Raw genomic sequence first — 60,948 nt, forward strand, 5'->3', positions numbered from 1 at the left:
GTTAAGTTTTTCTAGATGTTCCCGTAAGGAAGTACCTGACTGCATTTGGAGGCTAAACAACCGTTGCTTCAGTAATAATTTGTTGGTCAACGACTTAGTCATATACAATGACTCCAGCTTCATCCACAATTCAGCCATCGTTCCCTGATCAGCAACCTCCGTGATGATATGATCATCCAGACTAAGTAATATGGTAGAGTGAGCCTTCTCTTCCGTAACTTCTAATTGCAAGTCAGTCAATCCGTCTCTTGACCCCGAAGTAGTACTCTTTAGAGCCATTGGACGCCATATCTGATGTTTTAACAGAGTCTTCATCTTAATTTTCCATAGCCCGAAACTATTTTTCCCGGTAAACTTCTCAATTCTTATTGTTGAATCTCCTACCATTGTTTCCCAGGAACCAACAAACACTCTAAGGATTGAACCTGTGCTCTTGATACCAATTGTTGTGCGACAGCGGAAGCAAAGATCGAAAACAATAAAGAAACAACAAAGAAATTCAATGCAAACAATAAGAACAACACACCAAGAATTAACGTGGTTCACTATCAATGTGATAGCTACGTTCACGAGCACCGAGATCAAAGATTTCACTATAAACTGCAAAGAATTACAAAGATGGATCAAGTTTTTCTCAAGAACAGCTCTTTCTACCCTCTTTTCGCCCCTAGCACTGATAGAAGGAAGGTTATATAGTAATCCCTAAGTAAAAGATACTTGGGCTCCAAGATAAATTAGATAACTCTAAATAACAGCAAAAACACGTGTCTCTATCGTATTCCTCTTCTGTCCGGTCAAATCGGGCATTGAGTGTCTGGTCGGGCCCGCGAAGCAACGTCCAATACAAGACACTTTACACTGCTTACCCTCACCGCTTGGTCTGCCAGGGCATGGCATGTCCGACCTGGCATTGGGGATTGCAAGATACATTGTACAGCACATCTTCACCGTCATGTCTGCCAGGGCGCGCGTGGCATGTCCGGTCGGGCAGTGGAGGGATGCAATGTAGTTCGAGTTATACCTAACCATCTACAAGGTGCACCACGTCTAAAACTTTTGAACATTTAGTAAAAAAATCCGAATAATTGTAAATTTGAACATTTAGTAAAAAATCTAAATTTTTATCGCAAATTTTGAACTTTTAGTAAAAAAAATCTGAACAATCACAATGCATCATGCCTATACTTTTGAACATTTAGTAAAAAAAATTATGAATAATCGAAATTTTTGAACATTTAGTAAAATATCTGAACATCATAAATTGGGAACATTTAGTTAAAAAAAAAATTGAACAATCGTAATGCACCCAACCATACTTTTGAACATTTAGTTAAAAAATCTAAATAATCGCAATTTTTGAACATTTAGTAAAAAAATATGAACAATCGCAAATTTTGAACAAGTAGTATATTAAATATAACACTATATAATAAACATTAAAAAATTTTAAAGAAGTTTTTCTGACTCGTAATAATTCAATAGTTTTGTAATATAAATTGAACATTTACTGCATATAAAAATGAACATTTCCTTATAAAATATGAACATATAAAATGGCACATTTATGTTCAATTTTTGTGACGTGTTCATATTTTTATACTAAATGTTCAATTTTTTGTAAAGTGTTCAATTTTTTTTAGTAAATATTCAAAAGTATAATCGTGGTGCACTTATTTCTAGGTGCACTATGATGCACTTAATAACTATTGCTCCATACATACAAGTATATTCTAATAATGATGAAGCTGGTTTATTAAGAAAATAATGAAAGACCATAAGCTGACCAAGGAACACTTAAAAAATTACTGGACTGCAGATATGAATCAAGAAGCTATTGTCTTTTTTTTTTTATGTTAGTTAGCTAAAAGCTCTATGACAAGTTGCTGCTGATAGATGGATGATATTTAATCACAATGATATCCATTTTAGCTTATGTTGCAAATTGAATTTGAGGGGCCCCAGTTTATCACCTTGATAAACAAATTTCGTCTATTAAGTGACAAAATCGTAAATAAATCAACAAAAATATCCAGTCAGCATTGTACTCCAGTTATTACGAAAACCGTTTATCAAGTGGCAAAATCGTAAATTAATCATTATGCAACATAAACATACTTAGGCGTAGAACGGAATTCTACTGTAAAATAGGAGGATTGATCAAGGGCTAGGTTGGAGGCCAATTAAAATGATAAAATCCAATGTCCTTTTATGATATTGTTTTGTGAGAATATGACTTTTTTTAACTTTAACGTATATAACGTCTTTTTTTTTAGTTGATTTTATTGTCGTGTTATGTGTACATATTTTTTAATTAAATAGTACAAGGACCGGAATCACACATAGCAATACGTGATGAGTTAAGACCTCAGTCCTCAATTGTTAACTATTAGTAGAATTGATCATTGAAGTCCTTGTAAAACCTATAGGTGAGTTGTCTCATTGAGTTACATTGTAGAAGTTAACAAAAAATTATAAGTGATGAACCGAAATCAAACTTTCTATTATTGAAGAGTACTAGCCAATGCAAAACCTATATTTATCAAGCAGTCGATGAAATTGAGAAATCGACAATTAAGTCAACCCCAACACTTAAACTAAATTTTTTTTATTATATAATGATATATTTACCTAAGATTAAATATATCTTAATAAAGATGCTAATTACACATCTTAGTATTTTGTCCTATCACATTTGCCATATAAACTTCATTTGTTAAATCCTTCTTAAATCAGTGTTATCACTGCTATCTTCCTACTCTCTCTTGTCACTATATGTTCATTTATTTTTTTTTAATTCCACTTACTAGTTATTAATTAATTTCCTATGATTACTTTGTCTAATTATTTTTTTGTTATCATATCCAAAGTATTATAAAAACTTGGTGTTAGCAGTAAGCAGTTCCACTCACAACAATTTCTTATTTAGCTTTTCAGTTCTCTAAGTTCACTTAAAAGGTTCTAATTAATGATGGCAAACCTCCTTTCCTTCCTATTATTCTTTGTAAGTCCTCTATTCAACACAATGCATGATGCGTTGCTTTATTTTTGATTCATTGAGTTTATAATAATACATAGTGAAATTTATAAAACGAGGCTAAACTCAATGGTTATTAATCTTAGTTAGTTACATACTTGTACAAGATATCATTTCAAACTTATTATAATCACGACTTTAATTCAAAAACTCATTTCTTGTAAGAATCAAATTAAATTAGACTATACCAAAATAATTGAGACCAAAGCAAACCAGGACTTTGTAATTCTTTTTACTTATTACGTAGTATTAATATATCTTTATTTGGATATTAGTAAAAATTTATGTGAAATTAGAGTTTTGAAATTTTAATATTTGAAGATTTCTCTTTTTTCATTTCTTTTTTTATTTTTTATTTTTTATTTTTTTTTTTTTTTGACAATAGCATAAAGATTTCACTTTATAATAATGTTAGGGTTTTTTTTATACATTTGTGAAAATGTTAGTTTTTTCTTATACATTTGTGAAATAACACTGTTTCGAGTGCAATATTGGGTAATAAAATCGCTATCATAAGATACTTCATTGTCTTCATATATTATTATATATTTAGGATAAGGTTAACTTAGATCAAGTAAGGAAGAAAGTATGAAAAGTATAAATTGATTTTGGACGAATGGAGTAGTATGAAAGGTCATCATTGTCAAGATAACATGCATGGATAATTTTAAGCAATTTTACTTTTACGTATATTAGACTATTAATTTAGTTATTTTCTTAAAGTAATATCTTAGTATATAATCATTCAATGAATTGAAGATAATAATTTTTATTTTATTTTTTCCAGCTTGCATTGGTTAGAATGGGAAGTCCTGCTCCTGCATCAATTTCTCCAGAAGCTTACTGGAAGCTTAAGCTGCCTTACACTCCCATGCTTCAATCTATCAAGGACTCACTACCCCCTGCTGGTTCATCTCGATCTTATTTTCAATGTTCAACTTTCTTACACGATGTTACGTATATAAATAGCGTGCATATGAACATTATTTACTTTGTTTTCTTAATTGATGCGAAGTATTAGTATAGGAATGCATTCATTACAAAATTTTATATTTGCTTTATACATTTAAATTAGTATTTTATTTTTTTCATTTGCTTATATTATTTTATTTATTTATTTTGTTGATTTTAACTTTTCATAGGTCCATCGATGAATATGCCACTTAAAGAATTTCGACCAAGTGCAAAAGCATCATTAGCCAGTATCGATGGTCCATACATTGGATTGTTATCTTACAACAAAAAGTCTTTGACTTCTTCAAATCCCAGCTATTTATCTTATGATAAGCAAGGGTTGGGCTCGAGCAATCCAAGATACCTTTCTTACAATAAAAATGGCTTAGACTCCGTAAATCCAAAGTATTTGTCTTACAATAAGCAAGGATTAGATTCCAAAAATCCAAGCTATTTATCTTACAAGAAACAAGGTCTAGATTCCCTAAATCCAAAGTATTTATCCTACAATAAGCAAGGATTGAACTCCAACAATCCTAACTACCTTTCTTACAATAAACAAGGTTTAGACTCCCTTGATCCAAAATATCTATCTTACAATAAGCAAGGATTGCAATCTAGAAGCCCAAAGTATCTAGCTTACAATAAGCAAGGTCTAAACTCCAACAATCCTAAGTATTTATCTTACACTAAGCCAGACCATGCCGAAGAGTCATTCCATGTTGATGATAATGCTAGTAGCAAAACCAAAGATCGAGTTTTCTTTGTTGAGAAAGATCTTCATGTAGGAGCAAAAAAGACCTTGCACTTCCAAAAGAGCGTCAAAAAGGGTCTCTTCCTACCTCGTGAAGTTTCCAACCAAATACCCTTTTCATCCGATAAAGTTGAAGAAACTCTCCAAATTCTTTCCTTAGACCCTAAATCAAAAGAGGCATATGTTCTCTCAAAGAGGATCGAGCTTTGCGAGGAGCCTACAATCGAAGGAGTCGAGAAGAAATGTGTGACCTCACTCGAGTCCATGGTAGACTATGTTATCTCCAAGATTGGTACAAATGTGAAAGCACTCACAACACAAGTAGAGAAAGACTCAACAACGGAGAATACAATCAAGGGGTTGAAAAAACTTGTTAAAGATGATCGTGAGACCGTGGTTTGCCATAAGATTGGATACCCTTACGCCGTGTTTTTCTGCCACAGGACGAAGACAATAAGGTCTTACATGGCCTCCTTAGTAGGAAAAGATGGTACCAATATAGAAGCAGTTGTCGCGTGTCACATGGAAACGAATGATTTCTTGGACAATTACGCGAAAAATGTTCTTAAGATTGTGCCAGGAAGTACTCATATTTGCCATTTCCCAGCTGCTGAGGATACCATCATCTGGGTTCCCAAGTAGAGGTGCACGTACGTACGTACATGTAAGCGCGCTTGTAATTGGTGTTGATCGAACCATTGATGTTGTGTGTGACCTTAAATAGACAATCTTAGCTAGTTGCTTTATATTCTGCCTTTGTTTGAAGAAATAAGTTGTTACTCGTATAATTTTTTGCTTCACTTCGCAAGTGCATGTAACTTACTATTGCTTTTTGAGTACTAATGTACTACAAGTATATTATAATTGGTGAAGTAAGAAATAAGAATTGAGTACTTTTTTGTTTCTAATACTTGTAGTAAATAAAATTGATGAAGTATGAATGTCAAAGTGTTGCTAGCTTGTTTGTATTGAATGAAAATTATTTGGTAAACGTAAAAGTCCTCATCAGTTTAGATAAACTTATTTCTTATTGCTTGACAACATAATTGTGGATTCTAGGTTCCTTTGCTTCTCGTAACGAATTATTTCACCCTCGAACTCTACTCTATAAGGATCCGAAAGGAAAAGAGTTTAAGTAAAAGCGACTGATAAATTTAATTGATCTAACAAACAATTCATAAGAGAATTAACACCTTCCTAAAACTACCAAAACAAACGTTTCAAGCCAAGACCATGGTTAAAACTAATGATTGAATTTGCATATATATTATATTTTTTTTAATTTTTTTTTTTTTGTCCGAAGCATTGTCAATGCATTCACACACACCCTCTCAATAATAATACACAATTTCTTCAAAAAGGCAGGTGTACGTTAATTTATGATAAAACGAGTTAAAGTTATGTTAAAAATACTTAAAGTTACCCTTTATAATGCAAAAGTTATTATTTTTCTATTAATAAATTTTATCTTACAAAAAACTTAAAATGTATTAGATTAATCATATTAGTATTTATAGTATGCAATCACGTATTTATAAGAAATTACACATTAAAATAAAATTCAAACCAACAACAAAATAAAAGTTACTCTTTAAGTGGTTAAAGTTACCATAAAAATAGTTAAAGTTACGCTTAAACTGACCGTTTTACAATAGAATTAATGTACACCCATTGTACACAAGACTTATTCATAATAATAACAATAAATAATAATTTTAATTATAATAATAACAATAATATATATAATTCTCTCCTAGTTACATTAAATTTTATTTTTTAGCAAACTGATACCATGTACTACCTCCGTTAAATATTATGTGCAACTTTGGGTATTATTTGTGAGAGATAAAACATTCCAAAGTTGCACATAACATTTAACGGAGGTAGTATATTATTTCTGCTACAATATATATGTCCATTCGAAAAAAGTTGAAAAGAACACACTATTAATTAAACTAACTATTGTTGGCTACTAACATACTATATTGGCCTATTGGGTAGCTCCAACGTGCTCAAACTTGAAAAAAAAAAACATAAAGGTACCCCAATTTTCATGACCAATTCAAAACAAATGTAAATGTTGAATTAAAATTTGTAGCCCGTATTATTATAAGAGATGAGAATTGATTACAAGTTTATCTCAATTAAAGATAGATTTAGATTTTCTCATATTTTAGCTTGGTGTCCTAGTTCAACTTTATGCTATAGGATTTAGTTGGTTGCCTTGCTCTAGTCTCTGGCTCCGTTTGCTTGGATCTTATTATTTCAGGGACAACCACATGGAATTGTGTATTATTCATTATCTAGTTTTTTTTATATCTTTCTCCCCACCCCCACCCCTCCAAAGACGATATAGGGCAAAATTAATACTCCCTCCAATAGTCCAATCTGCTCCTAATTGGTTGTCAATTGTCATGTTTGAAATCTTGAGAGATTCCAATACAATTGAAAGCACGTAATTTAATTACAATACTGCATTTAGGGGTGCACATAAACAGAACCGGACCTGTTGATACCAGACCTGATCCGGACCTGGTCCCTGAAATTCAAGAATTCCAGTTTCGGTCCGGATTTGGTCTAAATCCTAATACTCCACTGCCACTCTGCACTTTCAGTCTTCTTCCGATCCTCTCCTCTCAGTCTCTCGTTTAATTTCTCCACTTTTCCTCTTCTTCCTCTCCTCTCAGTCTCTTGTTTCTCCACTTTTCCTCTTCTTCCTCTCCTCTCAGTCTCTCATTTCTCCTGTTCTCCTTACCCTCACTTTAGCCCGCTCCACCGTCACTGAAGATTCTCGGCCTCGCACACCGTTAGCCAACAATTGCATACTAGCCAACAGTCATTGACTCATGGCGGCTTAGCTTCGCCATCGACAATCCGAAGAGGCGTAGATCATCAACTTTCATTTTCTTCCTCTGACAGCCGCCATCGACAATCCTTAGATCTAGAATTTCCGACTAGCCCGCCATCCCTCAAGATCTAGAAACCCACTCACTAACCACCGTACATCTGAATTCCCGACAATTTAAGGTTTTTTACTTCTAGCTTAATAAAATTTGTGGGTTTTTTGACGGTTTAATAATGTTGGTTTTTGAATTCGTCGGTAGGGTTGTACATCTCTTCAATTTGAGGTTTTTGTATTCTAGATCTAGTTTAGACTTTAGAATGTAGATCTAATGTTTTCAATATTTCTAATTTTAATTAGTTTTTGGATAATTAAGTTGTGCTTGTCATCTTAGGATTACTCAGGTTTACCCTAATTTTCTGCTTGATAAGGTGAGTTTTTTGTATCTGATTTGAATTTTTGGATGATTTTTTTCTGTAGAATTTTGAATGACGAATGTTGATTAATTATAAGAGTTTAAAGTACGTATGATGATGATGATAATTATGATAATTGATAATAGTATAACTGTCAAGTTTTTATTTGTGGTTACTTGAAAATTTGCAGCTTATTATTGTATATACGGTTTAAAGTAGAGAAATGTTATTTTGAGTTGAAATCTTTATTTTTAGCTTATTATTGTATATACGGTTTAAAATTTGCACCTTATTATTGTATATACGGTTTAAAGTAAACCTGGGCACGGGCCGGGTTGGCCCGCGTGCCGCCCGGCACGGCCCGCCGTTCGGAGCAGCCCGGCACGGCCCGAAGTCAAGCACGGCACGGCACGAAGTTCGACTTCCGTGCCACGGGCCGTGCCACGGACACGGTGGAGAATTCCCAGGCACAGCCTGGAACGAGCACGGGCATGGCCCGCCGTGCTGGCCCGCAGGCACGGCCCGCAGGCCAACGGCTAGTTAAACGGCTATAAACGGCTAGTTTTTTGCCAAAAATTCTATAAATACTCACCTCCATTTCATTCCCAAATCACAAAATCACAATCTCTTATTCTTATCTCTTATATTCTCTAAATCTCTAATAATCCTTATTTTCTTAAATTCTCTAATTATTCTCTTAAATTCTCTAATTATTTTCCTAATATCGGAAAAAATTAAAAAGTTCGTAATCGTAATTAGTGGAGCGTTGAAGCACGGTTGTAAGATCTAAACTAACCTTAAATTTATTATTGTTTTATTGTTATTATTAGAATAATCTTGTTTAATTATTATTGTTGTTAATTGTTATTGTTGTTGTTATAATCGTTGTTATTAATTATTATTATTGTTACAATTGTTGTTATTATTTATTTTTGTTGTTATTGTTATTGTTATAGTTGTTGTTATTAATTATTATTATTGATATTTTTATTGTTAAAATTGTTGTTATTAATTATTATTATTATAGTTAACCACTTTTTATTAAAAAATTAATTGTTAATTATGGCATCGAACAACCCATCATCTAGGTCTAGGGGGAAAGGCCGACTTATCCGTAGTAGTAGTTCTAGGGAACCACCAAATACAACGAGCCCCCAAATTACGAGTCAAACCAATGACCCCATTTACTTCCCCCCGGGCTATGAGCCATATAATACGTCGGGATTTCCAGCACCACCACTAAACCAATTTCCACTACCACCATACCAATTTCCACCTAATTATATCGGTAATCAACAAAACTATTGTTCTAGGGCCAAGGTAGCCAAGAAAGTACCCGAATTCCCTCCGGTTCTACCCCTTCTACTGCCACTCCCACTAGTCCCCCTACTAACCATCACACACATCATGAATGGTTAACCGAAACTGAGATGCTACTTTTGAAAAACCGAAGGAGTGAGGTATGGCGTTATTTTGTCCTAAGTAAAGATGGTGAACAATGGGCAAAATGTAAAACATGTAATAGTGTATTCACGGCAGTTACCAAAAACGGGATGGGACACTTATCTAGACACATGAAAGCTTGTGCAAAACCAGCTAGTGATCCAACCCAGCCCAAAATTTCCCAATTCCATCCATACGGCTTTACATACAACTATGAGAGGGATAGGGATGAACTAGGAAAAATGATAGTACACGCCGAACAACCTTTTCTTTTCTCGGAAAGTGACGTATTCAACACCTACATTAACAAAGCACTACAACCCCAACATAAAAGAATCTCTAGGAAAACCGTTCGTTCCGCCGCAATGAAAAATTTCCTAGAGTACAAAGTCCGGTTACAAGCCGAATTGAGTAACCTTAACTGTAGAGTATCTTTAACAGCCGATTCTTGGGATAGTGGTTATAAATATCACTATTTATGTGTGACTTGCCATTGGGTAGATGATCAATGGATGTTACAAAAAAGAATAATACATTTCAAAATGCTGGAATACCCACACACCGGCATTAACATTGCTCACCATTTAATGCAAGCAATAGACGAATACAACCTTCGAGATAAAATGATGTCTATGACTTTTGATAATGCAACCTCTATGACATACACAGCTAATCTTATCAAACAAAACTTAACCGATGTACTATTAGACGGTGAAGCTCTTCATACTAGATGTGTTTGCCATGTACTTAACTTATGTGTACAGGATGGAGTTCGGGCAATTGGCCCATACTACAGCAAAATCAGAGATGCTATTATGTCTATTAATAGCTCTAACATGAGATACCAAGAATGGAAGAGTTTTCTAAAACAACAAAAGATAAGGGTAATAAAAATTAGAACCGATTGCCCAACTAGGTGGAATTCCACCTATGACATGTTAACAAAGGCAATTGAGTACAAGGGCCCGTTAACATTATTTTACAACCAAAAATTTCCACAAAATGCTTTGTATGATGATGATTGGAATAACTGTGAAAGATATATGCAATTTTTACAGTTATTATATAACATGACGTATTGTTTTTCTACTGTTTACAATCCTTGTGCTCAAAACTTTCTTTCTAATGCATGCTTACTCGCCCAACTTTTCGCTGATCATCGCGATCAAAGTGATTATGATCAGTATCTTCCAGCAATGGAAAAAAAGTGGCGTAAATATTATAGTCAGATTCCTTTGATTTATATTTTTGCTTCCATATTAGATCCTAGGCAAAAGTATGAAAACACATTTATGTTAGTTGACATTTACTTTCAATGCATGTTTCTTGACGATGATGTAGAAAACTATAAGACTAATGTGAAGGATCAGTTTTTTGCTTTATATAGAGTCTATGAAGCCAAATATGGCACCGTTCCTCGCTCAGGGCCTTCTCAACCATCCAAAAACGTAAGTAAGAAGGCCAAACATTTATTTTCACAAGCTACTAACTTGATTTCAAGGTTTTCAGGTGATTCATCAATCAGGAGAACGCAAAGCGACGTCTCGGAGTTGCAGATGTACCTGAGTTACGACTTCACCAAAGGCATGGACGACGATGAGATAAACAGCCTCGACCTCCTTGCATGGTGGAAACAACAAAGCTCGAAGCATCCAACTTTGGCGGCAATGGCACGAGACATTCTTGCTATCCAAGTTTCCTCCGTCGCCTCCGAACGAGCTTTCAGCGCATCCGGAAGGGTTTTAGACGATAGAAGAACAAGTCTAAAACCCGAAACACTAGAAATGTGCGTGTGTTTCAAAGATTGGTTGGATGCGGAAAATCGCTCACAAGACCGTTCTTACGACCACAACGACAACGAAGAAGGAACCTCCGCTTCCGGTTCGGGTTCGGCTAGTTCCCAATCTATGCAACTAGCCGATGACCTTGAAGGCGAAGGCGAAGACGAAGACGAAGACGAAGACGAAGACGAAGACGAGCAAGAAGAAGGAGAAGAAGAATAGACAATTATTGTATATTGTACGATTTTAAAAATATCAATTTTATCATTTTCCAATTTTTGTTTAATACCATCATTGTATGATTTTTATCATTGTATCATTGTACAATTTTCTCAACTCAAGTAATAATAATATAAAGTACGCATTATTCACATCCAAAGTCCAATTTGCCTTTTTTCCCCGTTTTGTTACAATTTGTAAATTCATATTAAAAAAAAATAAAATTATACCAATTACTAATAAATCATAAACATTAAATTTTAAAGTAATAGTATAAAGTAAATATATAAATATAAATATTGAATATACAAATTATAAAACATAAATATTCAACTTATAATTATAAAATTCATAACTTAATAACTTATAACTTATAAGTTATAAACTTATAAGTTACCTTATAAAACTTATAATTATAATTTTATAACTTATATACATTATAAACTTATTAATTAATAATGTTGTCATTAAAAAAAAAAAATGAAAACTGCACCAGCCCGCGCAGGCCAGCCCGCAGCCCGGCACGTGGCCGACACGGCACGAGCCCGCCAGGCACGAGGGTCGTGCCGTGCCGTGGGCTGGCCTGTGAAAATGGCCGGCACGGCACGGCACGAAATCCTAGGCCCGCCGGCACGACCGGCACGGCACGAACCAGCCCGCGGCCCGCCAGGCACGGCCCGCGGCGGCCCGGCACGGCACGGTGCCCAGGATTAGTTTAAAGTACAAAAATGTTATTTTGGGTTTAAATAACAATGAGATCCATTTTAGCTTATGTTGCAAATCTTGTTCGTTTCTCCATGATTTTTTTGATCGGATACATGTACTTATACCATTAATTTTGGGTATATATATGTATATAAAAGCTCAATTTGCATTTAATTATACAAAGTTGCTAAATAATTGCATCTCCGTACAATTCATTGGAAATTAGAAAAAAATGATGAAAATAATTATGAAATTAAGAGCGCATAATTCTAGTAAATTATGTAGAACTCCATATATCCTAATAATTTATTACTTCATAATATTATTGAATATTTTGTTCAGATATCGTTGTTACAGCTGATTATATAGTTATATTTGTTATGGTACAGACTACAGAGTCGCTCATTATTTCTAAGATGAACATAACACAAACATATATTTGCAACTGGTACAAACAAGTGTACAATAAGTTATTCCTTAATAAAATTGTTCTTTAATAAGCTTGAAGAAGCTAGTGGCTTTGTCTTTTACTAATGTACAAATATACTTGTTACAGTGCAACATATATGTTGTGGGATTAGTTTTTAGTTATAATGTCCATAATACGGTAATACTTATGCACATTGAAGTATAATTTATATCACGGAGTAATAATTAAATATACGTATGGTAAAAATTAGGCAGCTCTATTGGCTAATATGACCAATAAAAGTGCTGCACGTACTGATCTGATTAACAAAATGTAAGGTATATGAAGAAATAAATTAAAGAAAGACCATAAGACCAAGGTGCAGTGGTGCACTAAACAAATATTGGACGTTAGCAGACAGAGAATGTTAATATTTTTTTGTGTTATGATGATTATTGAAGATGTTTAATCACAAAAAGATCCTGTTTAGCTTGTGCTGATACGAATCTTATACATCTCTCTATTATTGCGCTGATCGATTCGTGTCTGATTCATTTCAACAAATACTTTTAAGATATCAACCCTAACATGTAATTATATATTAACTATTTAAAATGTACATTGACAAACGTGTCAAAGAAAAATAGGAAGAGCTTAAAGGATCGGATGATGTAAGTGAGTTTATTAAATATTAAGTATGTTTGAAGACTAATTTTTTTAGGCATACATACTTAAGTATAATCTTAAGGTAAGCTAAGGTTACATACTTACATATAAGTATAATCTTAATCTTAACGAAATATTAAGGTATACTTCGTATAATCTTTAAGCTAAGCTAAGGTTACATACTTACATATAAAAGGTGAAAATGTTTTTAAGTTAAATTATTAAATATTAAGTATGTTTGAAGACTAATTTTTTTATAAATTCTTAAATTAATGCCCGATTTAATTTATTAATAATATGCATATGAATTGTATATATACCATTATCCTAGATTAAGTAAAGAAAACTACTACTCGCATGACCTAATATTCTGTGTTCCACTTAATTTGTTGTATAAAAAAATTAGTACTTCTGCAATTCCTAAGTCTAATTAGTCGCTACTTCTTAAGATATATAGGATTCAACTCGTCTTGTGTCACTGTGTGGCCACTTATAAAATAATAAAATAATCTCTATAACAATGATCAAGTAATCCCTGTAATACTGACCAAGTAACCCTATAACACTGACGAAGTAACCCCCCTTTAACACTGACCAAGTAATCCTTATTACACTAACGAAGCAACCTCTATAATGGTTGGCCACACGATGTGTCGTTAGCCACATATAAGAATTTGTGCATAAGATTTTAGGCATTTTTATTGGATGGTGGTTGATAGGTGAAGTATTTCGTTGTTTTTTTTATGCAGTTAGTTAGTTAAAAAAATAAATAAATAAATAAAGTAGGAGGTTTTTTTTTTTTTTTTTTTTTTTACAGATAGTTGTACCGTAAAAATGATCCTAAAATTCAGGGTTTAGGCCTTGTATAAAAGCTTTGTAAAATTGCAAGTAATTTCATAAGGTTCTATAGAAAAAGTGATGCGAATGATTCGGTGGGGACAGAGTAAGTAGTAAATTACATATGATTCAGGACAGCGAGACACAAACAAACTACGTACCGTAAACTTTTATCTAATTGCTGGCTTACTCATACCTCGTTCATCGTGTAGCTCCGCATAACGAAAAATCACACATCTCCGTAATTTTGTCCAAAATTAATAATTGCCCCTTCATTAAACTCAAGTTGTACCAGAACGTAAATTGCATGGTCACATTGTTATCTACTATCTGCTATCTTCTAGTTTTATCTGTCACTATTATGTTTTTTTAATAAATAACTTTGTACCATTATGCAGTTATGCTTATCATCAAATTTATATTTAATATGTTATTATATTTTATTTCTCTCCGTTTCTTATTGTTTTTCTTACTTTGACTAATTTTGTCTCACAAAATTCTAAACGAGAAAAACAATAAAAAACGGAGGGATTATATATTTATTTTTTTCGTATCAAAAATATGTAGTCCTAGCTTATAAATACCCTGTATAGTCCGCACAGTTCTATCTACAATAGTTTCTTATCTTGTCTTCTCCTAAAATTGTAGGAATAATATTTTGTAAGAGTTTCAAAGTTGTTCTAATGGCAAAGTTCCATCTGCTCTTATTTTCTTTATTCACTGTAAGTGCTCTAATTAGCAAATGCATTGCTTATGTTTATTATAATCCACTCGATGATGTTAAAGAAACAAATCGAGTTCTCTGTTTGAAATTAATAATCATTTATTCAATCTTTGGATATACAAATCAATAATTTGTCACCTTTCTTAATAATATTGGTAACAAATTATAACCATATATTTCCTTCATTTTTTTACTTGTAACAGTGCAACACTTTGATTTTGTATTCACATATGCTACTTTGACTACAAACGTGGAATTTTATTAAACTCATCTATATAAAAAAAAGATCTTTTATTTAAAAATTTTGAAATATATTTGCTTCAGCTTGCACTGGTGAAACTGGGAAGCTCTGCTCCTGCATCAATTTCTCCAGAAGCTTACTGGAAGCTTAAGCTGCCTTACACTCCCATGCTCCAATCTATCAAGAACATACTGCCCTCAACTGGTTTATTTCTTACTTATGCACAACTTTCTTTGTTTTTATTTACTCCCGCTGTTGCAAAATGTATTGACCATTTTGTCAGTCAACTTGTTGCGACACTTGCAATTATTTTGAAACACAAAGAGTGCTTTTTTCCCTGGCTAATTTTAATAAAAAAAAATAAAAAATAAAAAATAAACATTTTTGTGTGCCTTGGATGTACAACAATAATTTTACTGTTAACAGCATTTCACCTTATGTTAGGGGGTTGTAAAAAATAAAATAAAAACACCTTATGTCAGGGTAGTATTTAACCAGCTTTAGGGTGACTATAAACTTATGTTGATAATATTTGTATATTATGATTATCTTAACACGTTAGAAGTGGTTTTCAAGTGGTAATGAAAAATAGACCATTTGAATGTTGTATTTTACTCTTTTTTTTTTTTTTTTTTTTTTTTGTACGCAACAATTATTTCTTTCGTGGAAATATTGATCCCAGCAACATGATAAGAGGAAAAAAGTATTCATTGTTACTAATTGATGATACAATATTTTTTTTAATCTGAACATAATATATATATTGAGACACAAATGCAATTGTAAGAACACATTTAATATGAAAATACACTTCTTATTAACTCTTTGCTGTTCATGAATTTCCCCGTTTTTACTTTAGGACAGTTTCATGAAGTTCTTTCCATTTTTTCTTTATTCTTTCTTTATATAATTAAAGTATCCACGTCTAGAGATATAACAAGTACTACGTATAAAGTAAATGAAATTATATTTCTAATCTAATGTGATATAGTCTGTTTTGGACTAGAATAATTAATAAGTTTTTCTAATAATCTGATCTGAAGGGAATAAACTCTAAGAGCTTGTATAGTTGTGTCAATCAAAAATCAGAGGCAGTGTATAATATATAAATCCTTTTTTTACGTTGTACTATGATAAAAATAAACTACTTCATACTCGGTATAAATTTATTTTCTTTGATTTGAATCTAATGCAGGAGCTGAATCAACAAATATGCCACTTAAAGGAAGTACAAAAGAAACATTTGCATCTACCAATGGCTACATTGGTTTGTTATCTTACGGTAATAAAAAAGAATTAGCATCCACCAACGGCTACATTGGTTTGTTATCTTACGATAATAAAAAAGGATTAGCTTCTACCAATGGCTATATTGGTTTGTTATCTTACGATAATAAAAAAGGATTAGCTTCTACCAATGGCTACATTGGTTTGTTATCTTACGATAATAAAAAAGGATTAGCATCTACCAATGGCTATATTGGTTTGTTATCTTACAATGCACAACCTGTCAATACCAAAGAGTCCGTCCATGTTGATGATAATGCTAATAGTGTAACCAAAGATCAAGTTTTCTTTGTAGAGAAAAACCTTCGCTTTGGTGCAAAAATGACCTTGCACTTTCAAAGGAGCATAAAAAAGGGTTTCTTCCTACCTCGCGAGCTCTCCAAGAAGATCCCTTTCTCATCTAAAAAGATACCCGAAACTCTCCAAATTCTTTCCTTGGACCCTAAATCGAATGAGGCTTATGTTCTCTCGAAGAGAATCGAGCTTTGTGAGGAGCCTACAATCGAAGGAGTCGAGAAGAAATGTGTGACCTCACTCGAGTCCATGGTAGACTACGTTATCTCCATGATTGGTACTAATGTGAAAGCACTTACAACACAAGTAAAGAAAGACGCGAAAATGGAGTACACAATCGATGGGGTGAAAAAACTAGTTAAAAATGATCGTGAGACCGTAGTTTGCCACAAGATGGGCTACCCTTACGCCGTGTTTTTCTGCCATAGGACAAAGACGTTAAGGTCTTACATGGTGTCCTTAGTAGGAAAAGATGGTAGCAAAATAGAGGCAGTTGCTGCGTGTCACAAGGAAACAAATGGTTTCTTGGACAATTACGCGAAAAATGTTCTTAAAGTTGTGCCGGGAAGTACGCATATTTGCCATTTCCCGGCTGCTGAGGATACCGTTATATGGGTGCCTAAGTGACAAATTCGCGTACAAATGTACAATGGTACACGTATGAGCTTGTTAGTGTTGATGATGTTATGTGATCTTAGAAGTTGCTTTATATTCAACCTTTGTTCATTGATATAATAAATAAGTTGTGGATTGAATTTGAAAGATCGAGCATGTCAAGTATAGTAGGCATTATATTGTGCCGCCTCCTCAACAAAGCTATGCAAATTCATCTTACTTCTCTTTAATTACCATTTAGTGTAACGTTTGCAATATAATGTAGCTCTACTACTGCTTGTAATATGGAGTGTAAATGTACTACTGTGTATGTAATATTGTATGCATGGTTGTGTATCCAAGCACCTTGATTAATTTTCAAAATAGATTTTGTTTCTCATTATCTTAGTACATGCAATATATTAACTTTTACGCATGTGTCAACACATACTAATTTTCACCATTAATATTGCAAAAAAAAAAAAAAAAAAAAAAAAAAAAAAAAAAAAAAAAAACATTATTAGTGAAAAAACTCGAAATTTTAGCTAGATGTACCGAGAAACAAAGAATTTCATCAAAAAAAAAAACGATGATTGTATATGTATGTATCAATGTTATTAATGGATTGGAAATTAATAAACTAGAAAAAACGAATAACTGTGCTTCCTTTATTCGTTCGAAAAGGAGTGGTTTCCTTCTAATCCCTTTCTAAATATAAATTCTTGCCTTTTTAAGATCACCCAATATTTATATATAGAATACAATTAACAAATTTATAACCATGCTAAGCCATTCGCCAAAATTTCCTAAAATAGATTAATGGAAGAGAATTATTGAAAATCTTCACTTTAAAATTATATAAATACTATGTCTCATTTTGTCTTCAAATCTTAGTCACATTAATTTCTTCTCGCTATCATTGCATTCCAAAAAAAAAAAAAAAAAAAAAAAAAAAAAGGGAAGCAAAGTAAAAATAAAGAGTATATCTTTATATCAATCTTATTCTAATTTCTTCATCATATACATGTATATGTAGTTGAATCTTCTTTAGTCCGGTTGCAAAAGTTTTAATGGAGTCACGCATCCTTCTAATTGTCACTTTTGTCCATGTAAATCACATTATCTTTGTATCTTAATTTTATGTTCTCCGTTTAATATTTTAGTTTTACCTCTTTATTTATATAGGAGCACTCAGTCTAACCATATTTCTCCATAAACATGTAAAATAAACTGTTATTAGATTTGTCTCAATATGTCAAAATATTTACAATATTCTTATTGATATATAGTTATAGATATTAATGGACGATCAATATGGTAGAACTAACAAAATGAGGAAGTATTAAATAATGATTATTTTAATTATTATATTCGACAAAAGTTTATTCATTTGTTTAATTGTTTATTTAATTATCATTTTTTTGTTGATATTGCAGCTAGCAATAATGACAACCCATGTAACATTTTCACAATCAGAAGGTGAAATGGAAAATACTAACAGCAATTCAGAATATTCTTCAGAGTCTCACACATCATCTGAGTCAAGTTCTTATACCAGATTTCATAAGCAAGAAGAATATTGGAAACAACATTTAGGAGAAAATACAAAAATGCCAAAGGCTGTTACGGATTCTTTAAAAGGTATATTTCTTACTTATTTGTTTCTTGTAATTTTATTTTTGAATTTCTTATTTAATTTGATAGATATAATACAATAAAGGTGATAAGGTTAATGTTCAATGCTAAAAGACTAAAAATATATAATCAATTTGTGAAGGTCTTTCTTGTTTGAACTTGATCTTCTTTACTCATGACAATGAAATATTTTCTTCGGTTACAAAAATGATGCTTGTATAAACTTTGACATGTCTTACAAATTTTTTATTTATTTCTTTTTGTAGAAAATAACAATTTAGAAGGTCACGCACAAATGGATGGCAACGCAATGCTTAAGTTTAAAAGTTATGTTGGATCTAAAGGTTCTGGAGGTTCCAATTTTAACACAAATAAACAAATGGAAGATGTTGAAGCTAATACTGGCACTGAAACACCAAACGATAAAAATTTTGGTTCTTCATCAACTTCAAGTCAATCGTCGAGCAAGTGGTCAAGTGAGCATTCTAGCCATTCGTCTAGCCATTCGTCATGGTCACACCATGCCACAAGTCAAGCTTCTGGAAAATCTTCAAGTCACACATCAAGAAAATCTTTAAGTCACAAATCAAGTCATGAATCAGGGTCATCAGAGTCATCAAGCCAAACATCAAATTCTGCTAAAGCTTCTAGTAACTCATCTAATCAATATTCTAATATGCATACTGGGCAAGAATCAAGCCAAGCACCAAGTTCAACAAAAGGCTTAAGCAAAGCTAATGGTCAGTCGTCTAAAGGATCATCAAGCCAATCTTTAGAAAATTCTTCTAGACAAGATTTAAGTAAAGCGTCAAGTCAAGCATCAGAGTCAGATCAAGACTCAAATAAAGCTTCTAACAAATCTCCTGAAACACCTGCAGGCCAAGAATCAACCCAATCACCAAATACATCATTTAATCAAGATTCAAATCAAGCCTTGATGTTAAATAAAACATCAAGTTCAACTGAAGGAACAAATCAAACAGCTGAGAAATCGCCAAATACACCATCAAGAAAAGAATCCAACAAAGCCTTTGAAAAAACCTTAAGTCAAAACTCTAGCCAAGCATTAGGTGAAGCACCAAGCAAAACTTCTAAACATGCATTTGATGAACAAGGATCTAAGTCATCAAACCAAGAATCAAATAGGGACTACACGAATCACTCTTCTGAACAATACCCTAGAGAGTCCTCAACTCAATCATCAAATAACAATTCTAATAACAATTCTAATCACGAATCTGAACAATCTTCTAATAATTCTAAAAATCAAGCATCTAGGCAATCTTTTGAGAACTCATCAATTCAAAACTCCAACCAAGCTTCCAACGAGTCTTCTTCAAAATCTTCAAGCGATAATCAAAGTCATGCATCAAAACAACCAATAGATAAGCCTTTAAGTAAAGCTTCCAACAAAAACATTAGTCAAGCAACAGGAAATTCTCTTAAGAAATCCTCAACTCAGGGCTCAAATCAAAACACAAATCAAGAAACCAAAAAGTCATTTGATAAATCTTCAAGTCATGCTTCAAGTCAAAACTCTAACCAAGCATCCAAACACTCTAACCAAGCATCAGATCAAAACTCAAATCACTCCTTTAACCAAACATCCGGCAATTCCTCAAGATTGGATACAAATAAAGGATATGATCAGGAATATAGCCAGAAACTTATTCAAGGATCCAAACAAGCCTCAACAAATAACTCTAGCCAAGCCTCTGGAGAAGCCTTAAGCCAACAAGCTAATGAAGAATCCAATCAAACTTCTAGGCATCACTCTAGTAAGGTATCTGAATATGGCTCAAGCAAACACTCTAACCAAGCATCTGGGAAATCCTCAAGCCAACACTCTAGTCAAGGATCTTCAAAAGGCTCAAGTAACTACTCTAGCCAAGCATCCGGGAAATCCTCAAGCCAACACTCTAATCAAGGATATTCACAAGGCTCAAGTAACTACTCTAGCCAAGCATCCGGGAAATCCTCAAGCCGACACTCTAGTCAAGGATCTTCACAAGGGTTAAGTAACTACTCTAGCCAAGCATCTGGAAAATCCTCAAGCCAACATTATGGTCAAAGATCTTCACAAACCTCAAGCAATAACCACTCTAGCCAAGCCTATGAAAAATCCTCTAACCAACACTGTGATGAAAATTCTGGTAAAACATATAGCCATCATTCCAATAATGCTTCAAAAAAACACTCAAATCAAGGATCCGAACAAGTATCAAGTAACCATTCAAACCAATACTCTAATAAAGGTTCCAATCAAACATCTAGCCAAGACTTAGGTCAAGGATCTGAACACTCCTTAAATGGCCACAATTCAAGCCAACATACTATTGAAAAATCTGATCAAGCATCTAGAGAACATTCTAATCAAGCATCAAACCAGCAATCCACCCAAGAATCTAACGAAGCCATAAACCAAAACTCCAATAAAGTATCTGGTCAATCAAACCAAAACCCCACTAAAACTTTTGATCAGCCCTTTAACCAAATTTCTAACCAAACATCCCAAGAAACCTCTAACCAAGCGTCACAACAAGTCTCAAACCAGAATTCAAACCAAGAAAATAATAATGTCACAAACCAAAAGTCTTGGCAAGCTTCAGGAAAATTATCAAGTGAAGAATCAAAAAGGCACTCTAATACAAATTCCTTGAAATCTTCTGATAAATCCTCAAGTCAACACTCAACTAATGGAACAAATCAAGCATCTAGACAACATTCTAGTCAGGATTCCGATCAAACCTCAAACCACCACTCTCACCAATCATCTACCGAAGCATCAAACCAACACTCTAGTGAATCATCTGATAAATCCACATACCAACATTCTAATGAAGCATCGAATAATTCCTCAAACCAACCCTATAGTCAATATTCCCAACAAGCCCCGAGCCAAACAACTAGCCAAGATGCTCAGCAAGCCTCAAGTCAAGATTCTAGCAAAACATCCAAGAAAACTTCAAGCGAACACTCAAGTCAAGTACCTAACCAAGACACAAGCCAAAACTCTAGGCAAGCATCTGGTGAAACTTCAAGACAACATTCACACCAAGAACTTAATAAAAAAGAATCAAGACAACACTCTAGAGAAGATTCAGGGAAATTCTCAAGTAAGTCCTCTAGCCAAGACTCGGATGATGGATCTGATCAATTATACAACAAACCCTCTTATAAAAGATCCAATCAAGCCTCAAGCCAAAAACCTATTCATTCATCTAATGAATCCTCAAGCCAACGCTCTAGTAAATCATCCAATGAAACCTCAAACAAACACTCTAGCCAAGCTTCACAACAAGCCTCAAGTCAACCAGCTAATGAAGCATCTAAGGAAGCCTCGGAAAATAATTCTAGCCAATTATCCAAACACCATTCAAGCCACAACTTTGAATCAAGGAAAAAGTCTAGTGAGGATTCTAAGAAATCATCAAGACAACAATCTAACCAAGAATCAAGTCAAAACTCCAGTCAACACTCTAGCAAGGCTTCTAATCATGCCTTTAATAAACAATCCAACCATGCCTCTAGTAAATCATCCAGTCAGTCTTCCACCCAATCCTCAAACAATGCTGCAGGCTCTAGTAAGAGTTTTTATGGCCCTCCTAGATCATCCGCTACAGACATGAGCAAAAGCTACGGAGCACCTGTGGACTCACCCAAAGGCATGGAGAAATCCTCCTCCATTGAGTCACTCGAAGGCTCCCAAACCATGAAACAAGACATTTCCAGTATTGTGGATGCTGTTGCTTCACTCTTCTTTTCCGAGAGTGACTTAAGCCTAGGGAAGAAAATGAACCTCCACTTCATGAAGTCGACTAATCCAACCACCTTCGTATCTCGAGATATGGTTGAAAAACTACATTTCTCCTTAGCCAACTTACCCGCAATCTTAAAACACTTCAATCTGAAACAAGACTCACTAGAGGCCACCATGATGAACGAAACACTACAATATTGCGAGGATGAACAAGGTGGTGATAAGTGTTGTTACTCCTTGGAATCCATGGTTGATTTTGCCACTGCTACGATAGGATCGCAACTTAAGGCAATATCGGCAAACATAGATAAAGATATCAATATGGAGTACAAAGTCACAGGGATCAAGAAGCTTCCATGTGGTGCTCAAGCAGTAACTTGCCATAAGATCCCTTTCCCTTGCGCTGTGTTCTATTGCCAAAAGAGAGAGAACATGAATGTGTACATAGCAACTTTGGTGGGTTCAGACAGCTCCACCTTGAATGCACCAGCAGTTTGCCACAAAAATTCAAACTTAGATGACCATGCTCATTCGCTATCCTTTCAATTTGAGCCTAAAACATGTGCTATTTGCCATTTTCTACTTGATGATGATGTATTATGGATTGCTAAATAGGTCGTCATTTCAAAAGAAAATGTGTAGAATCACATCATTCATTTCCTAGCTATTAGGAATGAAGTTTGCCACCTGCCAGAAGTCGGGGTGTAATGCATTTTTGTACAACTATGGCATGGTGTAGCTTGTTTGATCAAGAAGAGTAGATATACAAATTTTGGTCATTTTTTGCCCTTAAACTTGTGAAATATAGCTTCAGGGTTTATGCATGTTTTTAAATCTAAGGTTTGGTGTGCCAAACTTTTCTTTGCCTATATGTTCATAGATAATTTTATCAAAATTTAAATTGAATCAAGAATCCACTAAAGTTTTCGAGCTACTACAGTTACAAATTACAAAAGATAAAATTTAACTAGGATTATCAAGTATTAGTTTGTAATAAAGAAATTGAATACCTAATAACACATAACACTCTCCATCCATGCTGAATAAAATGAGGAATAGATTATGAAAACAAAGTACGTGACAGGCCAGAAAAAATACATGAACATTAATTTCAAAGACATTTTTATATATCTAAGTATCTTTATAGGCTCAGATATAAATTGATGTTAGATTTTACATAAGAACGCAAGTAATCTTTATCTTTATTTTCTGTGAACAAATTGCCAGCTTTGATAACTAGAATAGTTATCTGAAAAATAATTCTTGTCATCAGTAAAAATTTTACACTAAATATACAAATGAAGAGGATAATGACACAATACCTCAGCAATTAATTGATGATCAACAGGTGGAAGATCACAAAGAGACATTCATAGAAATTAACATTGAAAGCAAGTCAATCATCTGCAACTCTTCCAGCATTGACAGACATTGTTGTCTAACAAGCCATGTACGCACAAAGCAAGATAGCTCCCAGGGCAATCCCTTGTAGCATCTGATTATCATCCAATAAGGCAGCAACTCATCAGCGAAACGAGACTGATGACAGACGATCATGAAGATCTGTGGTGTCCAACGTTGGTTAAAGACAGTCTCATGCAGCAATGGCTCACAGAATCTGCATAAATATCGATGGAGGACGAGCTATATCAGGAATCAAATTTCCAATCCTTCGGCTCTAAATAATAGCTCCATTCAAATAATTCCAACTGCCTCCATGCAAAATATCCCTGAATTTTAAGCCATCTCTCTCAGCCCTCAAGGCCTCAAGCTCAACTAGTCTCATCTGGTCAGAGATCACACCAGACAATGGCCACACCCAGACAATGGAAGGGCACATGTTGGTGTTGCTCCTTCATCTCTTGCACAAATCTAACCTCCTTTGAAACCCAACAAGATACACCCACCACAATTGAACCCACTGGTGGCCGGCAAGATGGAGAAACTTCGAATATAAAGCACCCTTATCCTCTTTAGTCATTGACATTGAAAGGCTCCAATGAACCCCAAGTTCTGCCAACCTTCACCTTCACTTGTAGAGGGACTGCAACACCATACAATACTGATGAGTATTAAAATTAGGATAACAATATTATTATCATGCAAATCATCAAGACAAACCTAAGAGGGAAGCAGCACTCTCCATGCTCGTCTTCAGCAATAAACCAGCTTCCCGTAAAACAGATGGATCAACTTCCAAAACCAACTCATCATGCACCTGGCAATGAAGGAAAACATTTGAATGATATATCTTGAACACATGCTCAGAAGATTATTGACATTAGTGTAGAACCATGTACATAATATAGGACATAAAATGTGACAAGCATGATGATGACAGAAAAACAGGTAAAAAAACATAATTATGACAGAAATGATGAAGCATATATGAAAGCAAGAGCTACTTTCAAGCATGATGGGAAGTGCCAACAAGATACTCCAGCCAAACACACCCCACTGGTTGCCGGCTATATGTCAGTAACCAAATTGATTCAAAGATGTGAAATGTCTCATTCAATTTTCCAGACTGCTAGGCTAATTGATGGTACTCTGACAGAGAATTTTTTTAGTACAACAGATGTACAAAAAGTCTCCCAACTCTCAGGTACTTTTATTAACTCAAATTTCCAAATTTCATAAATTAAACACCATTCAATATGTATGGCAAACCTGCAAAAGAATATGGCAACGGCCCTTGAGCATGGAAAAGTTTGTCACATGTGCATCTGTAGAACTATTTGTCTCGGATCCAGCAATTTCAGAGTATATGTTGATCATTGCAATCTTAATTATGTCAGCTGCAGAACCCTGTTAGATGAAGATGCCAATTATTGAATATAAATTCCCTTTCCCTTAAGCAAGGTAACAGAATTAATCAAGCAAATAGAAGATGGTACCTGACATATAGAATTCACAGCTTGTCTCTGAGCTTTAGCTTTCTCCTTACCATCACCAAATTGTATTTTTGATAAGAAACGTTTTCTACCCTTAAGGGTCTGCACATATCTGCACCACAAAGATGGACAAAGTGAATGTCTGACAAGGTGGAAACTAAGGGGAGCAGTGGCAAGACCTAAATCTAGTGCTCATGAAACTAAAGATGAATTACTGCTTCACATGATTTATAACATAGATTTTTGGAAATGAAACAAAACAAAATGGCAAAAAAAATGGTAATAATTTTATATTCTCCAAGAGGGCCAGAAGGGAAGAAAAAAAACAAAAAAAAAAAAAAAAAAAAAAAAAACCAATGTTCTTAAACTTTCCTAACATCACAACGGACCCTTAAACTCAGGATGCTGGATACACTATGACAGCAATACAGCATGTGGAGCAAAACAAATTAGAACGGGTTAACATTGATTAAGGGACATATATATATAACCAATTTGTTACACATGAATATACAGCAGGATATCGGCATGCTAGTTACTAGTAAATTGCAAGATCAGTGAAGCAAAGCTAAGTCATCTACTTTCTAGCCAAACCTTGAATATCAAAACAGAAGAAATTACTACATAGACTAAACAGTTTTCTTTGCAAAATTACTCAAGATTTGATCTATAGCCCTTCAAATGAGGTATAAGTGAAGAAATCTTCATTACTCTTTCAAGAGGGAAGAAATCATTGTTTGCTTTGTTTGATAGTCTATTAGAGGGGTTTTTATTTTTTTTTTACTATTTTCTTTGTCTTGAGAGTTAAATTACTCCTATTCATTATACAAGGACATCATTCTAATGCCAATGAATATCTTCTTTGTCCAAAATGAGTGCAGAATGAAAGACAAGATAAAAACCAATGGATACTAAGTGTGGGTGGGTGGTGGGTGGGGTGGGTATCTTCTTTGTCCAAAATGAGTGCAGAATGAAAGACAAGATAAAAACCAATGGATACTATGTGTGGGTGGGTGGTGAGTGGGGTGGGGAATAATCTAGTACCCACGTTGACGGCAGAATGCAACAGCTTCATGAAGCCAAGAAGCGACGCCGGGGAAAGAATTTTTAAAACTTTGAATCTTCGCTTTGGCTTCATCTGCACTGCAGTGCAACTGCTCAGCAAGCGAATTAGCACCCATGCCGTAAAGAATGCCATATACTAGTCTTTTGGTTTGGTCGCGCTCTTGAGAGCTTACACTGGATTCCAGCTTGCCCGTCCATCTAGATGCTACCATGGTAAAGGCATCACCGTGAGGATTACTAAGTAGTTCAATCAGAGAAGCGTCCTTAGAGAAGTGAGCCATCAACCTCAGTTCTATCTGAGAATAATCTGCTGTTAAGAGAAGCCAGTTTTCCTGAAAGAAAACGTCAATTGCTACCAATGCTCGGATAGAAGTAAACAAATGGAAAGAGTATAGGCATCTGCCTCACCTCAGTTGGAATAAAAAAATCCCGCGCATTGATTTTATAATCTATACCATCAGAATCACATTGACCATCACCATTTTGATGCATTCTAAATTCAACCATATGTTCAACACACTGCAAATTTTCCATGCACCAACAATTTAGCTAAATTTTTGTATGCTAATGACAAAGAAAGTAGAGCAAATGACAGATATTCAACCAGAAAAAGGATCCTGAACCTGAAGGTTGGGTTCCTCCATTGAAAGTCGTCCAGTAGCTGTTGATGTTTGGAGCCAACGGCCATGTAATGTATACCTCTGTGTCCTCATAGATAGCTTTGCTAAAGAGCATATTGATCCTAAAGTACAATTCAGGAGCTTTGCTAATGTCCGATGCTCCTTTATCACTGGAACAATAGGGTGTTCAAGCCTGCAAATTAGAAAGTTAGCATAATACACTGAAAGATTAACATATAGAAAGTACTTGGTAGTGTCTTATAAGTTCAACATTTTAAGATCAAACATACATAAGATGTACAAAGTGATGCATCGATTAATGCCTCTCCTATCTGAAAAATCAATGTATAATGCCAACTTATTTTCTTTCTGGAGGAAGTATATTGCAGTATATACATATATTAAAAACATTTACTGCACGAATATAGTCTAACACACATGCACCAACCCACTCCCCCCCCCCACCCCACCCCCACCCACACCCACACCCACACTCCCCACCCACATCCACCCCCACCCGCAGCAAAGTCTGATTGAAAAACCTTGTTTCTATCATTACTTTCATTAACATAGATTGCCCACAAAATTATATATAGCATCATCCCTAAGGGCATTGCTCTGCATAGACAGCAATACAAAGGTCTCCTTGTAATTTATGGTGGCAGACAGAAAGTAGCCAATCAAATGAGATCAACCAATCAATCAATCAAAGCCTTAATCCCATATAAGTGGGGAAATGAGATCAATAGAAAATAAATTTTGAAGGCTCTGTTTTGCAGACTTCATTAGAGAAAATAGTGCTTTGAAGGATCAGAGTCACACTTTATATCGTGACACCACTGTGAATGACACACATCCTTCAAATTCATTATCAAGTATACATCTTATGACCATCAAAGTGTTAGCTAAAACCAAAAGAGTGAAAAGACTATAAAAGACCACCATTTTCAGATAGTAGATCTCAGAGCAAAACAGTATTCCCTATGTTTAGAAGAGTTTACCTTAGGGTAGAAAAGAAATAGCAACAAATTTTGAAGGAATGAGACACTAGTGACGATGGGCAATTAAAACAAAAAATTTAAATAAATTGGACAGCCAAAACAATCTGTCCAAAAGTGAAGCTTGCAATTTCACTACAAAACCAGTGAGAACCTCAAAGATAAATAAGCAACTCATAAACGATTAGATCCAAGAAGGTACCTTAGCGCATCTAAGCAATGTTTGTCTGTACTGGCATGCTGTTTTCCTTTGTTGTGTCCCTCAGGTATTGGGAGCTTCAAGTGTTCATAGAGCACATTTGCAATATCTGCAGGCATATTCAGTGAAAATACCATGCCAGCAAGTTTGTAAGCTTCCTTTTCAAGAATCTTAAGCTTTTTACCAATCACTTGCCGTGCCTTGAGGCAACCTTCCATGTCAACACCTATTCCCTGGTCCTCCATTTCTGCTAGGACATGAACCTACAGGGGAATTATAATAAACAATTACAAAGTTTAAATTTTTACCAAAATAAAAAAATAAAAAAAAAAAAAAAAAAAAAAACAAAATTTTAAAAATGGTACAATAATTTAGAAAACTCCACATTTCAATACGATTAAGTAGCAAAATGACCAATCAACAACCATCACGACAAAATTTGCCTACCCTAAACTTCTAAGTAAACGGGATGGGAACTCTCTGACCTGGAGCAAATTTTTCCACATCATAATAAGGAAACTCCCACCATATCAATCCCAACCACCACTATCAAAAGACCATCCTTTATGTCACTGGGATTTTAATCATACTTCAACTTTTCTGAGGCCTACTCTATGACTCTATCCTTTGGTCTGCCAAGAAACTGGTCAAGCTAAGAAGTGGATGTGGCAGCTAAGACCACCTGAGAAGCAGAAATTTATACTATGGCATGCCTGGAGAGATACTCCATGCTAATCTTCTCCCCAAAGGTTTGTGCCGTGAATTTTAAAAAAAAAAAAAAAAAAAAAAAAAAAAAAAAAAAAAAAAAAAAAAAAAAAAAAAACACCTAGCATATTTAGTGATTGTCTGAGAGCAAAAGAAACTTGAATTCTACTGAGACCTCCCCCTGATTGTTTCACCCTTTCTTTGCAGCATAGGCTTACAGCAAACATACCTCCAATTACAAAACCAATATTACTTCTTGGAATTTCATAATTGCTTTTACCCCCCATCCATTCCTGGCTCAAAGCCCTTAACAGGATTGTATCAGAGTTCTATACCACCCAATCAAGTCCCCTAAACATACAAAACCCAACCAACATAGGGTAAGACCTTCAATATAAAAAGTTATGATTAATGTGGATGCTTATCTCTCTCTGGTCTCCACCTACCTTAGTGAAAGGTATGAATGGGATTTGTACTTTGTAGGCTTTATACCAACAGTAAAGGACAGTGGATTGCAAATGTTAAGAGCTCTATCTGGTGTGACAAGAAATTACTGCTGAATTTTAGGCCATCCAAGCTGCAATCACATAGAGACAGCTAGCAGAAATACAAAACCCTCTCAAAGCAACAGATTGTATAACATTATCAATTCTGAAACAGCTTCTGACCCTTGAGTAAATGACAATCGTATTCCAAAGGGGCGGGGTATTCCAAAGGGACGGGGACAATCATATTTCAAGTCCACGACAGATTGCCTGTAACATCTGCTCAGATGTAAACCCTATAAATTAAGTTAATTTAAGTAGCCAAGTCTTCAAAAAATGAATTTTATATGGCTTCTGCATCTAAAGAAGACTGAAAAAAAAAAATAATAATAAAAAAAAAAAAAAAAATAAATAAATAAATAAATAATAATAATAATAATAATAATAATTAAGCAAATACAAAGTATAAATTAGCAATAACTAGCCATGTATATGGTCAAATAAATCTGCTAACAAAACATAGATAGTTAAACAGACATAGCCTTTGACTATATGAAGTACAACTGCAAAGGTATTCAAGAAGACCCTTACATATTAGTGCCAAGAGCTTCATGAAGATCCATACAGAAAGGTGAAAGAAGCAAAGAAAATAAGGACAGTATGTCAAGAAGAAAGAGATCCCTCAGAGGACAATAAAAAACACTTGACTTTACGTATTTTATCATTGTGTTAAATGAGTTAACAAACAGAAATTAACCACAAGTAGATCCAACTAATAAACTATTAAAAGTTAATAGAAATTAGCTTGCAAATATAAACCCTACCAAGGGAAGTTCAATTCCCAAAAGTGAATCAACAAGTTCTTCAGAAACAAGCAATTTCCAAAGAACACATTGTAGGGCCCGCGTTTGAGCAGCACGGCGACAGCAGCCATTATGTGCAGCCCTTCGCATTTGATTTTTCCACCTTCCACTCTGATTAGCTGCTGCTGCTGCGTCATTAGTTAAACGCCTCTTAACTTCCTGTTTAACAGAGGATATAGAACAATAAGCACAGCTCTAGAGATTAAACCAAGCCTCGAGTAAATGTGTGATAGAAGAGCTTCCAACTTAAAGAGAGCACATAATTGATACATAACATGAAACACTAGACAATTTCAGTGTCGGTGTCAGAAACTGAAAGCCACAATTATATAACAATATAGTGGTGAAAATAGTGAGATGCAGTGACCTTTTGTCATCAATCACAGAGCTCAAATTCATGGTTGTTTCAAAAAATATACTAAAGTGCATTTTATAGATAATCAAAACAATTGAAACTCACAATGGCTTCTCTTTCATTTCTGTTAAATAGCAAAGAAAAACATTAAAATATAATACTGCACTGAGACTGAGTGATAAATCATCATCAGCCATATTTAGTAATCTACTTGGAGGGGACTGACTGACATAAAGGAAGTGCAACAAAGAATTACCTTCTCAAGATTTGGATTGGAGCTCCTCTCCTCATCAGGCCAAAGGATCCAAGCTACAATACAGATGTCTATTGCATTTTGCAGAATAACCTTAGGCAACCTAAAGAAAGATCCGTCAACAAGTTCAATGGCTGTACTTTTTATTGTCTGACTCAAGCTGTTTTTATTCAATGAAAGAACAGCATTTCTCAACACTACAATCTGAAGTTTCAAATTCCAAGTGAATTTTCGAAGACTAGTCCTCCCTAGTAAACTACCAATCCTATTCCACCGGAGAACTTCTGTAACTGACAAAATGTTAGCATCAATTGAATTAACTTGCCCAGAACTTTCATTGTTACATGAGTCAAAATTGCTGCTCTGTAAAATTTTGGTGAGATTGACATAATACACGGGTGAATTTTCCCAGCAAATGGCAATGCCCAGTACTTCATAAGCAATCATAGAATTTGCTTCAGACTTTTTGTTGAAGTGAATATCAAAATAAAAATCTCCAACAGATTCCCAAAGATCCAAAAGGGCATCTAAACTGCTTGCACTAGCTACATTAATGGGACCTTTTTCATTACAACGTTGCTTATTGCCACCAGTGCACTCATTATTTCTCTCTCGTCTCCGGTCTCCCTCAATCACAGCTCCTACACATGCCATGGTATCATTCTGACCCAAACAAGGCGAGGATATTGTGGCCTCGACTGGAACATCTTCAACTGATGCAGAAGAAGCTAGAATTGCACTAGCACCAGGCAAGGAATTGACTGCCTTTCCCTCAGCTGAATTTTCCAAGCCAATTATTAATTTTTTTGCCGGCCGTCCAGCATTAGAATCTGGAGCACCTTCATTCCCCTGTCTTTCAATCAGTTCAGATGAGAAATGCTTTCTTTTATGGTGAGAAGAGCTACTGGTACTTTTTTCTCCAGAAGAGTGAGTCGCTTCACCAGAAGCAGGAAACAAGACAGGATGAGAAAGTTGAGGAACACTCAGTCCAAGTGATTGAAATGCCGAGAATGCAGCAACTCTCGCCTCCTCAGCTTTATCAAGGACAATTTTCCTTGCACCATTTTTTATCTTCTTTGCTATTCCCAAATGAACACGCCGCTGTGCTTGATTTTCTGAAATTTGGCAAGTCCCATTATTAGAATCAGAGGGTTTTGTATCTAGGTGAAGAGGTAAAATTAATTTAGGGAATGCTCAATAAAAACAAGCCCTTAGTTCCCCCAGAAAGATTTCCCACAAATTGAACTAAATAGGGTAATCAGACTAGAGCCCGTTTAGCAAATCAATGTTCAATTCCTGTTACTTAGAAATCAATGCCCAAACTTGAATGATACATTTATCTAAAGAACACCCTGTTACCTACTTTCAAGATTTCTAAACATGTAAAAACTTTGGAAAAGAGGACAAATGAAACATGATTCTTCCCTTGGAACCACATTATAATAGAAATACAAAATTGCTAAAAATTTGTTGAGTGAATATGCTTGTGGAACTTCAATTGATTGTACAATCTAACAAAATAGGGTAATCAGACTAGAGGCCATTCATTACATTCATCATGCGTGAGTATGGTTTACACCAGATTTAAGTGATTTTGAATACTATATAAAGCAAACCTTCATCACAAGTATTCCAACACAACCCAGTGACCATGTAAGGATAAATGACATCCAAAGAATACTGCACAAATGAGGGATATAAAAGCAAGAAAAATAATTGCAAGTTTTTGCTACTTGATCTGGTTTTGGCATAATAAAGTGATGCAAATAAAAGCGGAAAGAATTCTCATTTAGATTCCACGAAATCAGGGAAAGACATTCTAAGATGAAAAGGAAGATTAGTTGAAAGAGTAATTTGACTTATCCACACACCCAGAATACCAGATAAAGACACTATAGTCCACCAAAAAGGCCATAACTAGTTTAGAGTCTCACCTGACGCAGCCCAAGATGATGATTCAAAGAGAGCCTTCGCTATTTCTGCAACAGATGCTTCAGCAACTGCCAAAGGAGTACGCAAGCCAGCTTTGTATAATGCTCTAGCCCGGGAGCCCTAGATTCATAAAAGAAAATACATATGGGATAGCTGGCTATCAAGCACATAGAAAGGATGAATAATAAGTCCACAGCACTATATACAGAACCACATCATGATATCTACCTTTACATATGGAATAGTAGTAAGCTCTACTATCTCTGCTCTCACTCCAAATGAAACACGATTTTGAAATTTGGCAACCAAGCCGTCCAGATCAAGCCAACCGAGTCTCTCACAAAATAGAGAAACCATGGATGCAAACCTTCCAGCATTCTCTTGTAAAGCTTGAACCATTCCCCGTGCTACTTTGAAGGCTGCACAAACCTCGCCAACTGGTAGTTCCTTAACCACGTATTGACATACAAACAGATTAATAGATGAAACATCATAAGCAAGGAAATGAAGAGATAAAAGGTCTATTTTACTGAAAGATATTAAAGAAAAACCTATCACAAGCTCTTACTGCTCCTAAAAATAATATTCAATACCCAAAAAACAAAAGAAAAGAGCATGTGAATATCAATCTCTAAGTTGAAAGAAATGAAGGACGGTGATAAAACATGCTACATTGAAAATAAGTCATCAAGAAAACACATGCCCAAAATAGCACAAAAGAGCAGGCAGAGAGAAAAGAAAAGAAAAAGGGGAATCCCCATAATAAACATGAATGACAAAAGAGACTACCTGCACCAATCGTGACAAGATAAGGGCAACATAAAAACGTCGGCAAACACGAAGAGACTGCTCATCGGAGAGGGTATGGCTTTTTGAGACTCCTAGTTGGGAATCTATTCGACTATGCAATCCTTTGATAACATTTCTAGATAGACTTGCAATACGCACAGGTGCCCCATGTGCCATTCGCATCAAGAATGGCTCAATAACTCCAACACGGTTGCCAACTGACTATATTTTAAGAAAGTTACACAAAACATGTAAGTACGAAGTACAAGAAAAGAACAAGTTCAATCCAAGAATGGCGTCTTTATAAGAAAAAATCCCAAAGTACCTGGTCTAAGAACGAAAGCTCCATAAATCTTTCATAAAACAATTCCCAATCAGGCTCAACTTCAACATTTATTGGTGTTGCCAAGTAAACCAAATGCAGATCAGATGCTAGAACAAATCTTTCTCTTGCACGTGATAGATCATCCAGAACAATCTGCAGCAGAAGGAAGTAGATTTTAGAAACTTGGAACACAAATAGGTAAGCAAGTCAGCCTGGATAAAAATACAAGAAATAAAACATAATATTAAAAATAAGAAACAGCTTTTCAGCAACAGTATCAACTGTCAAACAATGAAGGAGCAGAAGTTCATATTTATCTTGATATTTGAATTTATATATACAAAACCTCAACAGCAGCTCTTAGTTTTCACTAACAAAATCATTACCTTGAATTGTCCAATTTCCGAGAAACCTAGTCAAAATGATCTGTTCCCAGGCCTTCTAGATATGATCAATTTCGCCTACTTTGTATGCTGTTCAGTTCAACTCTATTTCAGTTCAGACGTAAATTAAGTGTGATGTTGCGGATCAGTTAATTTCAGGGTGGATCACTATTGAATGGGTATAATCCAGTCAATATTGGACAATTTTACTGCATCAGGTCAGATTCTATGTTGTCAGGTATTCAACTCTTCAAGTTTGATATAAATAGTTTTCCATTATTTCAGCTCAGATCAATATTCTTTTGATGAACATCCAAAGCTTAAATGTATTGATACAATTAATATGTAAACATAAAAAGTTCCCTTTACAAAGAAATGTAATGAACCATTTCAAATTTGTATACATGCAAAAACATGAGCACACTTTAACATATGAATTTTTTTGAGTCATTGTTGGAGGAGGCACAGGCAAAGGTCAGAATTAACTCTAGATACCTTTCAATCAGTTTTGGTTCAATCAGTTCATTTCAGGTTTCAGGGTCAAGACCAGATAATTTAACTCCAATAAATTAAAAAAAAAATCAATTTTGAATTATTCAGTAGGAGAAGCCAACTCCTGGTAAGGTTTGCAAATCTAACAGGAAGAGAGCATGGCTAGATGTTCAGGTAATTGACAGTACTTACAAGAGATTCTTCTGGAGACAGAGAACTGCCAAAAGCTGCTCGTCCCAAAGGAGTGGTACTGTATAGTTCAGTATCATCATTCCACTCAAGGAATTTTTTCTGACAGAGCCACCTAAGAGAATCTTGTGCTGATTTGATAACATCTTCAAATGGCTTTGTAGAATTAAGGAGAGTACACCTCACATATCGGTGAATATCATTAGCTGTTTGTACAATTCCACTAGCCACAACTTCCAAGATAGCATGAGTCATTCCATTTTTATCTTCTGAAAGACAAGATTGCAGTGGTGGACAACTGTCATTCAAAAGGGCCTTTATTCTCTTAACTTCTTCAGGTCTGCACATAAGAACCTGCCTCAGCCAAAAAATGGCACATCATTTGCAACAGTCCAACAGGCACATTCAATTTATAAAAGATGCAAGTACAATTTTACTAGGGTCTGAAAGCAAAGCTAAGCAAACGTTGGACACTTCAAATGGAACATTAACTGAGGTCGTCACACATAAAATCGAATTAGCAAACATTAGAGGCCCCTCTTCCCCTCCCTCTCTCCCCCAAAGTAAAACTACACAACTCCTGAAAAACAAGAATATTCATGAGCAAATTAAATAACTAGGACTCAAACGTATTGGAATATTGATCAAGCAAAAAGAAGTAAAAACATACACTTTCTCCTTTCGCATCTATACCAGTTCGACCAGCCCTACCAGCCATTTGTCTGTATCGTGTCCCATCAATGAAATCACGGCCAATCTTGGGTTGCCGAAATATGACTCTCCTAGCAGGTAAATTAACACCAGCAGCTAAAGTAGATGTGGCAGTTAGGACACGTACTAAGCCTTTACGATAACAGGTTTCAACAATGTCTCTTTCCTCAACCTGTACAAAGTATAAAATGCAACTCTTCAGAAAGCCAACTGCTAAAATTGGTCAATAACTCAGACTATATATCAGTAAAAAAACCTGTAAAGTTGTAACTGTTGTACCAAACAAACAGGAGTTAACATACCCATATATAAGCTTTAGACAACAATTTCCACTCATTTATATGCACATGTACAGTGTACTGCAGTACTTACCGTGAGGCCAGCATGATGATAAGCGACACCAGAAGGTAGAGTTTCCTCCAGCACAGGATCTAAACCCACAGGACACCTTCTCAAAGAATCAATGGCTGAGAATAGATCATTAAATTCACTCGACTCTTCTTGGATTTTGGCAGAAAACTTTTTGAGATACAATGAGATATGCTTCGCTGTAGACTCGCATCCTTTCCGACTTGAACAAAAAATGAGCACAGAATGACCATCTTGAACAACCTAAGAACATTTAAGTCCATTTAACAAAGTATGTAACACATGGAAACCTCAACTATGAATATAATTAGATACCTCATTACATAATTCCACAACATGATCTGGATCTTTGCCTCTGAGATCCGCTGACTTAGGTATAGTCCTAACAACTTCCATCTTTTTGTCATAGATATTATTACCCACTTTAATAAATTCCTCCAAAGGGACTGGACGAAATTCAGTCTGGAATAATGCCGCCTAAAAGGGACAGGAAAGCAGAAATAAGGTATGAACAATTATTAAGTTATTGTTTCTTTGATAAGAATACACTGATACAGGTCTCAGAATCCAAAATCCAGAGAGTGGAGAGTGACAAAGTAAAACAATACATCTTTCTAGTGTGAACTAGTCAAATAGCTATTTTTTTTAGTTCAGACCAGGGGTTTAGACTTCAATCCCTGTACCATATCATCCAGTCAATAGATCAACAAAGTGAGCCTCACTTAATAAGGCGGAATCCCTCAGCGCCTTATTGAAGTGAGGCTCACTTAATATAAATAGATAAAGGTGGTCCTTACACCTCATTGAAATCACCACGTGTCTCGGGCGCACCCTTTTTATACACTGCCACAACAAGGCTAATAGGAATAATTGAACTTTTATCATATTGTTCTCCTATTCATCGGAATGGGAGGAGCAAAATATAAGAGGAATCCAATACAAGAAAACTTGCCCAGAAACTTAGTGAGACAAGTGATTCAATCATACAAGTAATGCTACTTGCTAAAGCATTACTGCATCAGAAAGACAGAAACCAGACGACATGGCCATTAGTACAACCCCACTACTACAATTACTATCACTAGTGCAACCCAATACATTTCCCACCATAATTAGGGTCTGAGACCATGAATCAAGCATGTTCAGCCTCAAACCCTTACAGCTTGTTTGGTAGCTGGTAATGGGAATGAATTTAAGTGTAATTTAGTATGGATAACAACCTATAATCTTCATGGGAGCACAATCTCATCCCCCAAACATGTGTTTCTTCATGTTTTTCCATTACCATCCATTACCACTTGAGACTTGAGAGGTGGTACTAGGTGGGAATGGAAATTTATGAAGAAAAATAGACAATTTGGGGGTCATCTTATGTGTTCATGGGAATAAACTTGGATTTTCATCCAAATTTACATATAAATTTATTCTTATTACCATTGTTTAAAACCGGTTACCAAACGAGGCGTAACTAATCTGAAGGCTAGTAGGATAGCTGAATCAAGGTCCAAATTTTCTACGACTTTTAAATTTGTTGTCTCCCTCGATTGTACAACATCATACACACATAGAGGGTACACGAGCAAAAACAAATAAAATGATGTTTCACTTAAGAGACTAAAGAAAAGCTAGGAGGTCAACTTTTTTGTAATGATACATGCTGTATGATTAAGATTAATGCACATGACTAGAGTTGACTCCAATTGGAAACACACAGTGATGAGTGATACTTACATGAAGCCATTCAGCAACAGCTGCCACATTTGGCATTGTAGCACTCATCCCAACAATTTGAAGACCATGAGTTATATCACCCTTACCACTACTTGTGGCAGAACTATCTCCACTGCATGATTCACCATTACCTTCACCAGCTGCGTAACGAAGCTTTGTCAATAGAAGCTCCAACAGATATCCCCTACTGGGATCAGCAACCTAGTGCAAAACAAATTCTACATAAATTAACTTTAGACTAGGTTTACAAAAAGGAGGCATAAAAATAACATAAAGTGCAGATGTGCAGTAGTACACTAAAGAGTAGTACACTAACCATGTGCAATTCATCAATCACAATAATTCCCACTTCTGACAATCTGTCTTCTTCCAGCAATCTGTTAACTAAAGAGTTGGCCTTTTCTATAGTACAGACAGCTACTGATATATCCTTAGGAAGTGTCCCGCCACCTTGATTCCCATAATAGCTGCGAACATGCTTGCCAAGGGGCTCCAGTAAGACCTCAAGATGTTCTGCCTGCAAAAGATAACCATTCATGCTTCAAGAAAAGTCATGGCCAATTCATATGATGATGCCTTTAAAAGAAAGTACAAAATAATAAAACAAAAAGAGTTCAAAGATAACCTTTTCAACACAGATAGAAACATAAGGCAGCACTAGCAAGGCAATTTCGCCAGAGTCAATGACACGTCGCAACATCAAGATCTCAGCAACAAAACTTTTGCCTGCACTGTTGCAGGAGGAGAAGGAAAATTATAAAGTCCCAATAACACATGTACTACATTTAGAGCTAATAACGAACAACAAAATCATCATCTACTGTTCATTGGAATCAATACAGTTAATACAACTGTTATATGATATAGCAGGTGGTTTTCTAGCTTCTTTTTTCATGCCAGTGGGATCTTTTAGGTCTGTTTAAAACAGAGAACAGCATGATTGGTAATTGGCATGCAGATATCATCTATATCCCTGTAATGACATCTAATCTAACAAACAGCTACACTCCCTTTCACCAAGATAAATTTTTCATAATAATGATTACTTACCTCGTAGATGCACAATAAACAAGATTTCTCTTCTGCAAAACACCATCCATTTGAAGACAATCAACCTAAAAAGTACAGCACAAGTTAGTACATACATGGCGAAACAGTTCTAGGAACGTATAGATCAAGTTAATGATCACAAATTCACTATAAAAATTTAAAATGCAGAAAGACCTTATTTATCTTACTGCATATGTGATCACTATATCAGAGCTTTAAAAAAAAAGCACCAGGCAATTACATGACTGGTTTACCTAGAAAATAATCTTCATTGTACAGGATATCAAAATAAGTTTTTTTTTTTTTTCCAGTCTTCCTTCAGGCTATTAAACATAGAGCTGGATACAATGAACAATGTAACAAGCCTTACCTGCCAAGGATAGAGTTTAGCTATTCCTCGTTGTCTATAGATGCTACATACTGCAGGAGGTAGCCAGTGGCTGAGGTCTAAACGATCTTCCAATGGCATGGAACTTGAAGGAGTACTAGATCCATCAGAGACACCGGGAGCCACAAATTTCGCGTTTTCCCTATTTTGTGGATCGGAATTGTTTTTGTCACTATCAGGACTAAATAAACTATGCCTCCTCTTTTCAGCTCCATGTACAGGAGCTGCGTCCTCCAATACTTTATGCTTAAATTCATGTAACTGAACTTTGCTGCCTATTACAGCATTCTTATCTAGTGGCCTCTCAAGATCTGCAAATTTGCATACAGCACGTTCATCACTATAATCTTCTTTCTTTACTGAAGATAAATGACTTGGCATAATTCTGTCCCCATTTTTGTCATCACACGAGAAATCAAAATGCTTAACAGGCAATGGGGATGCTTCTATTTCCAAAGGTTCCCCATAATTCTCCGGCAATATAGTGGTTGATTCAGTCATCTTAGAACTGCTAGCATCAGTACCAACTGGTACATCAAATTTATTATTCGAACTCCCTTCAACACAATGACGGGAGGCCCCTTCATCTTGTGTTTTGCTGATAGTGATACCTGTATCTTCTGCAACTTGGGAAAAACCTTTAGCAGTTTGGGCACACAAACCATCAACAACTTGAATAGCCTCATTCCAGAATGCTTCTCCTGGTGAAAATATTGAGCTTCCACGACTTGATACGGGAGTTTCACGTGCACTCAAACTCTTACAAAATGCAGCAGGCGTGGAACACTCATTCACTAATGATGTGGAGTTTGTAGTTTTATTGCATTTTCTTAAGCCGGATTGCTGCTTAAAGGAATCTTCATCACAGTCAACCTATTGTGAAAATAAGGACATTAGATAGTGTGACATCAAAACTAAGCATGTCAGGTAACAATTGCACCAACCAAAAAAAATGCAATAGTTACAACCAGATGAATCTCACCCTTGTTACAAAGTTGGCAACTCCTTCCACCTTTTCAGAAAAATTACTGCATGACACAAGAACAGGAGCCCTTTTATCAGAACTTGGAGTCTGATGATCCGGCGATGAGATTTCTTTTTCAGCAGCATAATTCCTTTTCTTGGATGCTGCACCTTCCCCAACAAGAACTGATGGACTCCCACATCTTTTATGCTCATTTATATTTTTCTCATATAATGAGCTTGCTTGAATTCCGCTACATATGATACAACATGATAAAATATCAACAAACTGTGCAGTTTTACTTAGAATCAACCCCTCCATCCCATACATGATTATCTCATTTCTGGAGTGAACACAGCTTTGAACGAAAGACCTCGAAACAAGCAAACTTTCAAAAATCAAAGAGCTTATCTTTCTACAACCGAAAAACCATTAAAACTCAAAACAAACAATCAGACATGCAAAAACACTGCAAACATCATAATTTAATTAACCTTTTAAATCAAAAAATGAAAAACATGACTACACCCAATTGAAATTATTACCTGCAATACAACGACAAAACGTCCATAGGAAACTGCTTAAGCTCCGGATTCTCAGTAGCTTGAACTTGGTCTGACTTATCCCGTCCACCAGCTTCACCACTGGCATTTCCAGCCCCGGACTCGTATCCAGGCACCGCGCCAGATGAAATTGAGCCCCTAAATTTACCATCACTGGACAAAAGGGTCTCTTTACTTTCATTTTTGGCAGATAAATCAATCTCCGATGCCAAACTCCTTTTCACAAAATCATTCTGTGAAGTCACCAAATAATTTTCCAATGTCCCTTTTGCACTAGGAGATGAATCTTTAGCAGTCTTTGGTGAGAAGGTTTTCTTTTTCTTCGATGCGAAAAACTGTAAATTCAAACCCCAAATTCCATAAACTAGGCATTCGTTGACGACAACAATAACACATATTAGAGAAATTATCCAAGTCAAACAATTCCAATCTTCTACAAATTCAATTTATTAGGGAAATAATTCCAAACCCTCCAATCCTGATTCATAATAGCACTAAAAATAAATGCACTTTGCTCAATTTCCCAGCATTTATACTTCAATTATTCGACTGATTGACAGCATATAAACGAAGAATTGCATAACAATTGAAATTGACAAGAGGAGAGAGAAAAACCTGATCAATACGGGTTCGGGGTGCGTCGGAATCCATAACAAATTGAATTTTGGGGTTCGCCGGAACCCTAAATCGGAGATTGTTGGGAAGAGAGGAGAATGTGTTAACCTTGAGAGTGAGTGTGGAGAGATGACATTTAAACTTCAAATGCTTAAAAGACCGCCATCTTCTACAAAACTAGTTTGTAGTGTCCCTACCAAGGATGCACGGACACGCCAAGAGTCCGAGTCGACACGCGTGTCGGACACGGACACGGATGAGACACGGGGCGACACGTGTCCGACACGCAGAAAACCGTGTCCGATTTTTTTTAACCGTTTTTGATTTTTGGACACGGGCCGTGTCTTGGCTGACACGGGCCGTTTTGGTATGGACACGCGAAATACCTAAATTCCTATGCTTTGCCTCTCTACCTCTTTCCAAGTTTCCAGTTCTCAAACTCTCAATCCTCTCATCCTCTCAAGTCTCAACTGAACCCCTTGCTGCTCACTTGCTCAGTCGCCGACTTGTAGGTCTCACCGTACCGCCGGCTTGCTGTCTCCGTCACCGCCACTCGCCTCCTTGCCGGTTGTCAGGGTTGCTGGCCTGGCCCTTGCTGCTCGTGGCCTTCATCTCTCATTGTTGCGGGGGTTGCTGGAGTTGCTGGCCTGGCCCTTGCTGTTCGCCTGCTCGTCCTCAGCCACCACCTATCACTCCACCGCCCACCTTGTCGCCCGTCGTCTGTGTCAGCCACCAGGTATGGTTCTTCTCTACTTTTTTTTTTAAATTCAATTAAAGTTCTGAATATGCATCCTTGGATGTCGAGAAGTGAGAGAATGTCGGTGAGAATGGAGTCTGGGAGAGAACTTAATCGGTCTTCATTTTCTGAGTCTCCGCCATTGTTGTCTTTAATGGAGCTCAATTTCAGCCTTTTCGTGCTTATTTCTTGGTGTTCTGCCATTCAACAATTGAAACTTTTTTTCGTTGAGGCCTTGAGGGGCGGAATACTTGGTTTGCTTCTCGATAGATGTTCGAATTTTTCAATTGTCGAAATATTTTTAAAATAAACGGCTATTTCACCAAATGTCACTGACAAATTACAAAATTTATTAAATGTCACCAACTTTTCAAAATTCACCAAATGTCACTGACAAAGAGTATATTAACACGGTGTGCCATTAATGATGTCTGGACGTTAGTTGGCCGTCAAAGCGAAAAGACCATTTTACCCTTTTTAGTGTTTAATGGCGCCATTAGCACGTTGACTCTCTCTGACTTCTTTTTTTCAATTATTCAATTGTGGTTGGACCTTCTTCTTCATAACTTCTCCCCTTTTCTTCGAAATTTCACCATAATTGAAACTTTAAAATCTCTGGGCAACGAAGAAGCAAACTGGGACCATTGCACAACAATCCTCGCAACAAGTTTGAAGCTTTTAGTGTTCTTGATTCTGGGCGAACCCAAAAGCGCGCACAAGTAGTTGAAGAACTTGAAGATAGTTGGGAGTGCAGAATTTTTTTTTAGGGCTTGGAGATAGCACGCAAGGTAATAATCTATCCGTCGATCTTCATTTCGCTTTTCGATTCTGTTAATTTTTGCGAAAATTGTGTTAGGGTTAGGGTTTTCTGATATGATCAGTGCAATGTGTGTATTTGAATTGACCTTTGTGAAATAATGATAAAAATCATGTTCAAAACTGCAATTGTGGGTATGAATATGTCAATGTGTGTTTTGGTCTGTTAGGGTTTGTGTTTATCATAGTATGTGGGTGGTTGAAATTTAAATTTGCGAGTTGATCAAGATATTTGTGTTGATATGTGTTTGTTGATATGAATGATGTGTGTTGATGTGCATTGTAGTAATAAGTAATTTGTTGTTCATATGATGAGTTCAGTGTGGCTTAATGTTCAGTACAAAGATCAGGGGTTTGATGTGATGATTGAGGATACTAACAGAACAAGTCTAATAGACTTGTATGAGTACATGTTTGAGGACTCTGAAAGGCAAAATGTGATCCTCCCTAAATACTTTAGTTTGTATGTAATGCCACCTAGAACTAATAGGAAGTTTGAGTTAACTGGGGATGCTCAAATGTTGAAAATGTGGGAGTGGTATGAAGGTAGGGAGACAATACAAGTGTTCTTAGAGGAGAATGGTAGACCTAGTTTGGTGTTTAGGAATGCTGCAACAAGTTGGGAAAAAAGGCTTAAGGCAAAGGCTGAGAAGGAGATAATAGAACAGGAAAAGGCCAAGAGGGTGGCTGAAGAACAGGAAGCTGAGAGGGAGCTTATGGAGCAGCAACAGTATCAAGTTGCAGTTGAGGTTCCTGTTGTTAATGCAGAGGAGTCAAATGTTGTTGAGTATGTTAGAGTTTTTGCAACCCCAGTAGCTGATGAGGTATTTCCTGGGGCATCACAGCCTCGGCCAGAACAAAGTACACAACCCTCAACTCCACCAAAACACTCTCAACCAGCCTCTCCTTTGAACCAGCCCAAGAAGACATCTACTAGGAAAAAAATCACTCCTGGGAAAAAGAAAACCACATCCAAAAAAAGAAGATCCCAACCCCCTCCTCAACCACAACCCTCCCCACCAATTCCTGAACCACAACCTTCCCCTCCATCCCATGAACCACATACATCCCCACCTTCCCCTGAACCTTCCCCTGAAACAAAAACAGTCCCACCACCACAGGCTACACCAGTACAAAATCAACCCCCACCTCCACCATCTGCACTAGCAAAAAAGGGAAGATCAAGACCTGAGGGATTTAGGTCAAAACAGACTGCTTCCAGCAAAGGTAAGGGGGTTGGTGTTAGTTTCAGGAGATCAACAAGGAACAGTGCTGCAAATGTTCCTGTCAGTGAAGATAACAGTGATGAGTTTGGTAGTGACAGTGATGATGATGACTACATACTATCTAGTAGTGAGATGATGATGATGAGGCAGATATCTGTGATTTCTTAGAGGATGAAACAGAAACATATGGCCTTCATGATGATATTCCAGATAAGCAGTTTCAGGATAACCGAGATGGCAGTTCAACAATGGACAAAACATATAAAAATGGTAAAATTTGGACCAATCAGGAGTTTGGATCCATTACATTAGAGCCATGGTTGATATTTGGAGACAGGCAGTCATTTCTTGATGTGTTTAAGGACTTCTGTGTACAAGAAGGGTTTGGGATTTATGTAGCAAAGAGTGACCCAACAAGATTGATAGCAAGGTGTGCTATAGACACATGCAACTGGAGGATTCATGCCTCCACTATGAAAGACAAGGTCAGCTGGGCAATCAAGTCTCTGACAGGGGAGCATAAAAGCTGTGGGAGGTTGGAAATAAACCCAATTGTGAGTTCTCAGTGGCTGTGTAGGCATCTTCACTCAGACATTCAAGCCAATCCTGACATACCAGTTAAGTCTTTGCAGAGACTTTGTATGGAAAGGTTTAGGCTACAAGTGAAGAAAAGACTCTTGTACAAGGTGAGGGCAATGCCTAAGGAGATTATCCATGGTGGTTATGGGAAGGCCTACTCAGTGTTGCCTAGGTATGCTGAAATGGTGAAGCAGACCAACCGAGGTAGTTATGCCCTGGTGACATGGGGTGAGGCTACTGCAACTGAGCCCTCAAGGTTCAAGGTTGTTTCTTTTCTTTTGCTTCCCAAGTAAGGGGATTCTTGAGAGGCTGCAGGCCATTCATTAGCATTGATGGAGCCCACCTGAGTGGACATTTCAAGGGCATTTTGTTAACTGTTGTTAGGATTGATGGGAACAATGAGATTTTTCTCATTGCATATGGAGTGGTGGGTTATGAGAGTATTGACAGTTGGGGCTATTTTCTCAGGAATTTGAGGTGCCTATTTGAGAAAGAAGGTTGTAGGAGAGATGATTGGACCTTCATCTCTGACAGAATGAAGGTAATCCACCTTGATATTGTTGTATTACATGTCACTCACTGTTTAGTTTCTTATGTTGAAATCTCAGTCATGAAACTGTTTGTTTGCAGGGGTTGACACAACAATTTATGAAACATTCCCTAGAGCAACAAGAAGAGTGTGTTGCCAGCACCTATACATGAACTGCAAGGCTAATGGATTCAGTGGTTCAGCCTTTCATAAGCTTTTCTGGATAGCAACTGATGCATACAATGAGTATGTATTCAACAAAGCAATGCAAAAGATTGAAGAGTACAATCCTAAGGCTATTGAGTACCTAGAGAGCTGCACTGAGGTCTGGTCAAGGCATAAGTTTGATCCTACACTCTGTTGTGACCATAACACAACAAATTTTGTTGAGTCTTTCAACTCATGCACCAAGCCATACAGAGATTTACCTGTTCTGAAAATACTTGAAGGTATTCACTTACACTATTTTGTTTGCACACTATTTTGAAGCTATACACACAATGATAACTTGCATCCATGTTGTTTACACTATTTTTATTGCATACTGTTTTGAAGCTATAAGACAATGGTGCATGAAGAGGATTGGGTTAGGGTTTGACAAAGCACTAAGCATGGGGGATATGGAGCTGACTGAGTATGCAGACAAGATTCTGCAAACAAGATCAGATGAGTCTATGTTTTGTTATGCTATTCCCTGTGGTGAGGATGAATTTGAGGTGAGAGACCAACATGTGCATTTTCCCATCAAGCTGAGCACTAGAACATGTGGTTGTGGGAAGTGGCAACATTCTGGATTGCCATGCAAACATGTACTAAGGGTCATTTATCACCAGAGGCTACAACCAGCAGACTTTGTAGCCCCCTATTTCAAAGGAAAGGCATACAAGTTGACTTATGTAGGGCATATGCACCCTATGCCTGACCCATCACAATGGCCATCAAGGAACCTGCCTGACATACTGCCACCATTGGTGAAAAGAGGTGCAGGGAGACCAAAGAAGCAAAGAAAAAGAGGGCCAAATGAAGCAAGGAAAGGGAAGAGGCATGCAACAGTGAAGTGCAGCTTATGCAGTGAGTTGGGGCACAACAAGGTGACTTGTGCATCAAGGAAAAAAAGAGCTGCAACTGAAGCAAGCACATCAGCCACCTCCTCTCAAGCCAAGAAGAGAACAAAGAGAGCAGCTTGAATGCACAGTTCCTCCTGTTTTTAATGCACACCTAGATTCTCCATGTAATTTTTGAACATTGATAGTGTTGTGTGTGCTGTTTTGTCTAGTTTCTTTTGACTATAATATTGTAATTAAACAGGAAGCAATCTTTTGGGCACATGATTTCGACAGGAAGCAATATTTTGGACACATAATATAACTTCACTCTTTATTAAATTTCATTGCAATTACACAATAGTTTACTTCAACATTACAATCATCACTACTACACACATTAGTACCCCTAATTTCATTATACAATCGAGGACTTTCTGCTGTTGCTTGATTTTCTTCTTCAGCTGTTTCAATTGTTCATGTACATTGCTTTGCCCTGACCCATCCCTTGCATAACAGCTTCCCCTGCTCTGACTTCCCATGCTTTGACCTTCTTCATGTATCAGAACCTTGCACCATTTGAAGCTATCACATGCATCACATTTATAATACAGCCTTTGTGGATTTGATGTTGACTCTGAGCTTCTAATTGCATATTTTCTACCACAATTGCAAAATTTATTTGGAACCTTCACATACGCATACTCATGTTTTGAAGAGGATGTGTTTGACATGAAGCTCATGATTTTGCAAAAAACATCTGCTATGAGAGTTTTAGTGTACTGTATATATAGCAAATGGGGTGCAACGGCTATATTTGCCCAAAAAAAAAATTCAAAAAAGGTCAACCAAACTAGCCGTTACACTTTATATGAACACAGGTCTTTTGTGAAAAAAAACTTAAAAGTAATGGCATTTGGTGAAATATATAAACTTCTCAATGGCATTTCATGAAATAAGAATTGCTTTAACGGCCAACTGACGTCCAGACATCATTAATGGCACGCGGTGTTAATATACTGTTTGTCAATGACATTTGGTGAATTTTGAAAAGTTGGATGGCATTTGGTGAATTTCGTAATTTGTCAGTGGCATTTGGTGAAATAGCCGTAAAATAAATGATTGAATAGTGGGATTAGATGCCGATCTAGAGTTGTTATAAAATTATATTTTGGAATTAGTGAAAAAAAAGAAAAATAGAGGAATTGGTTAAATTTCATTGGATAACAAATGAGAAAGAAAAGTGATTTGGGAAGGAGAAAAATTAAGTAAAGGGATTAAATTATAAGAAATTAATCTCGACATTCTTCCCATCCTACCACTTCCCCTTCGGTTTTCCCCTTTCTTTATAACACATTGTTAGCTTTGAATATTGTTGTCAACTTACTAGTTGGGTGTTAACCGTTGTTAGTTCAAATATATTGAAGTTTATGTTGGTTCGAGTAAAGGTGTGTGGGACGAAGATGATGTTATCAATGTTCATGAAGGATGATACGGGTTGCTATAAGTTGCCATGAATCAAAATGTCGAAGTTCATTTTGAAAATAGTAAAAGAAAAGGTCTTCTATGACCACCGTGGAATTTGATGGGAGTGGATAAGTGGTTGGACACATAGACCTCGAGACGCAATGGGATGTAAGGAATCTATGTGAAATCTATAATGTCATGTAATGAACAAGAATTATTGTACTCCTTTTTTTGCCAAATTCGAGTTCAATATAGACCATAATGACTAACACGGCCCCCAAAACGTTTAACACAACATATTTCATCACGTAAATTGAAAAAATATTAGTAGGTGGAGAGTGGGCCCCACTAACGGTCATTAAAAAAACAGCATAACCTCATTATCGGCTACTTCGTACATAACAATAAGGTCACTGTATAGTTAATAATTGTACCATAGATATACAATGTGTAACTTCCAAAAAGAGGAAGTACAACTTGAAAAATGCAATATTAGAGGGTCACTACGTAGAACCTACTTTCATTTTACAGTAATATTAGTAAAATCCATTCCTTAACTCCAATTAAAATATTCTATACTATCTTTTATAAGCATTCACTAGTAGCATCTCCTATACAACTTCTGCTTAACCTCTAATTCTCTTTGGGGTTGTCTGGTTTTTTAAACTTGAATGAAATGGTATGACATCTCATACTACGGGGTATGGACTAATCTAGTTTGAAATTATTTGGTTTACATCATGGAATTGTTTATATATTTTCAATAATGGAATGGAACGTGAATCTTAAGGATGAGATAGATATGAGATGTTAGAGGGATGGGGTAGAGTTAGAGACTCTTTTGTACGAGATTTCATACATAAAAAGCCTAACAAGTAACAAAACAATAATTTCTAAACATATATATATATATATATATTTTTGTTTTAGGTGTGTTATTTCTAAAAAAAACTTCTTCAATGGTAGGAGTTTAATTATTGTAATTATTCTCCATAAAAGTAAAAATGTGTGGAGTAAAATGGTTAAAAAGTTATCACACATTTTTTCACCTTATTACTTTTATGCATTCATTTATTTTTATTTTTTTAAAAAATAGCTTCATTATTTTTAGGGAAAATCCAAATTACTCAATATGAGTAACAAATTGTGCTACTCAAGGGTTAAAATTGTCTTTTCTCTCAATAAAGTTTGGGATAAAAATGTCTTTCTTCCACTCTTCTGCAATCCTCCATCATAACCAAGTAGCCAACTGCACCTTTCTTCCTCCACGACACCATAACTATACACCACTGCTACTAGGCCCACCACCACCTATTGTGGTTAAAATTGCTGCTGCGAAGTATAAGCATTCTCAAGGGTTGATATGGCCCAAATTTACACTCTTTACAATTAGGTGATGGCGTTGGGGTCATTGTCGAGGAAGGAAAACGGGAAGAAGAAGATTGTGATGATGGTGGTGGCGGCGAGGATTTCGTGGTTAGATCGGTAGGAAGACTTTCAACACATACCCTTTTGGGTTAACCATGCGTGCCCTTTGTTTCACCATTTTTACCTAGAGTTTTCTTGAATTCGGCGGCAAAACCGTAAGAAATGGACACCAAAAATGGTGGGGTTGGGGCTTGTGTTTGTTGTGATGTTCGCTTGTGGTATGATATCTTGAAAAATCTGCCATTGTAATTGAGAAAGGATGGAGGAAGAAGAAGGGAAATAAGAAGCAATATTTACAGAATTGCCATTTGAATAACACAAGTAACAAATTGAGTATCGTGGACTCTCTCTTATTCTTTTTTATAAAGATAGTATTCTATCATATCACATATCAATTTCAATTTATAATTCATACTTCCTAATAATACAGTTTAGAATTATGAGCTCCTAAAATTTTCCTTTTTCACTTTTTTTTTTTTTTTTCTGGGGTCAATAATCATAATTCATAAGTACCAAATATATCTATGTTATACTTCAACATAGTGACAATGGTGTGGGGGTGTTTACCACACCATTCATTACACACCCCATTTGGTTGAAAATAAGCACCCCACTTCCTTTATATCCCCTAGTACCATTTTGTTTTTAGTCAAAAGAAAAAGTTACATTTTTATTTGGTAAAACAACAGATTTCACTATTCACCATATTTATTTGCCTAATTTGAGCAATTAACACACCATTTTTATGACATAACTTCCTAGAACAACAAAAACTTCTATTCAACCCCTCAATACGACGCCGTTTCTTGCCTCAAAAAATGTGTACGTTACTAATTTTAAAACTCAAGTACACAAGAATTAAGATTTGCTTTTCCATAACCTTCTGCACCGCTTTCTCCTTCCCCATCACCACCATTTTTTCACTGTTAAAGTCAGTTTCTTTCTCTCTCCTCTAAACCAGACACCTCCATTAAAACTGTAATTTTAAGCTCTACTTGTTAAAGTTACTCTCTTTTGTACCCAAAATACCTTCAATTTCAGTTTTCCCACTTGGGTTTTCTCTTAAATATCTCTTTTTTTTTTTTACTTAAATCGTCAATTTCTTCATCTGGGTATACTCAAAAACTCACATGTCTACTCAAAAGCTCAGATTTTAACCAAAAAATACCCATTTTCACTTAAATTTCTCAACTTGTTTTTGCTCAAATCGTCAATTTTTTCATCTGGGTATACACAAAAACTCACATTTTTACAGTAAAGCTCAGATTTTTAACCAAACCAAATAATGGGGTGTGCTCAATCAAGAATAGACAATGAAGAAGCAGTATCCCGTTGCAAAGACCGCAAAATCTTGATGAAGGAAGCCGTTTTAGCTCGAAGCGCTTTTGTTGTAGGACACTCTGCTTACGCAATCGCCCTTCGAAACGCCGGCTCAGCGCTAAGCGATTACGGGCACGGCGAGACGGCAGCTGACACAGAGCCCCCGCCACCCTCCATGTCAGCTTCCGAGCCCCCACCACCACCACCGCCACCGCCGCAAGAGCCGCTCCCTCCTCCTCCCCCTCCCTTGCCCGTCTTCACCCCTTCCCCCCTCCAACGGTCCGTTACAATGCCGGAGTTTTCGGCTTCGAAACGCGGCGTTTCGAGTATGGGATCGTTGGAGGAGGTGGAAGGTAGTGGTGGCGGTGGCGGTGGTGGGGAGGATGAGAAGATTGGGAGGGGGGAGGAGGAGAGTGCTATTAAAGGGATGGCTTGGGATTATTTCTTTATGTCAGATGATAATAATATGATGGGTGGTGCTGGATTAGATGAGATTGATGAAGAAGGTGAGGAAGATGAAGAGGAAGGAGAAGAGGAGGAGGAAGAGAATGTGAGAAATCGGTTTAAACCCGCCGAGAATGCGGAGGTGGTGGTTAAATTAGGGATGGAGACGCCGCCCCCACCGCCTTCCGAGGCCGGAGTTAGGCATTTTATGCATTCTAACTCTGCGCCGTCGGAGGCTTTGATGGGGAGTAGTAAGGTGGAGAGTGTTGATGCTAGTGGTAATAGTGGTAATAAGGTTAATTTGATGAAGGTTTTGGAATTGATTGATGATTATTTTCTTAAGGCTTCCGAGTGTGCACAAAATGTTACTAAGTTATTGGAAGCTCATAAGTTTCAATATCAATCTAGTTTTGCTGATAATAAAGGTTTAATTCTTTGTTCTTTGTCTTTAATTTTGTTTCGTTCCTTTTGTTCTTGTGGTTTGTTGAGAGAATTATATATTGTGGCTTGACTGTGGTCCCATTTTATGGACTTTTAATTAATTAGTTTATGTTGTTTAGCATATTGTATGTCATGGTCAAACAATAATACTTGATAATGTTGGATGTTTGATTATGTTTTGCGGCTCTTTTTTGATCAATTAAGTTGGCTTCTTGTGATTAGTGTTTGATATTTCTGTGGGAGATTATAGTATCTAGTGGCAATATAATTATCTTCTTGTCTTCGCTTTCGTTTGATTGTTTTTGTTATGCCCTTTGTTTATATCTGTTTGTATACTTGTTTCTAGCAATTATAATAAGATATAAATTAAATCTAACCTGCTGCATTTTCATTGGAGATTGCTTCTTTTGAGTTATTATACTTGTGCTTCGAGTCTTCCAGATATAATTAGACAATGCTCATTTCTAATTAAAGAAGTTCATCTTCTATTATAAGTTGAAGGTATTTCTTAAATGTGTTTGTTTCCCATCGAAGTTGTGTGAACTCTATGATGCTCCTTCACAGTGTGAAAGAGCATCATAAATTCGTGAACTTCACATATCTTTATCTTAACAGAAAGCCTGAACTCGAGATTTTAGTGAGTTGGGCTACAAAATAGGTTGATGAGAGTACATGTGGTGAGGGTGTGTTGTTATTCAGGTAGAAAATATCCAGGTTATGATGGAATTCATGTCAGTCAAGATCTTCCTTCTATAGATATTCGGAAAATTCTTGCTGATACCTCATCTATTTCTCAATGCATTTCTTGTATCTCGGCTAGTATATGTGAGCTACATTTAAGTGGTAATTGAGGATCTGGTACTGGTCACGAGGATTGACATCATTATCAATTCCTAATCTTTCCTTTACATTGTTTCCGAAAATTGTTTTACCCTCGGAGAATCCTTGTTTAGGTCATTTTTCAGTGCCACACCGATTGCTTTGATCATTGGTCCTTTTAGTTCTCTCTGCTGTTTGTCTGTGGTGATTGGTAATGCTAATAGGAGTTGGGAAAATGACCAACTTTATTACTTAGTCGCTGCTAAATCCCTAGATTTAATAATGTTTGAGTTTGCTTGCATGTCAATATATATTAGTTATGCTCAAATCTAGTTGCTACTACTAATGGGAAATATACATCAACAGATCAACTATCCCTGGAAGCTGAAAGCCAACAACATGAACTGTGTTTTTTTTGAGCTGTTTTGCATTGTAGTTGTATGTAGTCACCTATATTGAACTGATCTAGTTCTTTGTTATGGATGAATGTACTATGTATAAGCTAATAATTATTTTTTTCTTTAAAAATCTATTTCCAGTGCCTGTTGATCATGCCGCCAGAGTTATGCGTGTCATTACGTGGTCATCAAAGGGCGTTCCTGATGGGGGAAAGACTGACCCTGATGACAGTGAGTCACTTGCCACTGTCTTGGATAAACTGCTGGCATGGGAGAAAAAGCTATATGAAGAAGTTAAGGTACACTTCTAATGTCAAGATAATTGATATCTCATATGAGTCATATCTACGTGTGTGGTGGTGAATATTACATAAAAGTGAACCCAACCAATTCTAATCAAAGTGGGGTCCACATGGAATCTTGGCATGAAAGCCAGTTGCTAATATCCATGTGAAAACTCTGATTTAATCTCATGCTGTATTTGGTATAATGTGAGAAATAAAGGAAAATTCAAATAAATTAGTTACAGAATTATGGTGTTAAGGCTCTGATGCAACTTATTGCTTGTACCTTTTGGAAACTTTGAAGTTGAAACTTATTACAATCTGTGGGATTAACTACTATAATTATGAGCTCCCTTCTTGTGTGGAAGAAAAATGTGCTATTTTGAAGTTTAATAATAATTTAATAAAAGCATAAGTTAACAAGGGTTTAATCTGACACACCTGTGTGTAGTGTAACAATTTTGTGTTTCGGTTATAGGCCACAAGAGTACAGGATAAGTATATTTGTATGATCTTGTGATACTTCTGAGATCATGATGATTTTTGCATGCTTTTGCCTGTTAGGCTGGTGAGCTGATGAAGCTGGAGTATCAGAGAAAGGTTTCAGTTCTTAGTAGACAAAAAAAACGTGGTGCTACTGCAGACTCATTAGAGAAAACGAAAGCAGCTGTTAGTCATTTGCACACTCGATATATTGTCGACATGCAGTCCATGGACTCAACTGTATCAGAAGTAAATGATTTGCGAGATCAGCAGTTGTACCCAAAACTTGTTGAGTTAGTTGATAGGTATATACTTTTTTCTCCTACTAGACAATCTTTTTACCATGCATCTTTCTTACAATATCTGAGGTGCTACCTATGTTGCTTGGTCAATGAATTTGCTTCTTTCCTGTTGAGATTAATGACAACATTGAGATATTTGGCTGGATTTTAGCCTTTAGAGATCTTACAATGACTATCTCTCAGTACAACAATCAACCTTGGACTCCTTTAAAACACTATTAACCTTACTCATTCGTATGGGGTATAAGAGAGAGCACATTAAAAGAAGAATGCCAGTACATGTAAGGTTTGGAATGGCCAAGATTTGTCGTGTGGTGCTTGAATTTCTGGATTATGTTGGGTTGCTAAATGCCAATTATTAAACATTTGATGTGTTGCTACCCTAGTAACCCTCTAGAGGTATAGTTGATTATGTCATTAGAAGTGGAAACCATCCTGTATTTTCACCCTCGTCAATTTTGATGATTTCAAGAGTCCACCTCAAGTTGATCATAGATGTCTATATACAAGAGTTTGGTGCTTCACCTCCAGTCCAGTATGTTATATCTTGTAATTGTTTCAAGTCATCTTTCTCTAACACGTGGGCAAGATCAACAAACAAACTATTAAAGCCTTATTCCTAAGATATAGTTTCTGGAATCTATATTTTTCAAATGACAGTGTTACTCATCATTAGCTAATTTGCCTGACTTCTGGTGATGATCAATGCAGAATGGCTCAGATGTGGGAGGATATCTCGGTACACCATGATAGCCAGCTGCAGGTTTCTACAGAACTCAAATCCCTTGATGTCTTGCTTGCTCCCCGGGAAACTAGCAAGCCCCACTATCAGTGCACCATCCAACTCTCCAAAGTCATTCAACAATGGCAAGAACGATTTGAAACTCTTGTAGAACAGCAGAAACACTATATTCGATCACTCAACAGTTGGTTGAAGCTAAACCTCATCCCCATTGAAAGCAGCCTCAAGGAAAAGGTTTCTTCCCCACCCCGGGCCCACCACCCCCCAATTCAAACCCTCCTCCATGCATGGCACGATTCACTAGAGAAGCTCCCTGATGAGGTCACCAGAACCGCCATTTCATCCTTTAGTGCTGTGATCAAGACCATCATATTGCACCAAGAGGAGGAGATGAGGTTGAAGGAAAAATGTGAGGAGACAAGGAAGGAATTCTTAAGAAAGAATCAGGCATTTGAGGATTGGTATCACAAACACATGCAGCGAAAGGGTCCTGAAGCAATGGACCCCGAGAGAGGTGAAGATGGGCCTGGCAAAGATCCGGTATCAGAGAGACAGTTTTTGGTGGAGACCTTAAGAAAGAGATTGGAGGAAGAGCAGGAAAAACATCAGAGGCATTGTGTTCAAGTTAGAGAGAAGTCACTTGGAACCCTTAAAACACGGTTGCCGGAGCTGTTTAGAGCTTTGTCAGAATATGCTCACGCCTGTTATGATGCTTATAATAAACTGAGGGCCATTGTACTTTCCCAAAGTTCTAATGGCGTTCCTTCTTGACATTGTAAAACTATTTTGACTGCTGTATCATCTGTGCTTCTGTATAAGTTATTTTTAATGGGTAAGAATTAATTTTGACTTGCCTTTGTTTTGTCAAAATCTTGCATCCGAGCCTTCCTGCAGGCAGCAGTAAAGGTGTGAAAGTGAAACTGTGAAATATTATGTGAAGGTGATTACTATTGAAAAAAAGCACCTTTTAGATACTCAATTTGTATTCACTTAATCTAATTTGACTAATGTTAGTGATTTATACATAAGAAAAAATATACGGAGTAATCTTGTGGGTATTAGATCAAATCGTGAACAACATTAAGTTTTTCTCGATAATGCTTATGAACCACTCGTTCAAATCATTTAATTTTGTTAATGCTAAATTGTAGCTTGTCAAAACTCGCTCAAAGTCGAAAAATATTTATTATACTCCGCACTATATTAAAATTACTTATGTATATTTATATATCTTTTACTTATACATTTTATTAGATATTTTTTACTCATACATATTAGTAAAACTTGTTGGAAGTTCTTGATATAAAACAAAAGTGTTAGAAGGAAAGAACAAGAGAGAGAAAAAACAATAAAAGGAAAAAGTCCTACATTGGTTGGGGGAAGAGTTTTTGCCTTGTTTATATATTGTTGTACGTTAGCACTATCTAATTGAGTGGCTTGGAAGTGGGTGTTGTACCACACACATACGCGCGCCGAGCCGAGCTGGGTTGGACTCTAAGTTCTAAAGGAATGCGATAAGTGGGCACAGGTCCTTATTTTTTTTGAGAAATTTTATTTCCTTTCTTTGTTGACAGAATATTCCTAAGCTTTTAATCCGTTTTTTGACTGTTGGGATTTTCTGATTGTTAGGAACTTATTCAGCTATTAATTCCTTGATTATAGCTGATTGTTACACTCTCTTGATTTTTGCTCTTGACTGGCCGAGTTAATCTGGACGATTTTTTTGGCTAAGTCCTTCCCTTATTTTCTGCTAGCCGTTTCCTCCTTGCTGCCTATTTATACTCTGTTCTTCTTCAGCCAAAATACATAACAACTCGTAGCTCTCTCTCTTCTTTAAAATACTAAACACTGGTTCTTTATTTTTCTGGGCAAGTATTCTGAATTCCAGTCGGGTTTGTGAGTGCACATAAACTCCAACGCCGTGCTTATCCTAGAGGGTGACCGCTTCTTGTCTACTGCACTGTGAGGTAGCGCGGAATCGTCTTTTAGGTCAATGATTTGCCACGACATGGCTACTGTCAATTTTGGTTCACGCATGAAGAGATAAGTAATTTCTGTTCTATTGATTATAGTATAACAAAACTTAAAAATTATTTCTTCCTATATTGGCATGAAAACTTTGTTTTTCTATAAAAAGAATGAACACTTATATAAAATAAGTGGATGCTTTAAAACTTGATTGAATTCATTTTAATGATAAATTAGAGCTAGTTTATTATGCTCGATTAAACTCAAACGTAAACTTAATATATAAACAAGTAAATTCATTAAGAAAGCTCGTACAAGTCAGATCCTTAACATGCCAAGTTCGAATAAGATTTTTAAAAGCTCGTTCAAGCTCGAGATAGCTTGAATCCTAACATTCCATATCAAGCTTAGTCGAAAAGACTAAAACTCGATTCATCGATCTGGGATTGTTTGCATCCCTAGGCTGACCCAATTTGAATCGATAGAATCCAAAACTGTTACAAACAACCGATTATCACCCCCCCTATTAGACTACTAGTATATTGTAACAAGAATACTCTCTACATAGTACATAGGCTGCATGCCTGCATATACTAATTTTAATAATAGCACTTTTTGGAATCAATAATCAATTTTATATTTCATCACATAATAGTTTATAGGTTAGATTTTGCCAGTTGGTAGTTAGAATTGTTACTTGTTTCCCCTAATTATATTCTGCAAGCCATCCATAACTTTTTATGATTTGTTAACACCTTTACAGAAATCAGAAGATTATGTTTTGTGCTTCATTATTTAAGGACATTATACTCCTTGATAGAGTGTGTTGAAGATGCGCAAAAGGAAAATTGAAGGGCAGCAAAAGAATCCTCATTTATGGAATGCACGCAAGCTGTTTGATGAAATGCCAACTTAGGAATCCAAAACATCCCTTTACTAAGGTAACTAGGTAAGCATATATTCCTCATCTTCTAATACTTTGAAGATAAATCAGTCCAGAATTCATCATCATTTACAAGAATTACATCTTACAGAGACATAAAAACAATTCAGATATTGCTATTTTAAACATAAAAACACATCCTGACCATAGAGATGAACCACAATCCTTAGGGGCTCACTTCATTAGAAATAGAGAAACAGCCTCTTTTGTGAAAACAGAAGATGTCATTGGTAGGGAAACTGATTAAGACGTTTATTATTGGGATGCTTTTTGATCCTAATAATGATGACGGGAAAAGGAATACTGTGACTCCAATTGTGGGGTTTGGGGGTCTTGGTAAAACCACTCTTGCTCAACTGGTTTTATAATGATCAGGGGGTTCGGAAACATTTTAATCTTACTGCATGGGCCTGTGTACCTGACAGTAATAATCAGAACCAAGTATTGAGAAAAGTTTGTCAGTCCTTTGAAATGGTAAGTGTTTGGGGTCCAAAATGCTAACAATCTGGCCCAGTCCACAAATGAAAATAGTTAAAGCCCAAGCAATAAGGTCCAACCCTCCAATGTATTTGCCAAGTCAATAGTAACAAGGCCCAATCATGTGGCAGCCCATTTGATTGATCAAGCCCAATTTAGCTTATGGAACAAAGGTATAAAAGCTTTCATTTTAACACAATTACATTCATTCACATTAAATGTCTCAAGCAACAAATACTCTTGCATAACTTTTCTCTAATACTTGTGCATCCGTACTGACTTCGGCATCGGAGGGGCCTTCCTCGGCACACCCCCGAGGCTAGTTTACGTTTGCATTGCTGTGCAGGAAATCCCCAATTCGGTTATCACTCGAATTGGGCTTCGTCCCCACTCATCCGAAGGGCCAGTTGAAGGCCCATTGTTTTCTGACTGAAACAATTTGGCGCCGTCTGTGGGGATTCTTACAAAAAGTCAGCCAAAAATTTCATTTGAATCTTAGCCAATACTCAAAATGACTAAGAGTGCAAAGAGCTCTAAGAAAGCTAGGAAGACCGGTTTTATAACGGTAAGGGCCGGTAGGACACCTTTACCGTCGCCTGAACCGACTGCTTCCAGCTCCCCAAGGGGAGAAAATTCACATGAAGGGTCTCCTTCCCGGCGGGATCACCTGAATGGGGACTCGCCAAGGGACAATGAGGTTCATAAACGTGATCCCTCACCAAGCATGCGCTCAACTCCTCCTACCGGACCATCGACCGAGGAGGTCATGAAAGCCATGGCTGTGTGCATGGAATTCATGCATACCTTAGGGGAACGCTTCCCATCAATAAAAAAGCCACCATCTCCCCCTCCTAGATCAAATGATCGAAAGAGGAAGAGTATAACCGAGGGGGAAAAGCGTGCTCCATCCTCAAAAGGGGAAGGTAGCCAAAAGGCTGGGCATCCAGGTGGTTCTGGGCAGGATCAGAGGAGAGGCTCCGGCCACTCCAAAAGTTCCAAAGCTCAAACCTCCGAAGGTCATCATGACATCCACAATGTTTCCCGCCGAAGCGTCCTTGAACGTCTAGGTGGAAAAGGAGGGGTGCATAGTTGCCTCACCTTCCCAGAAGGGTCTCATCCTTCCCAGTCGCGCGAGAGGACACCCCCCGCATCCACCTCTCTGAGAGGGAGAAGCGGGGTTCCTTCGGCGAAGCAGAAGGGAAAGGCCGTAATGGTTCCAACCAGTTCCCCATTCCAAAGGTGGATACTGGAAGAACATGTGCCGACGGTTAAAATTCCGGCACACATTACATATGACGGTACTTCGGATCCGAAGGACCACATCGCCTCCTATGAGGGGCATATGTACCTTAACCCCAGGTCCGAAGCTACCTGGTGCAAGTACTTCCCAACAACCCTTAAAGGTGTGGCCCAATCATGGATCACCAAAGGGCTGAAGGAAGGCTCAATAACTGGCTGGAGCGATCTAGCCAATAAATTCAAAAGCAAGTTTTCTACGGCTAATCGCCGAGAGAAAACTACTGCAGAGCTGATGGGTCTGCAGCAAGCGGAGGATGAAAGTCTCCGAGACTATTTGACTCGCTTCAGCAACGAGTCGTCCAGAATAACAAGTCTGGACCAAAGTCTGGCCGTATTTGCATTACGGAATGGCTTGCAAGCTGGCAAATTTCTGGACTTCATGGTCATGCATCCCCCGCAGACTCTGGAAGAAGCCCTCGACGCCTCGGATAAATTTATCCGAGCCGAGGAATGGAACAAGGCAAAGCTGCAATCCCAATCAGAGCTTGTGAAGCCAAAAGGGCAGCAGGCTGAAGTTCCAGTGTCAAGGAAAGGGAAGGCAAAAGCCTCAGAACCTCCCTTAACCGCGGAGCCGAAGAAGGATAAAGCTCCCTTCCTAGGGAAATTTGAATCTTACACCCCTCTCACCTTGCCACGTACTAAAATCTTCAGTGCGACGAGGGAGGAGGGAAGATTTAAAAAGCCGAAGCCACCTCCTTCTTGGCATCAAAAGAAAGGGAAGGACCTTTGGTGTGAGTTCCATGAATCCCGTGGACATCGCACCGAGGATTGCCTTCAGCTGAAGGACCAGATTGAAGAGCTGGTCCAAAAAGGATATCTCAAGAAATATGTCGCGGAACGCCGCGAAGATAAGAAGACCGAGAAAGATTCTCGGCAAGAGCTGGACTATCACCGAAAAAAGGGACAGGCCTCCGAAGGGGGACACAATGACATCCTGAGCATTTCCGGTGGCATATCTCGGAACGCGCTTAAGCGTCATCTGAGGGGTCTCACACATCAGATCCATCATACCGAGTTCCAGAAGCCGTAGTCTCCGGTGCCGAACATGACGTTCACATCCGAAGACTGCAGGGGGGTGGTGTACCCCCATGATGATCCACTGGTTATCATGACAAGCATTGCAAACCACAACGTCTATCGGACACTGGTAGACGGTGGCAGCGGGGCGAATATACTTTTCCGAAAGGCATTCGACCAGCTGAAGTTGGAGAGCAGGCATTTGACTCCGGTCCCTTATCCGGTCACTGGATTCAACAACTCTTCTTCATATCCGGATGGGAAAATTCTTCTTCCCGTCAGCCACGGCAAAGACCAGGCAAGACGAAGCATCATGGCCGAGTTCTTGGTCATCGACGCCTCGTCAGTTTACAACGTCATCATGGGGAGACCTCTCATTCATGATGTTCAAGGGGTGGTCTCGACATATCATCAGTCAATGATTTATGTCTCAGACGAAGGACGCTCCGAGAAAATGCTGGGCAGCCAAAGAGAGGCCCGGGAATGCAACTCCCTCAAGCCATCCAAGAGTCGCCGAAGCGACAAGGATGACGAGGAAGAAAAAGAAAGAGAAAAAGTGCGGGGTACCAAAAGGCCGAAGGGCCTAAGTGCTTCAGCTCAGGGGTCCCCAAAAAAGAAATCATCTTTAGGGGCCGAAAAGGCGAGCTCTTCGGA

At 36.7% G+C, this 60,948-nt stretch overlaps 8 protein-coding genes across 9 annotated transcripts; 7 read left to right on the forward strand and 1 right to left on the reverse strand.

Moving 5' to 3' along the window:
- Positions 1-2,909: 2,909 nt before the first annotated feature.
- On the forward strand, positions 2,910-5,650 carry LOC110701497 (BURP domain-containing protein 9-like). Its single transcript, XM_021879142.1, has 3 exons — positions 2,910-3,001; positions 3,822-3,942; positions 4,177-5,650. The coding sequence occupies exons 1-3, from the start codon at positions 2,966-2,968 to the stop codon at positions 5,382-5,384; spliced, it is 1,365 nt and encodes a 454-aa protein (XP_021734834.1). The 5' UTR covers positions 2,910-2,965; the 3' UTR covers positions 5,385-5,650.
- Positions 5,651-14,628: 8,978 nt separating this feature from the next.
- Positions 14,629-17,603, forward strand: LOC110702308 (BURP domain-containing protein 5-like). Its single transcript, XM_021880012.1, has 3 exons — positions 14,629-14,782; positions 15,109-15,229; positions 16,221-17,603. The coding sequence occupies exons 1-3, from the start codon at positions 14,744-14,746 to the stop codon at positions 17,231-17,233; spliced, it is 1,173 nt and encodes a 390-aa protein (XP_021735704.1). The 5' UTR covers positions 14,629-14,743; the 3' UTR covers positions 17,234-17,603.
- A 1,042-nt stretch (positions 17,604-18,645) lies between these two features.
- LOC110701739 (GATA zinc finger domain-containing protein 14-like) lies at positions 18,646-23,210 on the forward strand. Its single transcript, XM_021879374.1, has 2 exons — positions 18,646-18,841; positions 19,102-23,210. Exons 1-2 carry the CDS (start codon positions 18,646-18,648, stop codon positions 23,208-23,210), a joined length of 4,305 nt encoding a protein of 1,434 aa, XP_021735066.1.
- A 461-nt stretch (positions 23,211-23,671) lies between these two features.
- Positions 23,672-41,876, reverse strand: LOC110702314 (helicase and polymerase-containing protein TEBICHI-like). 2 transcript variants are annotated; one of them, XM_021880020.1, is made up of 26 exons: positions 41,534-41,732; positions 40,901-41,253; positions 40,374-40,608; positions 39,374-40,264; positions 39,004-39,068; positions 38,579-38,684; positions 38,270-38,470; positions 37,954-38,154; positions 36,538-36,699; positions 36,226-36,465; positions 35,813-36,025; positions 35,146-35,496; positions 34,079-34,231; positions 33,754-33,975; positions 33,193-33,411; positions 32,967-33,084; positions 31,036-32,147; positions 30,386-30,583; positions 28,375-28,634; positions 27,178-27,367; positions 26,963-27,073; positions 26,534-26,886; positions 25,493-25,601; positions 25,266-25,403; positions 24,717-24,813; positions 23,672-24,639 (listed from the first exon to the last, which is right to left on the reverse strand). In XM_021880020.1, exons 1-26 carry the CDS (start codon positions 41,567-41,569, stop codon positions 24,569-24,571), a joined length of 6,405 nt encoding a protein of 2,134 aa, XP_021735712.1. In that variant the 5' UTR covers positions 41,570-41,732; the 3' UTR covers positions 23,672-24,568. The 2 variants fall into 2 exon arrangements, with proteins under 2 accessions (XP_021735712.1, XP_021735719.1); XM_021880027.1 differs by lacking the exons at positions 23,672-24,639; positions 24,717-24,813 and having other exon boundaries at positions 25,283-25,403; positions 26,538-26,886; positions 41,534-41,876.
- Positions 41,877-44,559: 2,683 nt separating this feature from the next.
- On the forward strand, positions 44,560-45,592 carry LOC110701749. Its single transcript, XM_021879384.1, has 3 exons — positions 44,560-45,179; positions 45,275-45,431; positions 45,521-45,592. The coding sequence occupies exons 1-3, from the start codon at positions 44,560-44,562 to the stop codon at positions 45,590-45,592; spliced, it is 849 nt and encodes a 282-aa protein (XP_021735076.1).
- LOC110701757 lies at positions 45,589-46,606 on the forward strand. Its single transcript, XM_021879390.1, has 2 exons — positions 45,589-45,868; positions 45,975-46,606. The coding sequence occupies exons 1-2, from the start codon at positions 45,589-45,591 to the stop codon at positions 46,604-46,606; spliced, it is 912 nt and encodes a 303-aa protein (XP_021735082.1).
- Positions 46,607-49,121: 2,515 nt separating this feature from the next.
- On the forward strand, positions 49,122-55,442 carry LOC110702331. The gene is made up of 4 exons (XM_021880037.1): positions 49,122-51,546; positions 52,921-53,078; positions 53,628-53,851; positions 54,560-55,442. The coding sequence occupies exons 1-4, from the start codon at positions 50,643-50,645 to the stop codon at positions 55,359-55,361; spliced, it is 2,088 nt and encodes a 695-aa protein (XP_021735729.1). The 5' UTR covers positions 49,122-50,642; the 3' UTR covers positions 55,362-55,442.
- Positions 55,443-58,489: 3,047 nt separating this feature from the next.
- On the forward strand, positions 58,490-60,307 carry LOC110701764. The gene has a single exon (XM_021879395.1). It carries the CDS (start codon positions 58,490-58,492, stop codon positions 60,305-60,307), a length of 1,818 nt encoding a protein of 605 aa, XP_021735087.1.
- The last annotated feature ends 641 nt before the right edge of the window (positions 60,308-60,948 follow it).

The sequence above is a fragment of the Chenopodium quinoa genome, unplaced genomic scaffold, assembly GCF_001683475.1.
Source record: "Chenopodium quinoa cultivar QQ74 unplaced genomic scaffold, ASM168347v1, whole genome shotgun sequence".
NCBI lineage: Eukaryota > Viridiplantae > Streptophyta > Magnoliopsida > Caryophyllales > Amaranthaceae > Chenopodium > Chenopodium quinoa.

Excerpts from the sequence above, each read along its gene's own strand:
- LOC110701497 (XM_021879142.1), top strand. The coding sequence starts at position 2,966 with ATGATGGCAAACCTCCTTTCCTTCCTATTATTCTTT. Across the intron at positions 3,002-3,821 it reads TTTCCTTCCTATTATTCTTT|CTTGCATTGGTTAGAATGGG; the intron begins GTAAGTCCTCTA and ends TATTTTTTCCAG. Across the intron at positions 3,943-4,176 it reads GGACTCACTACCCCCTGCTG|GTCCATCGATGAATATGCCA; the intron begins GTTCATCTCGAT and ends AACTTTTCATAG.
- LOC110702308 (XM_021880012.1), top strand. The coding sequence starts at position 14,744 with ATGGCAAAGTTCCATCTGCTCTTATTTTCTTTATTCACT. Across the intron at positions 14,783-15,108 it reads TCTTATTTTCTTTATTCACT|CTTGCACTGGTGAAACTGGG; the intron begins GTAAGTGCTCTA and ends TATTTGCTTCAG. Across the intron at positions 15,230-16,220 it reads GAACATACTGCCCTCAACTG|GAGCTGAATCAACAAATATG; the intron begins GTTTATTTCTTA and ends AATCTAATGCAG.
- LOC110701739 (XM_021879374.1), top strand. The coding sequence starts at position 18,646 with ATGACAACCCATGTAACATTTTCACAATCAGAAGGTGAAATGGAAAAT. Across the intron at positions 18,842-19,101 it reads TGTTACGGATTCTTTAAAAG|AAAATAACAATTTAGAAGGT; the intron begins GTATATTTCTTA and ends TTCTTTTTGTAG.
- LOC110702314 (XM_021880020.1), bottom strand. The coding sequence starts at position 41,569 with ATGGATTCCGACGCACCCCGAACCCGTATTGATCAG. Across the intron at positions 41,254-41,533 it reads CCCGAACCCGTATTGATCAG|TTTTTCGCATCGAAGAAAAA; the intron begins GTTTTTCTCTCT and ends TTGAATTTACAG. Across the intron at positions 27,368-28,374 it reads CATTGCTTAGATGCGCTAAG|GCTTGAACACCCTATTGTTC; the intron begins GTACCTTCTTGG and ends TCTAATTTGCAG.
- LOC110701749 (XM_021879384.1), top strand. The coding sequence starts at position 44,560 with ATGGACAAAACATATAAAAATGGTAAAATTTGGACCAATCAGGAGTTT. Across the intron at positions 45,180-45,274 it reads TCTTTTCTTTTGCTTCCCAA|GATTGATGGGAACAATGAGA; the intron begins GTAAGGGGATTC and ends AACTGTTGTTAG. Across the intron at positions 45,432-45,520 it reads TCATCTCTGACAGAATGAAG|GGGTTGACACAACAATTTAT; the intron begins GTAATCCACCTT and ends GTTTGTTTGCAG.
- LOC110701757 (XM_021879390.1), top strand. The coding sequence starts at position 45,589 with ATGAACTGCAAGGCTAATGGATTCAGTGGTTCAGCCTTTCATAAGCTT. Across the intron at positions 45,869-45,974 it reads TGTTCTGAAAATACTTGAAG|CTATAAGACAATGGTGCATG; the intron begins GTATTCACTTAC and ends ACTGTTTTGAAG.
- LOC110702331 (XM_021880037.1), top strand. The coding sequence starts at position 50,643 with ATGGGGTGTGCTCAATCAAGAATAGACAATGAAGAAGCAGTATCCCGT. Across the intron at positions 51,547-52,920 it reads TAGTTTTGCTGATAATAAAG|TGCCTGTTGATCATGCCGCC; the intron begins GTTTAATTCTTT and ends ATCTATTTCCAG. Across the intron at positions 53,079-53,627 it reads AGCTATATGAAGAAGTTAAG|GCTGGTGAGCTGATGAAGCT; the intron begins GTACACTTCTAA and ends TTTGCCTGTTAG.
- LOC110701764 (XM_021879395.1), top strand. The coding sequence starts at position 58,490 with ATGACTAAGAGTGCAAAGAGCTCTAAGAAAGCTAGGAAGACCGGTTTT.